The following is a 72,089-nucleotide window of genomic DNA, read 5'->3' as shown; positions in this document are numbered from 1 at the left end:
ACAGCTACGATCACTAATAGAGATTTAGGTATAATTGCCCTTGCGAAGGATAAACTGCATATTGCACTCAAGAAACACTTTGTGTGGCCCTTTAAAGGCACCACCTAACTCTCCACTGACACTACACCAGTTAGACACCTTTTAAATGAAGATGGGGAGCCGTGGAAGAAGTCAGTTACTAAATATTGTAAATATTGAGACTAAATATTATACTAAAAGCTAGCTTAGAAGGTAAGCGTCGGCTGCTAGACTTTTTAAAAATTAAAACTTAATTTCTAAAAAAACTGGGACCCTTAATTATAATTATGGCTTTGACATTCCCTAGTTCTCAAAATTATCTTTCTTTCAACACAAAAATAATGAAAATGCGTCGACTGGTTGATTCAGAATGTAAAAAAACCCCATTTACGTTTTAATAATATATATAATAGTTTGGACAGGTTTCAACCCTTCTGAAAAGGCGTAATACATTTACACAGTTTATGTGTAGACTACATTATAACTCATAAAATATTTCTAAAATTAAATGGATCTCCTTTTACAAACGTATATAATAACCAGAAATTTTCAGATCGTCCTTGCGTGTATTTCATGCCACAAATTTTGACGAAAGGCTTTTTATTACATAAACTATACCTATTTACAGTGTTGACCAAACAAACAGTTGGCAAGAAGCATTAATATATAAGCTATGATAATTTTGATAATAATAAATTTTGATAAATTATGATACCAAGTATGATAATTTTAGCTATATTCTAATTATGACAAAACACGAAGTAACTAAAAGCGAGTTTTGTTTGTGTAATAAGTGTTGCAGGAGGTCTACTTTACACTGAATCGACGTTCACTTTTAATTGCTTTTGATCTTCCGGCACTGTTGACTCAGCGAAACTGAACTTGTATTTTACCGTATTTCGTTATATTAAAACTGCTGTTGCATTAGATCAAATTCCCAATGTGTCAATCGCTTTAACATGGACCACGCTTTTAGCACGGACTGTATTATTTGACTTACTGGGACTTTTGATCTACAGACACTGCAAACATTGTAGTTTTTGGCCTAGCGGCACAGGTATAAATTATTTGACCTTCCGGCACTGTTGACTTCCAGCAACATTCCCTTCTCACGTAGGATTTTGGTATACAAGTTTTTAGTCTTCGAAGAAGATGAACTACTCTTGATAGTCTACTTGTAACATTTTATGTGGGAGCTCTAGTTGAGTTTTGAATCTAAATGTATTGCTAACAGTTTTACATTATCATTCAAATAAGATAAGCTAAGCTTCCTCTTTCTTAAGCTAAATAAAATAGATTGGGTTTTGCTACTATCATTGACTATACAACACTAGTGTTATATAGTCAATGCTAACTATTTAACAACAAACCATTACTTTTAAACCATATAACATTCAGAAATGCAATTTTCTATCTGACCCTTAATAGTTTAATGTTGAAATCATTAAAAAAAAAGTTGAGCCGTCAGCAAAATTATTGACTTATAGGGTGTAGGAACATAGGATGGTAATTATTAATCAAAACCAAGAACAGGAAAGGCCCAAGGACCGACCCCTGGTGTACACCACGTTTCATCACCTCTGCATCAGAGAGACTATTTTTGTAACAGACTCTCTGCGAGTGGTTGGTCAAGTACTGGCGAAAAAGGTTCAGCTCCACACCTCTGATACCATAATATTCCAATTTAGCAAGAAGAATGTCATGTGGAACACAGTCAAATGCCTTTAAAAGACTACACATGGTTGCAAGTGTGTCCGCATGCTTTTCAAAACCTGTTAAAGCAGCAGAGACCAGGCTTCCGACTGCATCCACAGTTGACAAACCACCTCTGAAGCCAAATTGGAATTTAGAAAACAAGTTATTAGATTCAAAAAACAATTCACTTGGTGTCATAGCTTTTTCTAAAATTTTGGAAAAGATTGGTACGACGGAGATCGGTCTATAGCTCTCTGGATTTGACAAATCATCTTTCTTAAAAACTGGAACTACTTTAAAAAATTTGAGAACGCAGGAAAATTTCCAGAAAGTAAACAAAGATTTATACAAGATGTGAGGGGCTGCAAGATTTCGGGAAGCACACTTTTAATTAGATCACAGCTAATTTGATAGACATCACGACACTTGCTACTTTTCATACCATGAACTATTTTCACCACTTCCTCACTTGACATAGGCCTCATCCTAAACAAAGCTGGCTCACAGACTGAAGGTTTCAAGGTGAGCTGGGATGCTACAGCTACCAAAGGTGGAACTCTGTGACGGATGTCATCTATAGAAGCAACGATGAAGTCAGAGAAAATCTGTGGTGTAAGCAAGTCCATCGTTGGTGAGATCACTCTGCTTTTACACTTGTTAATGAGCTCCCAGGCCCTTTTGCATTGATTGGATGCAGAAGCAATCGAATCAGCATTTGATTCTAGTTTAGCATGAGCAAGAGCTTTTTTGTAGCTGGTTTTAGCTTGTTTGTACCTTAGCTTTGTCTCTTCAACCAGCACATTATACCTCTGGGCCCACTGCCAGAAATCATATAACTTTGTTACCTCCTTACGTTTCTCAGATAACTCACGACTGAACCATTTAACTTTGGATTTTTTACTAACATTTGTTGGTGTAATGGTCTTCTCAGGAAAGCAGACATCCATAGCATTCTTGAAGGTGGGAAAAAACTTGTTAAAATCATTAAAATTGCCCTCTAACTTCACATCTTAGTTTATGCTGCTTAAAGTTGATTTGAATAAGCTGGTATTATGTAAACTGAAGCTTCTGATAACCTTGGACTTTTGCTGTTTAGCATAGGCAATATTATTTGGGTTGAAACTATCCAAATTCAAGGTTGTTAATAGGGCATTCTGATCTGACAGTGGGGGTGAGAGGACAGTGCTGGTTATGTCACTCATAGGTATGTCAGTGAAGACATTGTCCACGCAGGATAGTTCCCTGGTCGGCCTCTGATTAAGGAAATGTCAGTTTAAAGATCTAAGTACGTCCAGAAACTGTAGAGGAAGATCAGCCTTCAAGTTCACATCTACATTGAAATCTCCACATACAATAATTATAGGCAGATTAAGGTGAGACAGCTTTATAATGAGCCTGTCGATCGCCTCCAGAAATATACGTTGGTTCCCATTAGGTAATCTGTAAACAGAGGCTATGATTACCTCAAGGGCTATGTTCACAAGAGTTACCCGAATACAAACACATTCAAAGTCATTTTCAATACAGAACTCTTTCACATCAATTTCACGATAGTCTAGGCCAATTTTAGAATAAAAATAGCAACATTTTCTCTATTTTCACGGATCTACACAGGGCCGCTCTAGGAAATTTTCAGAGTTAAGCGATCACCCGAATCAGCGCCACCTAGAATTCCCCCCCCCCTCCAAATTCGCCTTACGCTTTCTATAATAAGAGCCAGACGGTTTCTTTTTTTCTGCCATTGTTTTCTTAGTATCGGCTTGCAAAATGTTTGACTCATTCATTTCCGATTACGAAACGAATTCAATGTCTCAATATTTACACTTAACAACTGTTTATAATACTATAATAATGTCTTCTAATTTACTGCACTAATTATAAATTAAACTTAAAACACTCGTAATCATTCACTTATCAACAATCATCAAAACAATATCAATATGATACGGTATAGGCCTACAACTAAGAGTGCAATACAACATACTGCTCTGCTCTAGGAGGGGATGATCAGGGGAAGAAGTGAGAGGGACGTTTCTTGTTAAGTGGCGCTGCGCGCTTATCTCGAGCATGAGTCATGAAATGAACCCAGATGCTACGCTGTACGCTGCCGAGCGTCAGCTCACTACAAATCGAAAATGCAAATCAATGCCTTGAGTCCTTGAGTTGAAGTGCTGTACAAGTATACAAATTTTTCAAGTGCTGTTGGTACAGACAGAATAAATGCCTTTGGTGTGGTGCTTTGGATACTTGAACTCTGAGCGAAAAAAAACAAAATTAAGTTGTTCACTTGTCAGTAAAGTTGTTTACAATTTTGTCTTCTAAAAAAAAACAATTGTGTCCCGTTGATATGCGACCGCGTAGTACGCGTATGGGTTAAACCGGCCCTGGATCTACGTTATAGCAGCAAAAGTGAACCCATCAACCACAGCTAGGTCCTTATTTTCATCTAAATACCAATGCTCACATACACAGAATACAGAGATATTATTTTGGTTACCTTACTACTTCCTTCGTCGCTTCCTACGTCGTGGACCTGTTTCCCTCCCTTCCCCCAGAATTTTAGTATTGAATGTACATTAATCTAACTACCACAAACTATTCCCACACTCAGAACTTCTCGCATTTACCAAATCCTTCCCCACTTCCTACGACGTGGACCTGATTTCCTCCCTTCCCATAGCCTTTTGGTATTGCAGATGCATTTATCTAACTGCCACCAACGGTTCCCACACTCCGCACTGCTCGCCTTGACTACTTCCTTCACCACTTACTACGCCATGGACCTGTTTCCCACCCTTTCCATAGAATTTAATATTGCAACTGTTTCATTGCAGATACATAAATCTAACTGTCACCAAATGGTTCCCACACTCCTCATTTCTCACCTTGACTACTTCCTTTATCACTTCCTATGTTGTGGAGATGTTTTCCTCCCTTCCCATAGCATTTAAGTATTGCAGGTACATTAATCTAACTGCCACAAAGGGTTCCCACAATCCGGACTGCTAGCCTTGACTACTTCCTTCACCAATACCTACGTCGTGGACCTGATTCCCTCCCTTCCCATAAAATGTTATTATTGCAGATACATTAATCTAACTGCCACAAAGGGTTCCCACGCTCCGGACTCCTCGCCTTGACTACTCCCTTCAACACTTCCTACGTCGTGGACCTGTTTCCCTCCCTTCCCATAGGATTTTTAGAATTGCAGATACTGTGCATTATTCTAATTATCACAAAGTGGTTCTACACTCCGGAATGCTCGCCTCGACTACTTCCTTCACCACTTCCTACGTCGTAGACCTGTTTCCCTCCCTTCCTATAGCATTTTAGAATTTCAAATAGATTAATCTAACTGTCACAAAAAGTTCCCACACTCTGGACTGTTCACCTTGACAACTTCCTTCACCACTTCCTACGTCGTGGACCTGTTTCCCTCTCTTCTCATAGCATTTTAGTATTGCAGGTACATTAATCTAACTGTCACAAAGGGGTTCTATACTCCGGACTGCTCGCCTTGATTACTTCCTTCACCGCTTCCTACGTCGTGGACCTGTTTCCCTCCCTTCCTATAGCATTTTAGTATTGCAGGTACATTAATCTAACTGTCACAAAGGGTTTCTACACTCCAGACGGCTCGCCTTGACTACTTCCTTCACCCCATTCCTACGTGTCGTGAAACCTGTTTCCCTCCCTTCCCATAGCATTTTTAGAATTGCAATCCAGTAGAACCATCAAGGCTAGCCTTCCATTCATACTCTGGAGACATAACCAAGCCAGAGGGAAAGGTATCAGTTTCTGTCTCATACAAGGGTAAACAGTTCAAATGACCTTCACATTGTCCCCTCAGGTCATGACGCACTTCTAGGACGCCAATGGATCCGAGGACTGGGTATGGAGCTGTGTGAAATTGACGCTGATATGAACCGACCAACTACTACCCTTCAATTACAACAAGTAAATTCAGTTGAAGAGCTGTTTGAAAAATTTGCGCCAATTTTCGAGCCAAAAATTGGATGCGTTCCAAACTTTACAGTATCATTACATCTTCGATCAGGAGCAAAGCCTATTTTCAATCGTGAACGGAACGTTCCTCATGCTCTTATATTGATCAGGTCAACAAGGAACTAGATTCACTTGAAAATGAAGGAATCATTTCACCTGTTACGTCAAGTGATTGGGGGTCACCACTAGTCGTGATACCTAAGGCAGATGGAAGTGTTCGTCTCTGTGTCGACTACAAATGTGGAGTGAATGAACGAATAGTCTAGGCAAACCATCCTATTCGAAAAATTGACGATGTACTCGATAGTTTGAGAGGATCTCGTTACTTTTGTAAACTTGACCTGTACAAAGCTTATCTGCACCTCAAGGTCGACGAAGAGTCCAGTATTATCCAGACAAAGTCAACACACCGTGGAACATATCGTGTCAATCGTCTAAGCTTCGGAATAAAGACAGCACCTTCTGAATTCAACCGAATTCTTACACAAATTTTGAAGGGATTGCCTAAAACCGAGGCCTACTTTGATGACATAATTTGCCATGGTTCAACAATGGATGAGTGCAAAAGAAATCTACAGGCCTGTCTTCAACGACTCTCAGATTTTGACTTACACATAAACAAACAGAAGTGTTCATTTTTTCAAGAACAAATAGAATATCTAGGACGAGTGGTGGAGTTAAACAAAATAAAGAAATCTCCTACCAAAGTTCAAGCTATTAAAGAAATGTCACGTCCATCAAAAGTTGAAGAATTACGTCGATTCTTAGGAATGGTTTCTTACTACTCTCGTTTCTTTCCAGATGCTTCAACTGTCACTTCTCCTTTACGACGTTTGTTACGTAAAAATAAGAAATGGGAATGAACACCAGAATGTGAAAAGGCCTTTCAACGAATCAAAACTGAGCTGTGCAGTAACAGGATACTCTTACCTTTCGATCCAAAACTACCGTTAGTTCTCACCACGGACGCTTCACCTACTGGACTAGCTGCAGTCCTTAGCCACTTAATTGATGGAACGGAAAGACCAATTGCTTACGCCTCACGTTCACTCACTGATGCCGAATGTAACTATAGTCAACTAGACCGGGAAGCATTGTCCATAGTTTTTGGTGTCTCCCACTTCTATTATTACTTATTCGGGACTCAATTTCAACTTGTAACAGATTATCAGCCCATATCTAGGATCTTCAGACATGACAAGGCTCTACCACAAATGACTTCAGCTCGTTTACTCAGATATGCATCATATCTGTCAGGTTTCAATTACAAGTTGGTGTTCAAAAAGGGCATGGAAAATAAAAACGTGGATTGTCTTTCAAGAGCTCCTCTTACACAGACTCACTCTACTAAAGACAAGAAAATCGGAAAAGAGGTACACCAAATCTGCAGCCAAGTTATTTTTCAAATTTCAAGCCATGAAATCACAGCTGAAATCATTAAGAACGAGACAGCCAAAGATCCAGTGCTCTCTAAGATTTTGAAAGACCTACTCACCAATTCAACTGATTCTGATTTTACTTGATCGAAAACATTATTTTCCAGGGAGAAAGAGTTTACATTCCATCACTACTTAGGAACAAGATTCTAAATGAACTTCACGAAAGTCATCTTGGAATCACAAAAATGTAACAGCTAGCACGGCGCTATGTTTACTGGCCAAATATTGACAAGGACATTGAGCATCTTGTGAAAGGATGTGAAAATTGTGCACTAACACGGTCAAATCCGCCCAAAGCTCTCAATCACCCGTGTCAAATCCCAAAAGAGAACTGGGAAAGAATACACATTGACTACGCAGGACCGTTTCAAGGCTTCAACTTCCTCATGTGTATTGATGCTAGATCAAAATGGGCGGAGATAAAAGTAATCAAAGATGCACCATCCAGCTCCAATACCATACATCTACTTGAAAAAATTTTTGCTACACACAGCTACCCGAATGTTATGATATCTGACAATGCCTCAATTTTTCAAAGTGATACATTCCAAACTTATTGCAAATTGCATGGCGTTTTCCAGAAATTCATATCTCCAGGACACCCAGCAACAAACGGCTTAGCAGAACGCTCTGTTCAAACATTTAAGAACCGCCAGAAGTCCACAGCTTCGGAAAACATACCAATGGCAATAAAGGTCCAGAAGATCTTAATGCGGTACCGGGCAACTCCTCTAGCATGTGGCAAATCACCCGCTGAACTTTACCTCCGCAGGAAGTTAAGAATACAAATGGATGCTATTTTTCCTAACGTACAAAAACCTTCAACTAGAAATGCTCCTTCTGCACGTTCATTCAATTTGGGGGAGAGAGTTCAGGTTCGTCTCTTCATGAACAACAAGCACGTTTGGGAGTTTGGAGAGGTAAATAAAAAGCTGGGAACTCGACACTATCTAGTTTCCCTTGATATGTCAGGCCGACTTATAAAACGACACATTGATCAATTGCGGTCTACTTTGATACCAAAACCAAAGGTTGTTAGGGCTGGACCAATCCACATATTTGATGTTCCACGGGCTTCTAAATAAATACAGCACCAAAGGAAACACTACGGCTGCTACTCCTTATAATCAATTAGCTAATCCTGAAAGACCATCAACTGCCGTAAGAACATCAAATCCCGGAGGACCGTCAACTCCAAAAGGACGATCAATTCCCGAAAAACCGCCAACTTCCAAAGCAAACAATTCAGAGGTTCCAGAAGTTCAGGAAACAGAAACAAACAATGGCCATATTCCTGAGAATCAAGAGAGATCAAGGCGACAAAGGCAAATGCCGGGCCGATACAAGGACTTTGTGCTTTCATAATAATACACTGAAAGTTCAAAATAGTGGGGGAGACTGTTATGTCTTCTCTAAGACTGTTAATAATTCATTTATACATATTTTACTATCATATGTTTTTCTATTGTTTTTGTTTTGTAAACATTCATGAATTAGATTTTGTGTTGAGTTAATATGCGTGCATTTATTAATTATTTTGTAATTAATAAGAGTCATTTTAGCACTCGAAAAAAAATTAGGGTATAGTTCACTGATAAATTGTAGTTCCATATATCCAATGTACTCGCCATTACGAGAAATTAATGTTTGGTGCTGCTGAAACACTGATCTTGAGTAAGATTCATTATCTAGGTACGATAAAATGTTTGTATTTTTTCCACTCATTAGCAATTTCTGTACAACTTGCAAACGGTTTCCCAATGATTGTTCTGGTGGCCGTAGAGAATAAATTATATTGATCGGAACAAACAGTTCCGTCCCCTACTATGGGTATTATTGCATACTCAAACCGAAACTCAATTAGCACATTCCTTCAAATCTGTTCGCAGGAAAACTAATATTCATTTTGTTTGAGTTAAGCCTCCGAATCACTGATCAATACGTGTACTGGTGAAATTACCTGCTGTCAAGTGATCCTTTTGACCTTGAAAGGCGACCGGTTTCAACCCTCACGGGGTCATCTTCAGGCGGACGTCGTCATCGTCTTTTTGTTCTTGCGAACACGTCGTTTTTTAAAGACGTTTTTTGTCTAGACTCAACTTCCGTGTCGCCCGCCGCTCCACCGATCGGTACCATAATAGTTATTGGCCATTTTTCGTGTTTTGTGTTAAGTGTTTTAAATGTTAAAAACTGTAAACCTCAATGTTTTTTAAAAAACCACGTGTTCGCAAGAACAAAAAGACGATGACGACGTCCGCCTGAAGATGACCCCGTGAGGGTCGAAACCGGTCGCCTTTCAAGGTCAAAAGGATCACTTGACAGCAGGTAATTTCACCAGTACACGAAAACTAATACATTATTCGAAAATACTAAATTTACACCAAAACATAGGCTACAAATCATTAAAAAGTATTATTCACATGGCCAAAATGTAAACAAATCTGTGGAGGGATCTTTAAAGGCTTCTGGGACAGAGCCCTAAGGGAATTTGATTCGTTTTCCTTTTGATAACTCATCTACAGACCAAGACCTTTCTTTGGACACCTCTACCAAGTTTCTACGCCCAGCCGTTCTCTCAAATTTGTGGAGACAAAGTTTCCAACTAAACATTTAGATTCCCCCATGTTAATCTTATAGGAGAAAACTCAACTTTGATGGAAGATCCTGCCCAAACTAATAAAGATTTCAAAAAATGAAAAACACTTTGCAAAACTACAGATCGGCCATTTTTTTTTTTGACACTTTAATAATTAAAATCGGTCAAAAAATGAGGGAGGAGTTCTGTTTACAAAAATCGGCTTAGCGTATTATATATATAGAAGATTGTTTTGTCGATAAAACCAGTTTAATTTTCAATCTCTTTGGGTTTGAACTGTTTTTGTATAAGTGAACAAGATAATTTAAAAACTGTAGTTTTAATTTAACTGAAAAAATTTAAGCTTCACAGACCCTCTTTGAGAGGTTAGAATTCCACAAAATTATTATTAAGTATTTCAAGAGTAAACTGAAAAATCTATTCCCATTTTTGGACGAGGAGGATCTCTTGAGAGTTGGAGGCAGATTGGCAAATGCAAATATACCGTTTGACATGAAACATCAATTGTTATTGCCAGGAAAGCATCATTTTTCAAAACTTCTGATTAGAAATGAACACATCAGACATCTATGGCACTCAATTGGTTCAGAATGTAATACGACAAAAATATTGGATTATTAACATCAAGAATGAAATAAAGTCAGTTATTCGGAGTTGTACAACATGTATCAGGTACAAATCGTCAACAGCTTTTAATATAATGGGTAATTTACCAATCTCCAGAGTCAATGTTGGAAGAGCCTTTAGTAAAACAGGAATAGACTTTGCCGGTCCTATTACTACAAAAAGGATGGGAGGAAGAGTAAAAGTATTTTTAAAGAGTTATGTTGCACTCTTTGTTTGTTTGATTACCAAAGCTGTCCACATTGAATTAGTTTCCGATTTAACTTCAGATGCCTTTTTGAGCGCTTTCAAACAATTTGTTGGTCGAAGAGGATTTCCTAACGACGTATATTCTGACAACGCAACCAATTTTAAAGGTGCCTATAACCAACTACACCGTGAAATTGTGAAGTCCGATTCAATTTCGAGATTTTCTCAAGAACGAAGTATCAACTGGCACTTCATTCCTCCATCATCTCCACACTTTGGTGGATTGTGGGAGTCAGCAATTAAATCTATGAAGATTCACCTAACTCGAGTAATGGGCGATCAAGTGTTAAACTTCGAAGAACTTTCCACTTTACTGGTTGAAATCGAAGCTTGCCTCAATTCAAGACCACTATCCCCTATGTCTAATGACCCAAGAGACTTAAATGTTATTACACCTGGGCATTTTCTTATTTTTGCTCCTTTAACTTCAGTTCCTAACCGAGATTTGACTGGATATAAAATTAATCACGTAAAAAGATGGACACTTGTAACACAAATGAATCAACATTTCTGGAAGAGGTGGTCCCTAGAATATTTAAATAATTTACAACAAAGAAGCAAGTGGATGGAAGTAACAAAGAATTTAAAGGTCGGAGATCTAGTCATCGTCAAGAAAGAAAATATTCCTCCATGTAAGTGGCACACTGCCAGAGTAGAACAAGTACATCCAGGAACTGATGGAATAGTACGTGTGGTCACCTTAAAAACAAGTGGAATAATCAAACGATCCATCTCAAAACTGATTGTGATTCCAACGGACTGATCTTGAGATACAGGGTATCTCAAGGGGCGGAGAATGGTTAGACTTTACCATCAATTCTTTCTTAAATCATATGTTTCTAATTATTAAAATGTTTTTGTTTTTACTTAAAAATGTAAATACAATATGAGTTGAGTGAGTAAATCAATGTGAAAACCAAGTCCACTTTTTCTGAGTTATTATCTATAATTTACTTACGAACTACCTGATTCTCTGCATAACCTCTCTGACACAATTTTATTTGCTTCAATTGGAATTAATTTGGCTAGTTATTATTATAACGTAAATTAATAAATTATATTTACCTGAGAAAATGCAGAATTAAAAGGCCTAATGTGTCATGACCTACCTTCTACCGACACGGTAAGTGTCCGATGTTTATTAAGCATTTTTTCGTTTCGTCTTTTGGCCAATCAGTGTTAATGTTTCGTGTACGTGTGTGTTATTTTTTTGTGAACTTTAAACCTTATGACGTCCATTCTATGGAATAAATCAATGCAACAATTTGACCTGAAGATGTGTTAATATTAACATGAAACAGCTGTAGTCAACCAACTACAAACCGGGATCACTTGACGGATACAGGTAATTTAAACCTTTTATTGTAAAAATCAGTGATCCAGAGGCTATACCATAAAAACTAAGTTAATAGTCTAAGCAAACTAAAAAAACGTACGCAGGGATCGTTAAAAAAATTGCAAGAAAACGTTTTATGGTTTTACTTTGTAGAGTTGGGTTTGCAGAATGACATACTAAAAGTTGCCAAAAATCGGTGCACAAGAAAACCACTAGAATCACAATTTAAAATGGCGGCTTTTCCCAACATTGGACAAATTAAAAAAACATATTTCACATGCATTTGTTTTGCACATTTTACGAGATATTGACTTGGGACCACCGCGTGTATTTATTGGGTGGTTAGTACTTCATTTTGATAGGGAACACGTTTTTGGCCACCATCTTGGATCCGCCATATTGGACATAGATAATTTTTTTCAATGTAATGATAGTGTTGTGACATATCATTGCAAACTACATTTTTACACTGATTTCAATGCCGAAATCCGTTTTTAAATATCTTTTTTCATTTAGAAGATATATTCAAACGAAAACTCTCCCCCATTCATTTCTTATGGACGTTTTGTACTTTGATAATTTTTAAAAATTATTTTTCTTATATCTCCAGTTCTTATTAACACTTGTAGTTCATTCTAGGCTTAAAACATTCAGTGATGTGAGGGCTTTCATTTGAGCTCTTGATCATTAAAATCAGACGAGTTAAAGACCAGCTACGAACCTCGGAACAATATTAAATTTAACTTTTTAGAAATATATTTTTATTAAAAGATTTATAACTCGGGTTGTTAATACATCACCAAGTTCTTTTTGGTCTCAAACTACTCAGTAAATGTTTGGCTTTAATTTTATTAATCATTAAACAAAATCTGACAATTTTAAAATGAGTCATGGACCATAATTTAACATTAAAATGTATTTATTTTGAAATTTCTCTTTAGTTAAAGACGTATATGCCCAATTCTAAATAACTCCCAAATGTCTTTATAGTCTTAAATAATTTGTAATACCACTGACTTTTATTTTAGCTATGGATTACTTATTGGGAGTAATTAGGGTTTGGGATATATGTCCTTAACTAAAGACAGATTTTGAAAAAGAAATAATTTACTGTTAAATGAAGATTCATGACTCATTTTAAATTTGTCAGATTTTATTTAGTGGTTAATAAAATTAAAGAAAAACATGTACAGAGTAAAAAGGACAAATAAAAAACTTTTTGCAACTTTTTTAAGGTCATATCCTATATTTCTTTGACTATAATAGCTTATTCCCTATATGGAAAATTCTGTAACCAGAAAACTTAAGATATTTTTTATGTTGATTGTTTATAATAAGTGTGTGAGATACAATGAGATAATATATGCCTTCTGCCTTCTATCGCCATTAGGCTTTCAGTCCTCCCAAATCAAATGTCACCTTGCTCTTTTCCAGCTGGGAAAATATACTAATTTATGATAGTTGCCAAGGTATAATGAAAAACTTAATTTAAACAGTAAACAATTTATTAAATGAGTGAACAACTTAACAGTCAATAAATATCCTTTGATAACAATAAATCACAATACCTTTTACAATAAATCACAATACCTTTTTTAATGTATCTCGACTGGAGGTGTTGGAAAATACAGAAACGTCTTTACCTTGCCTTGCATCAAAGTTTGAGAATATTTCTCTGTATTTATCATTATTCCTACCAAAGTAATTGTCCGGATCATAAGAGGTATAAGAGTCCTTTAATCTTGTTGGGAATGCAGATGTGTTTCTGTGAAGGTCGATTAGGTTGTCGGGAATGTTTTTGCTGGGACGAAAAAAGTCAGCTGTGACATTTGCACCTTCAACATTATAAAGAGAATTATTAACATATGTAAGATTGTACCGCAACTGTTTAGAATTGCTGTCTTTTTTATTTTCTGTAGTGTTACGCCTCGGTTTCAAAGAAAATAAATTATCCTTGAACTTGGGTTTTTCATTGTTGGAGTTTTGCTTGCTGCCAACACTATTGTTTGGTCTATTGGTTGGTCTGTTGTTAGCTGATGATCCAAAGTTACTGACACGGTAACATTCTTCTAGTAAAGAATTCCCTCCGATAATGAACACTTCTGACTTCGGAGGGTTATAATTCTGGTAAGGGTTGAAAGGGTAGTATCCTCCACCACTATGGATGTGAGGCCAAACCTAAAAAAATATATATATGTCAACTTAACAGCAATACAAAAACTCTGAAACACTTCCTGACTTTACCAAGCTGTTTAAACTACTGAAGAGCCATGCCAATCAATCTACAGCCATTTTAGACTACAGTTAGGCAAAATACTCAAAATTTCAAATTTCAAATTTCCCTTTTGAAAATTTCTCTTCAAACCATTTTAAAGAGCTTAAACAAACAAATAATTTAGTATATAGAATTGTTTTTGTGCAGTTATCGGTTACGTGAAAAAAATTGTAAATTTAAAAATTTCTTTATTTTATACTAAGCTATTAATATTTTACTAAAAACACACTTAATAACCGCCACCCCCCTCCCCTTTAGCAGCAAACCTAGGTAATCGTTAAACCTAATGCTATTTAAATAGCTTTAAGTGAGAGTCACATCGGGCAAATGGAAATTCGCTTAGTCTTTAGCGCGATAACTCGAGCAAAAATTATCAGATTTTAATGGAATTCGGTACAAACGTGTAAACCTAAGTTTATTCAAACGAGATCAGACTATGGGAACGGGGGTTTATGGGGGGATTTATGGGATAAAAATCCTTGGATCCAAAGACGATTTTTTATGTGCGTGTATGTGTGTGTTGTGTGTCTTCAATGTATTACATTTTGACAAGTCCTGGATTAAGAAATTAAGGTGAGTGAAGCCCACAAAATGATCAATACAGTATAATAAACCTCGCCTAAAAACATGTCTTTCAAAAATAAGTTTTTGATAGTACAATCCCGTTCATTCCTAGCTAGATATAGGATAATGAACAATCATGCAATTATTGTAGAATGATGAGTATGTTGTTGTTAAATTGGAGTTCAAGTATTTGGCGGATACTTCTTCTACTTTCCGTGTCCAGAAATCAGACTTCGCTTTTCCAAAAAATTAGCTACCCATATGGCTTTGTCATTCGCATGTAAAAGATCATATCATTTAATGTGCAAGACTGGTCCAGCCGTGGGCAGATCAGCAGATGGCCAGGATCCTGATCAGTACCACACGCGCACAAGATGTTTTCTTCGTCTGGTAAGAGACCCCATTTCTTGCATGTTTGTCTTGCATTTTGGTACCTCGACCCTAATTCGATTTAGGGTCTTCCACACCGTGTAATGAAGGCCTCCACCAGGAGCCAGTTCCTCCCTGGCTGGTATGGGAGGGTTAATCAACGTGGCCTCCCACCTTGTCACCCGATTGCTTGAGAGTGATCCATCCAGGACTCGTGTCCGTGATAAAAAGCTCTTTCTGGACCGAAGCCGTCGCTCTGCAGGTTGGTGGCCGTGTAATGGGTGACGAGGGTCTGTCTCTTGCTTAGTCCTTTCTGCGTCGGAAGCGACATCACGTCGGATTGATGGAGGGGCGATCCCTACGATAGGATAGAGTTTGTGTACTGGGGTTGGTTTCAAACACCCAGTTACGATCCGAGCCATGTCATTTGACTGCAATGTCAACCTTTTTTGCATGTGACGATGCATTCCATACTGGTGCAGCGTACTCCGCAGCCGACACACTGAGCGCTAAAGCTGAGGTTCTGAGGACATTAGGGTTATTAGGGTTAGCACCCCAACATTTGCTGGTGAGTTTCCTGATGATATTATTCCACACTGAGACTTTACCTCTTGTCGCAATACAATGCGCCTTAAATGTCAGTGTGCGGTCCAGTATGACACCAAGATATTTGGGTGTAGGACAATGCTGAAGACGGTCTCCCCGCCACCTCACATTCAACTCACGGCCTGTTTCTCTATTGTTCAGGTGAAAGGCACAAACTTGGGTCTTAGCAGGGTTCGGCTTGAGGTGATTTGCGTCATAGTACTGGGAAAGTTCATTTAGAGTCATAGTCAGCTTCTGTTCCACCTCTTCAAAACTCCTACCTTGTGCCGCCACCGCCGTATCATCTGCATATATATACTGACGTGTAGCGTTTGGCAACGGTTGGTCATTAAAGTAAATGTTATAAATAAAGAGCTGGGGCTAAGACGCTACCCTGAGGCAATCCATTTCTTTGATTCCTCCATCTACTTTTCTTGCCTTAAAGGGACACGAAAAACCGCCTGTTATGAAGAAAAGTGCCTATCATTGAAGTCAGCTGATAGTCTTTGGTGATACTGTACACTTTTCCAAGAGTCTTCGATGGTTTACGGTATCGTAGGCAGCTGTTAAATCTACAAAAGCGACACCCGTGATCTGTTTTCTCTCAAACCCATCCTCAATATGTTGGGTCAGGTTTAAAACTTGGCCACAACAAGACTTGCCTGATCGAAAGCCTGCCTGTTGTGGAATGATCTTTTATTCCAGAAAATCGCCGATTCGATTGAGTATCAGACGTTCTAATATTTTATATATGTGGCATAAGAGGGAAACAGGTCGAAAGTTCTTAGGATCGTTTGGATCTATCCCAGGTTTGAGCAGTGCAGCCACACGAGCTTTCCACCATGCCTTTGGTATATGCATTTGGCTTACGCACATGTTCATGAGGCTCAACAACCATTGTATGGCATTTATACCTAGGTTCTTTAGCTGTTCGACTCTGATCTCGTCAATACCTAGAGCTATATTAGTCTTTAAGCTGGTAATGACTGCAGTTAGCTCCGACATGGTGAATGGTTCTTCCAGGAAGTGATTCTCACTTGCCACATCACGCACAACAGGCTCCCGGTATTTCCTTCCATAGGTTTTGCCATTTAAAAGAAGGTTGGTAGCGACTTGATCGGCAGTAACTGTTGTAAAGTTGTCTTTTGGTTTTGTCGCATCTCCATTTATGTTCTTGAGGAACTTCCAGGCCCGTCTGCTGTTCACCTGCTAAACTCTCCACAAGATCACACCACTTAGTTTTGCGATTTTCGGCAATGACTGACATAAGCTCTTCACCTGCTAGAAGTGTGTCCTCAGCAAAGGGATCATTGTCAAAGAGACCTTGGTATCGTTCTAGCAGTGGCTTTGCCTCTTCAGAGAGTCCTGCGATGTAATGGGTTCGACAGCCTCTAGGTATCATTTTTCTCGAGACCTGCTGGACAAGCTTAATGAAGGAGTCATACATATCAGGTTGTGGAGGGATATTGGCGATTTCTCTGTCAATGATCTCCCTAAAACCCGTCCAGTTGGCCTTTTTGAAATTAAACCTGCGCCTTAGAGGAACAACTTCAGGTTTAACAACAGCACTTACGGTGCATACTATAGGTCTGTGTTGAGTTCGGGGAATCGGATCACCTACAGACTTTTCACACTGGGAGGCAATCCTGCTGCTCACAAAGATGTTGTTAGGGTTATAAACCCTCTTACATCTACCGCTGTTAAAGGAGCAAGGGAGCTTAGGATCGTGTATGAGCTGCAGGTCATTTGTCTCAGCCCAGGTTTCAAGTTTTGTCCCATTTTCACTTGTCTCTTTGTCCCCAAGCAATGCTCTGACCATTAAAATCCCCCAAGACGAAATTAATGTCATCATAGCATAGATTATCGGGCTCTGTAAATACATACTGACATTCGGGAGGCTTATACAAAGAGTTGACACTGTACTGTGGTGTCCTGACCGTTAGTATCTCAGTATTGTTCCTCTCAGTAAGCGAAGCTGAGGTGATGTCAATGTATGGCCTGGCAAAAACAGCACTACCATATTGATCATGAGGTCTCTCTAGAATCAGTCTCATTCCCTCTATGTTGGGTCTAGGTTTTAACATGCCCCGGTGTGTTTCTTGCACAAGGAGGAAGTCGCATTCGTACGTCTTGCTCATATCAGACAGTAATACTTCTTTGTCTCTGGATATTCCCTCGATATTAATCGAGATCGTTACTAATGGCCTTGAAAAAGACCGTTTAGGCATATTCATTTTTCGAAGTCGTCCGGTTGTAGAAGGATTTGCCGCTGACATGTCAGCGTTGCCCGGGGTGCGCCCGATTGTGATGTCGTTCATAGCGTGTAATGTTCACAATCTTCGGGGAGGCTCCTTCTGTGTACCCAAAATTTGGCGGATTAAATAAAGTATTAGTGGTTGAAAAGTAATTTACAAAATAAAATTTAGAAAGTTAAGGTTGTAAATAAGTTTTCCCTCTGTTTTAACTTCGTTAGTCACACATGCTTAAGTTTAAGTTTGATTATATATGAATTGATTTAGCCCTAAAAGCTGTAAAATAGCTCTAATTTTAGTTTCTAATTATTTTGTTCGTCTATAAGATTAAACATTTATCTTTTTAATTTAAATTTTTGTGAGCGAAGTGATGACAGGTTTGCTAGTTCATTATAAAACTAGCTGAGTACCCGTCCTTCGTACGGGGTTGGCATATTTTAAAATGCAATAAAATGCTGCAATAAAATGCTTATTGCAGTTATACTCAAGCTTTGCGTTTGCAATGGGAGAAAATACAGTTTGGTAAAATTTTGTTCTTTAAATTTGCGTAATGCTATAGTATAACACATCTACCATAGCCATAATGTTTTACCACTGCACCTAAACAATAGAAAAAAATCAATTATCAAACATTCTCACAATATCACAAATTATTCATAAAATTAAAAATATAAACATCACTGTAAACAATCCTACTTTGACAGTTCTCACTGCATATCACAGTCTTTTGTCTTTGCTTAGTTCAAATTAGCTGTTGTCATTTAAATGCAAAAAAATTATAGTGCTGCACCCCGTTGATAAACCTTATAACTTTTTAATGCTATTGCATATCATAGAACCAACTTAAATATTTGAAACAGCTGACTAAATTCTTTAATTCCTTTTAAATATGAATACTCATAAGTTTAACATGGGGAACTACAGAGCCACTGGGGCGGAGCCCGAAAGGAATTTAGAGATCAGAATAGGCATCTATATAATTAATACGCTACATGAAACTTTGTCGGTTGAACTTCTCCGCCATTTCTTAACCGATTTTATCCATTGACGTCTCATTGGAAAGATCGTGTCACGTAGATTTGCAAACTGGCCTTACATTTTTGAAAAAATCCCCTGGGCTCTGCCCCAGTGGCTTTGAAAGTTCCCATGTTATCCTTATGAAGAACATAATTGTTTACATTTTGATCAGCTGTATAATTTAATTGCTGTTATTTATTATTCAATTCAATGAAACGCATTGAGTACATTTATTTACTATTTGAGTTTGTGTAAACATAACCTCCAAGACGGATCGTGTTAGTATGGTTGTATCTTAAATTTGTGTATTTAACGTTGTTTTGTGTCGCTATGACGGATCGTGTTAGCATGATGGTAACTTAAATTTGTGCATTTATCGTTGTTTTGTGTAGCAATAATTTGTTTATTTGTTGTTTTTTTCTTTTAAATGCCTCCGACGCGACTACAACGAAACATAGACAGGAGGCGTAATCGTGATAACTACCGCAGCTACAGAACAGGGGCGCGTAATAAACTTAACTCATCACAGTCAGCACCTGACCCTGGACAATCTCAACTATTAGGATACAAATGCGTTCTAACACTATCCCAAAACGACTTTTCGTTGTCAATTGGCCCTCTATCAATGACCTGTGTTGCCTGTACAGCGAGGCATTTTGAGAAGGAGAAAACCGGACGGATTGCTTTAGGTTTATCAATAACTACGATAAACATGGTCTGCGTTATACACCGGTAATCTTTGAGTTGACTCTTTTAAACTCATTGTAAATATGACTGTTATTCGTTTTGAAATAACTTCTGTAATACTTTGCAATTGCTCGAATTCGAGCAACATGTACACTAAGAGAAAGAAAATAAACAAACCACTTCTATGATTTCAATTGAATTGTTTCTAAAAATGGTTAGAGCATTGTAGTTAACACTAATACCGAAACCCCCGGTCTGTGAGACCCCATTTGAAAAATAATGGACCTCGCTTAGAAACACAAACCGAAACCCTCGGCCTGTGAGACCCCGCATTAAAATACTCTAACGCAGGGCTTCTGAGACAACCTGTCAAGGTCACGGCACCCATGCAAAATGAACAAACAATATATCAATAGGTAGGGGAGGAAAAGTGGGGAAGGTATTGGGGGAATGGAATCTCCTAAGTAAACAATGTTGCCAACATGCGTTTTCGAAAATTCCCGTGGGCCTGTCAGACCGGGGTTTCGGTATTAGTGTTAAAAATGTATTTGATAAATACCTCACACTGATAGATTCCATCACTATTGTCTGTTATAGGGTGTTTGATGAGTAGTTCTGAGATGACAGTGCCATCATGTGCTCGGATATGGACATCGTAGAGATCCTCCTGGTGTACAGTAGAACCGTCTGCTATATGAACACCTTCAGCACCAAACAACAGCTGCTGAGGACACTGGTGCTTGGTCCACACTATGTGCTGCACAGTGCAGACATCACACCTTTCACTTACTGTATGTTGTAATTTCAAGAATAATTTTTATCAAGGTCATTCCATACAGCGTGTATAAAATATTTGACAACATGAACTTTTCAATATATATTATTTTCATAAACACTTTTTTATCCCTAAGGTGTGTGTTATAGCACCAGTCATACAAAAATCATTTTTATTTTTATGGGGCCTTGACAAGCTATTTTCAAGAATACACTTCAGTCCAGCTAATCCAAACTAATTGAGACCGAACGCTGTAAGAATCAGCCGATTGTTTCGGATTAGCCTAAATCTAAATAATTTAAATACAGTAGAACTTTGATTATCTAGGGTTATTGGGGGAAGAGATACCACGGTTAATGAATACTACAGTTAACTCAACATACAGTAGAACCCCGGTTAACCGAAATAAAGGGAGGAGAGCCGTTTCCGATAACCCATCAAATGCTAAAAATAGCCAATGTATCACATAAGTGTGTAGGAAAATGAATTTAAGAGAATGTGTATATAATTCAGTGTTTTATTTCAGCTACAAAAATGTTACAATGGGATAGAAAATACTTTAAACCAGACAACTGAAGTTATAAAAGCATTTTACAGCCCTATAATATTTTATAGAACCATTTCGGTTAACCCGAAGGGAAAACAATGTAATACTGTGTGAATACACTTTAGTGTCATCATTCGCATATTTACATAAAAATTAATAGTATTGCATTATCATGTGATATTTCAAGTCATTAAACTCGGTTTAGATATACGAACTGTAACGTTTAAAATGACAGCTTACTCAAACAAAAAACTAGCAATAAATTACGTAAAGAACATAACATCTCTTGTAAGCTTCTGCTAGTGATAGGCTATCGGAGCTTGCTATTTGAGAACAGAGGCATGTGGATAATAATAATCAACTCTAGTTTGATCAAAGAACAAAAGCGGTTGAGGTGAGAACTACCTGCGGCTAATGAACGAATTTTAGCGAGTTTCCCATATAGGGAATAAGCTATTACCGTAGTACTCATGGTAAGACCTGGACCCGGGACCGATTTAATTTTTTGTTTTGAGGTCTCTAGAGGCCAAAAACACTATCCGCTCAAATTCATATATACCGTATATATACAGGGTTAGTAAAAGTCTGGAGACCCCCTGTCAATTTTTTAACGGCCCATACTAGAAAAACTAAACTTGGCACACCTTTATGGCATGTTATGAAGTACTTTTTGGGCATATTGGCATAACCGCCACTTGGTGTACATCCCCAAAATGGGGTATTTTAGAGGAAACTAAAAAATTTCAAATAGTAAGACCCATCGAACGACCCCTCATTTTGAAGATCCTGGTTGTGACGCATAGCGGCACGCTATATTTTTTATAATGTGTGCATTTCGCGAAGCCGGGCTGCATGACCAACTCGTTGCCTGCCGCGACTGCATTGACGCTCTCTCCCCACCTCCCTACACTCTTGTCCTCTTTCTTCGTCAACCGTCATCTGAACAGGAAACAGCAATTGCGACCTTCTCTACCGATGCAATGGATAAGTGATTCTAAATTATATTTAAGTAGGAATTAATTAGTAATTATGGTTGGGTAAGTCAGGTAACAAGCGGGGAGCCCTTCTGGCTCGCCCTACTATTGAAATGAAGGAAATTACAGCTTAGCCGGTTGGCTGCCTTCTAGCCAACCTTCTCAAATCTGAAAAACTCAATCACATGTTCCCAGAATGTAAATTAATAGTTATCAATCAAGTCCATGCATATTTCACATTCAGTATTTAATTTACATATTATCTCATTCAATCATCAATATTAGTAAGTTATTATTCATGTTCAGTTCATACTTGGAAGGATAGGTCTACGGTTAGCAAGGGCGGGTCCAGGGCAAATTTTCGGAGGGGGCCATTCTATTGAGTGTGTGGGGTTTTTCTAATTCTAGGCCAGCTTGGCCACAACTTCCGGGGGGTTTCCATTGTGGAAGGGGGGTCCGGCCCCGGAAATTTTGGAAAAGTTATACTTACAAAGTCGACAAGCACTCTGACGAAGAAAAAGTTTAATCTCTTGTAATCTGAAAGGGAGAGTTTAAATGTAAAACTTCCTTAAACCATTGATAAACCTTTTTCTGTTCTTACTGGCCCTGTAATTTTACCTATCTATTTTTAAATGTTTTGTTTCATAATGTCGACGCGCATTGTATTCCTTTTAACAATGATTGTTTCACAAAATAAAAAAGTTCCTCGCTTACTACATTTTTTATGTTTTTAGTGCTGTTAAAAATCGACCATCAATCTTAATTTGCCTAAATAAACTATAAAAAAATATGTTAAGGTTCAAACTAACTACACAGTAATAAGCACCGTCTAAAAATATAAATTTGAAATCTTTATGTTAAAAAATAAGTGTAGCAAAGGTATGTTTGTGTAAAAGAGAGAGGTCCATACGACCCGCCGGTGGCGCCGGACTCAGTATCCCACCATTTTGAATGGTGGGCACAGCCCGTTTTTCCACCACACAGCGCGCCAGTAACCAGGGGAGTATTAGATTAAGCATACTCCGTATTAAGTTATTATATAGATGATATCTGTACTAGATTTCCCAGCCTGACGGGTGAGGGTACGACACTGCGATGTTGATGATGTATACACTCGAACGCACATGTCTACGTGAAAGAATACTCTGTAGAAACGGCAGTGTGGTAGTCAGGTAGACATCGGCAACGTCGCACTCGTAGTACTGTAATGGCGGTTGCTCAATCATGAGTCTAGACTAACCTAACTTAGAAAACAGCTAAGCAAAGCTTAAGCCTTAAACGCTTCCATTACTTACCATTATAATTTTGTCATGTGCTTGTGCTTAAGTGGAGGGATGCACATAGGTTGAATCTTGTAAAACTGTGTTACTAATTAAAAAAACCGTAACAAAACAAATACCCAACTGACTACTGAGCCGCATTTTTTTTTATAGTGGGTAGTAGGATGTACTGTATGACGCACTGACGTGAGGAAGGCATAGGATGGTGGGAAACGGGGATGTGCGCGGCAATTTTTAAGTCTATTTTTTAAATTATAAAGCTTGAAAAAATAAAAAACTGATTCTCGGGGGGGGGGGGGGGGGGGGGGGGGGCCATGGCCCCTATGGCCCCCTCTCTGGAACCGCCACTGACGGTTAGATAGTTAGTTAAATTAGTGTAAATCAAAGCTGGCTAGGCAAGTGTTCTGATCTGGGTAAAAGGTTTCCGTCCCTCTGGTCCCCAGCAATCTTCCTCATTTTATTGGTAGCAGATTCAGCACGCTAGCACGCTTATAATAAGTTTGGTCCGGACACAGTTATTCCTAACCTATTAGCATTACCCTGTTTATTCCCTCCTGATTCCCCGAATTCCCATCAATATCCCGCGCTCCCACACCATCTTATCCCATAACCTCCATATATTTCCCCCCGGCTACATCATATAGTATATAGTAGTCTTATTTCCTCCCCCCCCCCCCCCCCCCCCCCCGCTACATATTGTAGCAGGCTTAGGCCTAGATCAGAGTACTTAACCTAGTCAATTTCAGTTTCAGTTTTAGGAGATTATTTTTTAAGTGAACATTCTGGGGATATTTTTTCTGCCAAAAAGTAAAAGCATTTTTCCCTGACTTAACCGACGCCGGATAGGTAGGCTAGTAGTTTAATTGTCCTTAGATATGCCAAAAAAATACTTCATAACATGCCATAAAGGTGTGCAGAGTTTGGTTTTTCAAGTGTGAGCCGTTACAAAATTTACAGGGGGTCTCCAGGAAAGCTGTATGTTAAATTTAACTTCTGAGAATTTCAATTGGCTGCCATTTTTTACTGGATTGAGATACAGTGGAACCTTGATAAGAAGACCCTCGATAACAAGATGACCTTGGTAACAAGTGTCATTTTCAAATCCCCTTAAAATTATTTTACCCCTTTTCACATGTTATTACAAACCTCGATAAGAAGTCAACCTTGATAACAAGTCTTATTTTACAATACCCATGAGAGTCTTGTTATCAAGGTTCTACTGTAGATACCTCTGGTTTGCGTTGTTAGTTTTCTTTTTTACCAGGATCTTCAAAATGAGGGATCACTCAATGGGTCTTACTATTTGAAATTTTTGAGTTTCCTCTAAAATACCCATTTTGGGGATGTACACCAAGCATAATCGGACCATGGGACCCGGTTTTATGGGGTAAAAATGGGCTGAAAATGGGGTATTCATGTTTTGGACGAGTTGTAACGAGTTTTTGGGGACATCGGTTTAACCGGAAACACCACTATCCCCGAGGAGTCCGGATAGGAGGGAGTCTACTGTATTCAACAAATTTCCATTGTTACTTATCACCCGATCACAGGCTACTAGGTGTTGTGTTGTCATCAGTTCCGAGCTACTGTTGTAAAACGCACAGCAGACAGATGTGTAAGGAGCAAACAATTGTCAGCGCAAGCGTTGCCGTTAGGCCTACTTACAGCTTCTGATTAATATTTATGTTCTGCTACCATTTTATTTTTCAAAATGAACTGTGATGTCTCAGAAAAAATAGTAGGAGCCTAATACATATCAATGTTGAATACTTGCACTTTTAAACACTAGTATTATGAAATACAACTTTCCATCTAAGAAAGATTGTGTGAAATACATTTTTACATTATTGCCAATTATTTCCAAGAATTTTCTGGAACTTTTAGCGAATTTCCCATATAGGGAATAAGCTATTACCGTAGTACTCATGGTAAGACCTGGACCCGGGACCAATTTACTTTTTCGTTTTGAGGTCCCTAGAGGCCAAAAACACCATCCGTCCGAATTCATATATATATATATATATATTTATATATGTGTCCATTAGCGCGATAACTCGAGCAAAAATCATCCGATTTTTATGAAATTTGGTACAAATGTGTAAACCTACATTTATTCAAACGATTTCGCGAACCAGCATGATCGGACTATGGAAAGAGGGGTTTATGGGGAGTTTTATGGGGTAAAAATTTGTTTTTCCCATTTTTTACCCTAAAAACATAAAATTTAGCAACTTCTTTCCAAACCATTTTGTAGAGCTTAAAAAAACAAATAATTTAGTATATTGAAGCGTTATTATGCGCCTAATGGCTACGGAGAAAATTCAAAAAATTGTAAATTTAAAATTCCCATGTTATTCTTATGGAGAAAATTGTAAACTGTTGTAGTTTGCTTGTTTATGAGCATATTTTGATCAAATTTGGAAAATGCATTCATTTCATACTAAACTATTAACATTGTACAAAAAACACTTTTTTACCACCCTCCCTGTTGCAGCAAACCTAAGTACTCGTTAAACTAATGCTATTTAAATAGGGAATAAATGTAATATTTTTAAGGAGACATTTTAGTGTAAATCCAATCAGGCAAATGGAAATTTGCTTAGTCTGCAGGTTTGCTGCGGCGGGGGTATTTTAGATTAAGAAGAAATTTGGATTACCTGTGTTCCGACTAGCAGGACTCAAGTGTACTTGCACTATTGGCGATCGGTGTTTAACTTCGTCCTGGTTAAGTATGGTGATGGTAAAATATTTACATATTATCTTAGAATGTTAGATGCCAAAATACATTAGTTTAGTGACATCGCACATCACATACATAGTACATAGTATAGTGAAACAGCATATCTCCCAGCAGCCCCTAACCTAACTCATCTGCTCAAACTGTGAAATCAAAACAAAACTTTGAATGGATCAACTAACAAATCTTGTAAAGAAGACAATTCCTTATTTTTTCATAAAAACTTAAACATACACAGAAAGTTATAATAATCGTGTGTATACTTATAAAGTTCCGTAAATTTTTGGGGTAACCCGGGGTACCCAACAAAAATACTGTTGATTTTTTGAAAGAACGGGGGTTTCAAGGCGCTATGGACATCCTGATAAAATGGTTTAGGAAAAGTGGATGATCAAATTAGTGACACTTTAGTACAAGATGTAATTTATTATAATTCATTACCTCAAACGGCTCCTCTGTAATGCATCTAAGAACAATCTCATCAAAGGCAAACTCAATCCGGACCATCCCGTTAGGTATTGGAGGTGTGGGTGGTGGTGGGCCGTATGTTGGTGGTGGAGGGGGGTAAGGACCAGATGGGTATTGTTGCTGATACGTAACAGGAAAGTAACTACCAATATCCTGTTTATCATCTATGGCTAAAGCCCTTGATCTGTAAACAAAACATAGACGTTAAGTCAGAACAATAATTACACATAGTTAAACATAAAACATAAATAAATTTGGGAAGTGAAATATTTTTTTAAATAAAACATTTTATCCAAAATTATTTTTTTAAACAGGCCAACAAATTGGAAAAAAATCCAATTGTTTAAACACTATTTGGTTTATGATAATTTAGGGGTGTGCGATGCATCGAAAATGCATCAAAATTCCGATTTGATTTGGTGGTGATCAAAAAAATATTCGATTCATGAGGGAAACAGTATCCATATACGAAAAACGCCTGCAGAAAGTCTATGCAATACAGGAGCGCGTTGTTGTTGCATTTCCTTTGCGAAGGTGTTCTTATCTTCTATCTATTTAATTAATACGCGAACACGAAGTTTGTCGGTTGAACTCCTCCGCCATTTCTTAAACGATTTTATCCATTGACGTCTCATTGGAAAGAGCGTGTCGTGTAGATTTGCAAACTGGCCTTACATTTTTGAAAAAGTCCCTTGGGTTCTGCCCCAGTGGCTTTTAAAGTTCCCATGTTATCCTTATGAAGAACATAATTGTTTACATTTTGATCAGCTTTATAACTGTACTAGCAGAGTACCCGTCCTTCGTACGGGGTTGGCATATAGAAATAAAATGCTTATTGCAGTTATACTCAAGCTGCGTTTCAATGGGGGAGGACATAGTTTGATAAAATTTGCTTCTTTAAATTTACCGTATACATAGTATTACACATCTATACCATAGCCATTAATGTTCTACCTCTTCACCTAAACCACCTAAACAATAGAGAAAAATTAATTATTAAAAATTCGCAAAATATCACAAATTATTCATTAAATTAAAAACATAAACAACTGTAAACAATCCTACTTTGACAGTTGTCATTGCGTATCACAGCTTTTTGTTGCGGCTTAGTTCAAATTAGCTGTTTTCGTAAATTAAAAAAATAATAGTGCTGCGCCCTGTTGGTAAATTTTATAACTTTTTAATGCTTTTGCATATCATAGAAACAACTTTATAGTTGAAACAGCTGACAAAACTCTTTAATTTCCTTTAAATATGAATACTCATAAGTTTAACATGGGGAACTACAGAGCCACTGGGGCGGAGCGCGAAAGGATTTCATTCTACTTTGACAGTTGTCATTGCGTATCACAGCTTTTTGTTGCGGCTTAGTTAAAATTATTAGCTGTTTTCGTAAATAAAAAAAAAATAATAGTGCTGCGCCCTGTTGGTAAATTTCATAACTTTTTAATGCTTTTGCATATCATAGAAACAACTTTATAGTTGAAACAGCTGACAAAACTCTTTAATTCCCTTTAAATATGAATACTCATAAGGTTAACATGGGGAACTACAGAGCCACTGGGACGGAGCGCGAAAGGATTTTTGAGATAAGAATAAGCCTATATGTTAATTGGGAATGTGAGCTATCATCGTGCCAAATTTCAGCCCAATCCGTCCAGTAGTTAATGTGTGAATGAACTTCAAACAAACAAACACACAAACTTTAAGATTTATAATATTAGTAAGATAATTTAATTGCTGTTATTTATTTTTCAATTCAACAAAACACATTGGGTACATTTACTGATTTTGTTGAAATTAAATATTTACTATTTTAATTTACATTTGTACATATTACAATATAAAAAATCAAGAAAGCCTGGACAATTTTATATATTTGACCAAATAAGAAAAATTTATTGACAGGGTACTGTAATTCTTGAGCTATCATTGAAAGAACCAATTTGTTAACCATGGAAACATAGGAAAGTGATAGAACGCCACCAAGTAGAAGAAATAGAGATTTTAAAAAATACTGTCGTTATCATCCTATATAATGAAGAACACCTACAATATGAAGATTCCCACAAACAATGAACAAGGATGTTAGCCGAAGCGTTACTATTTTGTAGGAAACACGGACTTAACTTTATGATGATTGGCAAAGGAGCAAAGGAAACCCCTCTAAAGGCCGAATTAAACTGGTGCGGTAAGGTTATTAAATATATGTTTTCACTAAAGTCAAGTGATTTTAGCGAATTTCCCATATAAGGAATAAGCTATTACCGTAGTACTCATGGTAAGACCTGGACCCAGGACCGATATAATTTTTCGTTTTGAGGTCCCTAGAGGCCAAAAACACCATCCGTTCAAATTCATATATTTATAAATCAAATTTCATCAAAATCGGATCATTTTTGCTCGAGTTATCTCGCTAACGGACACATATATATATATATATATACACACACATGTATATATATATACATATGAAAACTGTAGTGATTAGGGCTACTATTTTAATATATAATTTATTTTCGTAAAAAAATACAACCGACTTCAAAACGCTCTAAAAAGAATGAAATAATTTTAATAAAGTAAACTTTTGTATTAGTCAAGCTCACATATTTTAAGTCGGCGCGGCTCTATGATGTTTTTTGATACAAAATTGAAAGAGGGTGTCCATATTGCAGGTGACTATCTATAACTAAAGGTGTTAATCTGCATGTCTTTTTCATAGTTATGCGTTGGGTGTTATTTTATTACCGTAATGAAAGATCGGCATTATAGTGGTATTAAACGAGTATCTTTAAAAAGATTATAATGCATTTAAAAGTTTCTAACTTGGAAAAGTAACGTTTTAATACTAAACTAGCTTCTTTTCCCTATCATAATATCAAACTAAATTATTTTACTATTCATATAGAACATTTGTGTGTGTTATTTTCATAGTGCATTTATTCTGAAGTAAACATAAAATACAAGAAAATATTTCCTTAAATATATAAACAAAACAGTTCAGTATGTTTTTTATATATTTATGTTATCCAGCCACAATTTATTGATTTTCAAAAAACAAACACAATATTTTATTTTAATCATATTTGCAGTTTGAGCCACGCCGACTTGAAATATGTGAGCTTGACTAATACAAAAGTTTACTTTATTAAAATTATTTCATTCTATTTAGAGCGTTTTGAAGTCGGTTGTATTTTTTTACAAAAATAAATTATTTCATGATTTTTAGTGACTGTATAATTTTTTATATATTAATTACTTGAGGTTTTTTTATAAGCAAAACTGTTTGAAACAATCAAAAGTTCCACAGAACAATCATTATTTTAAAACTGCTTGAGTCACCTGTTCAGGTTACATAATCAATGGGTATAAAAATAAACAAGTTTAGATATTCCTTAAGAAGCAAAGAGTTGTCCATTACATTAGGCCTAGTGAAAAATTAATTGTCTTTTCTAGGGACATTGAAATGTCAGACATCATCGTTTCCTGCAATCGGTGTACTTCTACATATAAAAAAAATACAGTAACGTCTCAAGCCTTTTGGAACAACATGAAAGTTATTCCTCAGCTACCAGCACTAAAAAATCTCTCAAAAGTAGAAAATTGGTCGTTATCATGTATAGTACATTTGGAAAATATGTATATGAAAGATTGGTTCAGCTAAACGTGGTGTAAGCCATGTAGGTGGTTTTGTTTGCTCAAGATATAGCCTAGTCGAAATTGCAAATCATCTTCCTCTAGGACTTTCCGAAGCAGGCATAATAGTATTGATATGATATAGTAACTGGGTAGATAATATTAATAAACATTCCACATCTGCAAATGCATGTTTAGTAATTAAAATATTTAACACTTTTAAGACAATTGACGATTATGCACTCTCACACTTCTTAGGTCGTGTAAGGAATAATTGCATTTAATTTATATTTAGACCTCTTTTACGAATGCTTTGGTTTTCACAATACACCTTTATTTGTCAATATCATACAGTTATTCACTGAAACATATATGTTTTTGTAAGTCAGAATATTCAATACTAAAAACAGAATTACTGTATACGCAAATCAGGTCAAACGTTAAAATACATTTTTTATAGTAACCAAAACAAAATGCATTTTTCTCAATGTAATTCATTTAGGCTCCATGGCAAGAAATAGTTTATTGATCAATATGAAGCAACTGTTTCATGAAGAATTATTGTCTGTAGCTTCATTTAAATGGTTTCAACTAACAGCTGTAGGGATGTTATTATTATTTATTGCATTCTCTGCAAAAATGTAAACAAAATAAATGTTGAATATTTGTGGTTTTCAGCATTTTTCACCAAAAGAAATATTATACTTAAACATAATATATATATATATATGGTACCAAATAGAAATTCTCCTGGTTATTTTGGTGGTGGAACCACACTGATCGGTAAAAGAATCGCAGAGAAATTGGTGAACATACATAGAAAAAAAAAAACATCGCCACAAACAAATTGAGAACCTCCTCCTTTTGTTGGTAGTGGGGAAGTCGGTTAAAAAATACATTATTTGAAACCAAGTACAGTAGAACTCCGATTATCCGAATCAATAGGGACCAGACCCCATTCGGATAATCAAAAATTTGGATAATCAGAGTTTTACTGGAATTCCGGGAATTTTAAAGAAAAATCCTCATTTTCGGTACTAAGTAAACTTTTAATTAATAATAATTTAAATCAGAACATTTTTACAGTTTACAATGCTCACAGTACAAGTGTTCTATACTTGTTATTAAGTCAATAGTGTTCCATCAAAGTCCAAAATTGGTTAAATGTGTTTAATAACAATTCTTTGATATTTTGCAAAACTTATTACTGTAGCTTTACGTTTTTAAAATTGTTGAAATAAGCGATTCGGATAATTGGAGATTCGGTTAATTGGAGTTCGGATAATTGGAGTTCTACTGTACCCTTTAAAAAAATCATTTTATTGAACAACGACTAGTTTCGACAATTATGTCATAGTCATGTTATTTTTACATCCAACAAATACAATAAACATTTGATCTAAATAAATAAAATCATATGATTTCATAGGTTTTGTGACTTTAGATTTCTTCTGTTTTAAATGGTTTTCATACTATCTTATATATTAAAACGTGACAGGTTTTTTTTATTTCACGATTCTGAATCAACCACTTGACCGACTTTCATGATTTTTGCGTTGAAAGAAAGATTATTTTGAGAACTAGGGAATGTCGAAGCCATAATTTTAGTTTAGGGTTTCAGTTTTTTTAGAAATTAAGTTTACAATTTTAAAAAGTCTAACAGCCGACGCTAACATTCTAGTCTAGCTTTTGGTACGATACAATTTGCTTAACGTAACAGCTGTAAACATTCAGCGTTTTCGACAGAAATTCAGCTTTTGGATGAAAATGAAATGACATACGTAGAATTGACTTATTTATACTATGAGTAATGCTATAATCATTGATACGTTCATTTATTCGGTAAGAGGATGATAGTTTATTTAAATATACATAGTAAAATACTAGATGATCTAATTTATTTTTTGAACGGTCTTTAAAATATTTAGTTTGTTTTAGTGAAATATAGTTTGTTATAACTAACAGCTGGTTGAATACAAAAATATTCGATAGAACTATGAGGTTAGTTTATTAACTCTGTGATTTTGTCATTGATTATAGGAAATAAGTAAGATTCTATAACCACTGATGTAAACATACAAATCGAGGCTCTGACCCCGAGTTTTCAAAGGAAAGCGTATGCAAATTATTTTTATGTTCGACTGTTTGAGGAAAGAATAGGAAAATAACAATGTTTACATGTTTTAATTCATCTTGGTAGCTTTTTGTTTACAGTAAATGTTTAACCGGTTGAACTTTGCTTGGATTAGAAATGGAAATATTGATATAAAACTTCAGTTTTAGTTGACTACTCAATTCCCGTACGTAGGACGGGCCAACAACTCGTATATAATAACTTTCTCTTTTAATTTAACTGCAGGATTTTTTCAAATATTGGATTGGATTTGTTGATGTTCATTTTGTTTAGTAAATTTTCTGGGTGTCATTTATAGTTTTAAGTGAAAATCTTCTTTAACATGTAATTTGGATTTGCCTTGTTCATATTCAAGGATTTTTAAATTTTCTTGTATGCTTTTGTATTCATGGTCTGTTTGTTTAACTAAAACTAAAACTAAACACAATGAACATCAACAAATCCAATCCAATATTTGAAAAAATCCTGCAGTTAAATTAAAAGAGAAAGTTATTATATATAGTATGAAAACCATTTAAAACAGAAGAAATCTAAAGTCATCAAAACCTATGAAATCATATGATTTTATTTATTTAGATCAAATGTTTATTGTATTTGTTAGATGTAAAAACAACATGACTATGACATAATTGTCGAAACTAGTCGTTGTTCAATAAAATGATTTTTTTAAAGGGTACTTAGTTTCAAATAATGTATTTTTATATTAAAATAGCAGCCCTAATCACTACAGTTTTCATATATATATATATATATATATACATATGTGTTATATATGTGTGTCCGTTAGCGAGATAACTCGAGCAAAAATTATCCGATTTTGATGAAATTTAGTACAAACGTGTAAACCTACGTTTATTCGAACAACAATTTCGTTTGCAAACCAGCATAATCGGACTATGGGAACGGGGGTTTATGGGGAGTTTTATGGGGTAAAAATGGGGTTTTCCATTTTTTACCCTAAAAACAAAAAAAATTGCAATTTCTTTCTTAGCCATTTTGCAGAGCTTAACCCTCCGAGTGTCCATAGTTTAGGCCTTAATGTCCACCTATTTTTGGCCCCTTTGCAAGGTTTTATTAAAACGGATCTGAGAAGCTTAAAACAATGTTAATTCTAATGTTCTATATACCATTTTGTTTGGAAAATCATGGGCTTCAATATTATATATAAAACATAAGGAACATTTTTTCAAAAAAAAAATTTTTAGGTAAAAAAAAAATATAATTTCGAAAATTTTCAAAAAAAAAATAAGTTCGCGCTCAATGAAATTGTATAAATTATAGGCCTATAAATATTTGAAAATAGCCACTTTGTTCTAAATTTAATGAGGATTACAAATATATAATTTGTAAAACGGATTTCAGTACATAGCGTTTAGCTAAGAATGCATAGCCTAACCATAGCTAGGAATCTGGCTGATAATTTACATCAATATCACTACCTACTTCTTCAGGATCATCAACCAGCACTTCAAAACCACTTAAATCTTCTTATAATGCACCACGTATATCACTACTTTTGATTTTTAACACTAAAACAATGATAAACGTAATAAAACACATCAGTCATCGGTCCGGGGGAACCTAGCTGTTTACAAATACACGCACGTCAGCTGTCTGCTACAATATTTTCGGAACTAAAATGAATAGCGCTTAGAGACAGACCTCTGGAGAAAGCTTAGAATATTACGGAAAGAACGATACCTAACTCGATCCAGTTCAATCCGATTCAGTCAGTCATAGAGCCTTCGCCGTAAACGATGTTTGTGCGTCTTAAAAGCGACGCGTGACCCTACACAAAGTGTGTTGTGCGTCGTTTTTATGACGCGTGACACTCGGAGGGTTAAAAAAAGAAATAATTTAGTATATTGAAGCGGTGTTGTATGCCTAACGGTCACGTATGCCTAAACCTCAATAACACTTTCATTGAAGGACAAAACAAAAAACTATCAGAACAACATTAGGCCTTTCAATTCTGCATTTTTTCAGGTAAATATAACTTACGTTATAACAGTAACTAGCCAAATGAATGCCAATTGAAGCAAATAAAATTATGACAGAGAGGTTATGCAGAAAATCAGACAGTGCTTAGGTAATGTAAACAAAATTTTATCACTATAAAAAATGACTGAAATTTGTAAACGTACTAGCGACAATGGGGAGTACCATACTGACTACATTATTATTGACGAAGATCGACATGGACAACCTAATGCGGCTATAAGTTTGAAACATTTGTAGAATACACTAAAAACCAGATCAGATTTTGAAAAATGATAAAATATTTACAAGAAGTTATTTGTTTTTAAATAACTACTTTACTTCTTTTTTCAATTTCTCCATTTCGAGCTACATGTACACTAGTAATATATTAATAGACAAGCATGTTTCTTTAAAACCTTTTTCTCAGCTCATGTGTATCGCAGGGGAAATCTATGCATACTGTTAGAAAGATATTTTCCTGTAGATGTGCAGAATCTTTTTCTAAATTAAAATGGGCTCGAAAATAAGCATAAAAATGAATGTAAAATTTTAAATAATTAAAATGGGTAATATTGGGTTGCTATGCTGGTGACGAAATAACAACGAAATATAAACAGAAAATCAATACAAACAGAAGAAATTCAAATCACATGTTTTATTTACAGTGTGGGGTGAAAATAGTCACCCCAAATAGTCATGTTAGGTAGTGGTGTGGGGTCTTTACAATACATATTTTTGGTCGAATTTTTGACCACTGGTCGACTTCTAGTTTAATTAATTCTTTGCATGTAAATATTGCTTTTTTTTTGACATTGCAAATGATGGGAAGTTTTGTTAGGTGTAAACAGTGTGAGACAAGTTTTACTACTGTAAACATAGCCAAAACAAGTCACTCCAAAATCATTCTAAAAATAACACAAGTCATGAAAAATCTTTACTTGATACTAACTGGTAAGACTGATAAATTTGGCATTTTTCTAGGTCTGAAGCTATGTATACCTTGTAGTTTGTAGGTCTGATTCTATCCTCTCATTTTATCAATGTTAACCAATTGAAAGATTCAGTATAAATGTTGGTTGCATTCCAGATGTTAAAGACTTTTGTTTTGTTCTGATTGTTAAGTTTGTTTAAATAAGAATAATAATTCAGTTGTAATTGGAATGGAGAATAAATTGAATACACTAGATTTGATCTTGTTCTTTTAAAATATTACAGGTAACATGCTTAACAATATGATTCTAAAAATAAAAATTATGAAACAGGCAAGTAAAGCAGCTCACTGACATTTCCAGCAGTACAGGTTCTTTTAATATGATTGAAAATAAATTTCACCTAAAATTCATGTCTATTACATGAATATGACCCTAGGGTGGTATTATAGGGTGGTATAGGGTGGCTCATAGGGTGGTATTACCCTATGAATAGGCCTAATACCACATAAAAAATGTGTGTTACACAAATGTGGTAAATTTTAATTACCTATTGTTATTTCACTCCATTTACAAGTATTCATGAATATAAAAATGCCATATTGCGAATCGAGTTGCATCGATTAGAATCAAAAATCTTTTGAATCGAATCATTGCTTTAATCGAAATTTTTTTGCTGCTTCGCACACCCCAAAACATGAATTAACATGTTATGAACAAAAATTTCAAGTACAACAATATTTTGACTGTAACAAATCTTTCATTCAAGTTATTTATTTTCATACACATTTATTTGTCTATAGCCTACTACTACTACACACTACAAAAATCAACATACTTAGGAAAGTGGATTGCCTCTTGTTTTTTAGGCAGAGTATTCATGTCTGTCCTTGATGTCCAGAAGTACATGCTGACTAACCATACAGTCCTCCATAGTAGAGTCATCCCAACCTAGAACATGCAGCTTGGTCAGTAATGCTGATCTTAGTCAGTAACGCTACACAGATCATCTCACACCATTCTACACTCATCCTTCACTCACCCAAATTTTGGGTTTAAGTACGCAACTAGGTGGCGTCCCCATCTCATAATGATAATGATAATAATTATACGAGACTCTCCCGATCGTAACACCCCCCTCCACCGCAACCAAACTTGCGGATATGAAAAAAATTGTTGACAAAAAGTTAGTGCTACCAGCGGGATTTGAACCCGGCACCTTCAGATTATCAGCCCGACACGCTATCCACTACACCACCTAGGCTCATGGCTCTAATCCGTATCGTTGCGGTAATGGTGTTCCCTCAAGAGAAGAGACTAACGTCACACCATCGGTATGGCGCGGTGGTAGGGGTGTTACGATCGGGAAAGTTTAATATAATTATCAACAAGATAGTATAGATTATTTATACATATATTAACACATCATTCATGCAAAATTTGCATCAATTTTCAGTTTCACATGTTTAATAGGTATGTAGACCACACTGATTCACCTGATAAATCAATAAATGGGGGTAAATAAAAATTATTACAAGGTTTGAAAGGATTAATCCGGCAGAGGTCGCACTGAATTTAAAACACAATGAGACGCACACAGTCTTTCCAATCGGGTGAAATAAAAAAGCCATATTGCAGTAAGCATTATATTGTATCAATAAGCATTATATTTAGGGGTCTCAATCCCGGGCCTTCAATCCAATCCCGGGATTTCGGGATTCGTCTCAGCCGATCCCGGGATTATATAATATTATGATTTTTAACTTTTTAGCCATTTTAAATGAGCGAGAAGTCCCCTCGTTGAGTACTTTCACCTTTTAAACTGGCCTTACCAGTGTTACACTGCGCAATGTTTCCGTTTTCTAGGTAAATAAATATTACCATGCGGAACTTTCATCGCCCGTATTTCTTGTTTACAGTGTATAAATGTTGATTTGTCACTCTAGAATATAATAAATACATTTAAAAAATAACGAGCAACCGCACTCGCACGTAGCCTGTAGGTATAAATGGATGGATGGCGCTAATAGATGGATTAAAGATAGCTAAGATAAAAAGATAAAATGGGAAGAATCACGAGTACCAGCGTAAAAATGTTATTTTGACTGACAGCAATAAAACAATATAAGATACTGTAAAACTATAAACCATCTGCTTATGTAGTAGCGTGTGTATGAAAAACGTAATTTAGGATTGTAAGAAATTTAATCACCACACTAATAACCAAATACGAAGATAAAGTTATAGACTCTAAATATAAGCAATCTTAATAATGAGATTATAATGGTGTATTTATAGTTATATTTTATGGCTTCAATGAAAATAAATAAATAATATTTCAATTTCCGATTGCAATGTTATGTTTGCTACACAAATTGCGTGAATGTCAAAAGTAAAACTCAAAATAACTTTTAGGCCTACTGTAATGAAGTTCTAACTAATGTAATAACATTTACAGAAAGTAAATCCAAATCGTCTAAAAACTGAAACATATATTTACATACGTTCACCTATTGAGTTTAATGATAATTAAATTTTCCAATCAAAATAGATCATTACTACCATTTCATTGTGCCATTTCATATATATATTTATCGTCCTAAAAATAACGAGTATATGAGTTTCAAATGTTATTGGACATATTTTTATTTATTTTCAGTAAGTAAAAGTCCTCAAATTCACAAAAAATAAATATAAACATAGGTTTTGCAATCCCGTTATCCCGGGATTAAAAGTCACCAATCCCAGGATTTCTAGGTATAAAAAATTGGCCGGGATCCCGGGATTGAGACCCCTTATTATATTATATTAATTTTCACGTTTTTCAAATTATATTCCTCAAAATCGTAAAAATAGTGTAAAATAATTCACACACACATTCGGTTCGAAGTAAAGGCTAACCTGGAGAGGTGTTCATCCTATAGAGTCCCCAAACAAACCAATTGGAAGGGAATTGGGAAGTGATATAGAGAATCCCTACAAATAGAGCTGGAGGGAGCAATGGTACATACCAGTACAGTAGAAGGCTTAAGAAAGAGTTAGCGAAGTCTGTCAAAACCTAAATACAAAAAGCCTTTGAAGATAACTGCCCCCTCAGATCCAAAAGGATGTCAAGAGACGTACCTTGGTGGAATGAGAAGCTAAGCAAAATGAGATCAAGACCCAGAAAACTCTTCAATGTCACGTGTAGGACAGACAACCATAACGCCTACCCGAGGGCCTTGACGGAGTACAATCTGGAAATCAAAAAGTCCAAAAGAAGGACTTGTAGGCTATTCTGTGAAAGGCTGTCCAGCCTACCAGAAACGGCCAGACTCCAGAAAGCACTATAGAGTGAACAATCCAACCCTTTGGGCGCAGTAATGGCTGAAGAAGGCCATCTCATGACCAACATGGGCGACACCCTAAAGGAGATGCTAAGAGTACACTTCCCGGAGAGCTGTCCCATAGGGGAAGGAGCCAATTGGCCCCGCCCAGGGAGGTCCGCTAGGGAGGTGGCCCTAGCCAGACGGGCGTCGGGAAAGTTATTCAAACCAGATGTTATGAAATGGGCAGTAAACTCATTCTGCCCTTTCAAATCTCCTGGGAGAGATGGCGTATTCCCTGCTCTCTTGCAAGAAGCCATGGAGGTTCTAGTGGATCTCCTTGTTGCATTGTATAGGGACAGTTATGCACTGGAATATATTCCAACTAGATGGAGAAAAGCTATATATAGTGGTGTTCCTACGAAAGAAATGACAAGAACCAACTCAGCCTAAATCCTACATACCAACATGTCTAACCTCATTCATGGTAACGGCTATGGAGAAGGTCATTAACAGGCATGTGAGGGATGAGATTCACAAACTCAAGCCTGAATGTTAACCAACATGCCTTTATGATGGGCAAATCTACTACAACAGCGCTTCATAGCCTGGTAATGAAAATTGAAGACACATTAGATCACAACGAAATCCTGGCAGGAGTCTTCATGGATATCCAAGGAGCCTTTGGTAATGTGTCCTATCAGTCAATAGAGGAAGCACTGATAGAGAAATTCCTCAAGAAGTCGTGTGTTGGATAATGGCTCTGCTGCAAAGCAGAGAAATATCAGCCATGGTCGGAGACTCGTCAGTTACAATGGCCAGAAGAGGGCAGAAGAGGGTGTCCGCAAGGAGGAGTCTTATCTCCCCTACTATGATCACTTGTGGTCGACGGCTTGCTGAGGGAAGCTGAACAAACAGGCATTGACCTACAGGCATTTACAGATGATCTAGTGCTGACTGTGAGAGGGAAACACCTTATCTAAGGTAGATTTCATTGACAATTGGTGCAACACAAAGGGTTTGACAATCAACCCCACAAAAACTGAGATAGTGACCTTCACGAGGAAAAGGAGAACTAAAATCTCCCCACCCCAGATTAGAGTAGTGAGGGTCAAGTCAGTCAAAGAGACTAATTATCTGGGTGTATACTTAGATCAGAAGTTGACTTGGAACAGGCACATAGATCACGTCATTGCCAAAGGAACAGGATCCATGGGCGCCTGCAGAAGAACATTTGGCAAAAAATGGGGACTTTACAACAAGATCATACCCGACAGTGGTGATGGAGTCAATTTTAGGCGCAATCCAACTCGGACTGGATATAAAGGAAAGGGCAGCATTAACAGCCCTGAAGACTCACAGTTAAGGAGAAATACATCCTTCAAGAAGGACGGGTCAAATGTCAATTCTAAGGGAACTCCCAAGTTTAGACATGGAAATGACGGTCTCAGATCTTATGATTAGGAAGTGCTGTTGTAATGTCTAACTTACATATTCATTGCCTGCCTAATTTGTTATAACATATGGTTAATGTTATATTTCTATATTGTTATGAGTTTGTTTATAGTTGACATTCAGTTGTATTCTGATTCTATCTTATTCCCAATTAAATTAGTTTCATGTTAACTAACTGTAAAATCATTTTATACAATCAGGGTAATTAACCGCTGCAGCTCTACTCTGCTATTTCTACAACATCAGGTTATGGGCCTCCTGTTTACTGATTTTTAATTTCTCTGATTATTTTGCCCAAGTTCACCAACTTTGAAAATGTATCAACCTCCTTCAATAGAGCAATTGAAAGGCCGTGAAAACTATGATACATGGAAAGTTGCCATTCAAGCATATTTGGAGGATTGTGAGCTCTGGGACTGTATTTTGGGAACTGAAGAAGATAGAAAGAAAGTGACAAAATGTAAATCCAAAATTATCTTGCTAATTGATTCAGTCAACTATGTCCATGTTCAATCAGCAGAAACAACCAAGGAAGCCTGGGAAAATTTAGAAAAGGCATTTTCTGACAGGGGTTTGACCCGAAGAGTTGGTTTACTGCGATTGTTAACAACTACAAGGCTAGAAAATTGCAAATCCATAGAAGATTATGTAAATCAAATTGTATCAACGGCCCACAAGCTAACCAACATTGGTCTGAAAGTGGATGATGAGTGGGTAGGAACAATTTTACTTGCTGGACTACCGGATCAATTCCAACCGATGATCATTGGTATTGAATGTTCTGGTGTCAAGATAACGGCTGATTCAATAAAAACCAAACTACTTCAAGATGTATCCGTGGAAAATAACTCTTCCAAATGCATTGCGATGTACAGTTATGGTCGAAGAGAAAATTCAAGACCAAGTTTTCAGAACAGCCACAGACACAACACTTCATGTAAAAAGAAACCCACCGAAGAAAAGAAACGGCAAAATAGCAAAGATTACAAGGGTCCTCGATGTTTTCAATTCAATGCAATGGTTATGGCCACATATCAAGGAACTGTGACAAATCCACGAACATCAGCACCAGAAATGAAAGAGACAGTTGTAAGTCTAAACAGGACAATTCACTCTTTGCTGCTTTCTCAATGCTAACAGATGTAAGTAGTGATTGGTATCTAGATTCAGGAGCTAGTGCTCATTTATGTGTTGACAGTGTGATACTTGAAAATAAAAGGAAATCTCCACAATTGAGTATTACCACCGCTAATAGTTCCAATATGGTAACTGACACAATTGGAGATACAAACCTTCCTGTAAGTATTTCAGGTACTTCATCAGATGTTAAAGTTCAAAATGTATATTATGTTCCTCAGTTGAATGTAAATTTACTGTCTGTCAGTCAAATTGTGAGCAAATGGAACACTGTGATTTTTTACAACGAAGGAGCTCAGATTTTCAATAGTGACAATGAAGTAATTGCCACAGCTTCTAAGGTCAACAACTTGTTTAAATTAGATGTTCAACCCTCTTCAGGCACAGCCATGACTGCAAAATGCAATGATCAAATTCTCTGGCATTAACGTATGGCTCACCTGAACTATGATGATCTGACAAAATTGTCGAATGGCTTGGTGCATGGAATCAATCTTTCTGATAAAAAGCCTGATATTCCTTGTGAATCCTGTGTACTTACCGACTACCTTTCCAACCAAGTAGAAGTAAAAGTAGTGAACTGCTAGAATTTGTACACTCTGACTTGGTTGGACCGATGGAAGTAAATTCTCTTGCTGGTTCTAAGTATATTCTTATTTTCCTAGATGATTTTAGCCATAAAACATTTGTTTATTTCTTGAAGACAAAGGATCAAGTTTATGAAACGTTCAAATCTTTTAAACATCTTGTAGAAAATCAAACTGGGAAGAAAATCAAAACTCTGAGAACAGATGTTCTCAGATGTTCAGATGATGGACGTGGTGAGTATTGTAGCAAGAAGTTTTCTGAATTCTATGGGAGAACAGGTATTGTGCATCAGACTAGCTGCAGTTATACGCCACAACAAAATGGTAAAGCTGAGCGATTGAACCGCACACTAATGGATCGTGCCCAATGTTTATTGCTTGACTCCGACCTGCCTAAATGTTTTTGGGCTGAAGCAGTTAACACTGTTACTTACCTGTTAAATCACTCACCGAGTAGGACAATTTCTTCGACTCCTGAAGAATTGTGGTCAGGCCAAAAACCAACCCTCTCTCACGTGAAGACATTTGGTTGCTAAGCTTATGCACATGTTCTGCACCAAATCGTAAGAAACTGGATGCAAGATCGACACCGTGTATTTTAGTAGGATATTGCTCTACAACAAAAGGCTACCGTCTTTATAATCCGAGGACAGAAACAGTACTAATTTCAAGAGACGTGACATTTTCTGAACGTGAAAAAGGTAGTGCTTTGATGAAAAATTACCAAGATCAAGAGGATTATGAGGCGGTTCACGAGTACGGGGTTCCGTGGCCCGCGGTTATCGTTGTTCTCGGCCAATTTTAACCGACGGCCAAAAAATGGGTTCACGACATAGAGCGTTAGCCGAGATCAAGCTTAGCCGAGACCAACGCTGACCGTCGCTCAACAGCAGGGATTTAACGGGGAACTTTCGTTATAAGGTTGGCAACAGCCTCGTGGGCTACCTACCGAGCCGCTGCTCGCGGTCGACGAGTCCCATAACAATAGGATGACGTGATAAATTATTATAATTACAGTATACAGAGGGTTTACTGATATTGCATAAAAAGGTTGTGAACTTGCACTTAAATTTATTTTATAATAAAGTTTTAAGTTACTGGATTAATCATTGAATAATGAAATGAATAATAGGCTACACTTTTACTGGCATGCATCGGGAAAATACAATTATCTTATATATCAAAAAAATTTTGTTTTTCTTTTCCGAGTTCGTTTGGAACTTCTACCCGACCGATTTTCATAATTTAGGTCTTAAATGGAAGGCATGTACCGCAAGCTTTCACATAAAGCATCGGCAAATATTTACATACAGTTTTACTCGATCAAAACACATAATTTGATTTTTCTTCTAATTCTTACTTCAATTTAAGATGTACCTTCACCAGTTATAATTTTGAAAAAAAAATTGGAGGAACAACTGGATATTATAGGAGTCGGGATGCCCTCATATGTAAAAAATAATAATATAAAACGTAAATGTTTTTGTTTGAAAGTGATTGCAATATATGTGGCGTAGATATATTTATTTTATTGAGAAACAAATAAATATTACGGAAAGTAAATATAAGACGTTTCTTTTATTTACTTTCCGTAAATTTAATAACACGTACAATGCTGATCAAGAAGTTATTTAAATAAATATTGAACATTAGTAATAGGATAAGTGATATTAGAATATTTCATTACAGTACAACTGTGAAGAGGAGTGCAATTCCTAAATCAGATGGCACTAGACACCCTAGTTAGTATTTCGCTCTTTTCAATACCTCAGCATGTAGCTACAAATAAATAAAAGGTTAAAATACCTGATTGTTGCCTTGTGGTCCAAATATTGTCCTATACGGATCCAACGATGACGCTCGCGCCGAAGTGTACATGATCCACTAGGACAATACTTTGGACCACAAAGGCGACAATCAGGTATTTTAGCCTTTTATTTATTTGTCAATCAGTTGATCCGGAAACACCACAACAAAATATGAAATGTAGCTACACCTTATTTCACTGGGTTTACTCAGACTTTAAGCATGAGAAATCTTAGGTGTAAGAAAACAGGAAATAGTTATTTGTGCAACTAGTGAGAAAAGTGAGCAATTGACTCACTCGAGAGAAATCCTTACTCACGAGCCGTAGGCGAGTGAGGAATGGTTTCTCGAGTGAGGCAATTGTACTTTGAACTCGAGTTGCACATTATACTTTTCCTACAATTACCATAAAACAAATAAATTTGTGAAGAAACATAACCTATTTTTACACAGAAGTGAACTTTTAATATAACATTTAATGTGAAGTGACAAATACAACAGTACAACAGCTGACCAGCTGATTTACAGCCAGTGCTGCCAACGCATTTCGCACGCATACGACGTTGCCTGCATGTTACGCGCTTACTATTTCGTGCCTTCACGTTGCAAATCTGGAGTGAGACGAAGTAATTAGCTGGTGAGCGAATTGGCCACTTTGCTTTCTCAAATCAGTGAGCGAACATGTACATTGTTAGGTAACTGTAGGAAAAATTTTTTTATTGTTGTAATACAACGTTTTGTATATTTAACTATAGAATTTACCTTTTATCTCGGTAAATTGAAGCAATTTATTGTAAAACCCGATATGGCAAATATCAAGAAATTATCAGATGAAATGTCTTTCAACTGTTAAATCATAAACATAATTATATAAACATATAATTTAAAATATACAAAATGAAATTGGGAAACTTAAATAAATTGACCTATATTAATTATACAATAAAAATTCTTAGACAAACCTAACAATATTTGTCGGAACCATTTTTATTTTTTAATTAGGCCTATTCGGCTGAATTAAAAGTGTTCAAAAGTGATAAAAAAAATAAAACAGTAACGTTATAAAATTCATTTTCAATTTAAATTTATATAAATAGGCCTATGTTAAGCTATTAATTATATTTTTATTTAATAATTAATTAAAATTAAAAACAGCAACTTTTTACAATGTTTCGTATGTTTTCGACAATCAGTAGTAAAAAAAATTGAAAAAAATAAATATCATGTTGAGGGTAATGAAATTGTTCGGAATTTAATGGCGAATCCGAATATAACATTATTTTTGCTAACAAAAAAACAATAAACGAGCAAATGAGATAATCCCGACATGATGTCACCTTAACCCTGCCCCCTAGCAGGGTTAAGTTGAAGTCCAAAACCATTGTTATTTACGCCCGAGATTATCCAGTTTGCGCTAGACCATGACTCGTGAACCCGACATTTGGCCCGGGGTTTTCTCTAATTGAACCCGTGAAGCCGACTTTTTGCGCTCGGGTTTATCCCTGTCATAATTGGGTGAAGTTCATCTGTCTGCGCCCGAGCGCGGGTAACCTCGTACTCGTGAAGCCGATTTCTAAGCCGCGGCGCAAAAAACCGGCTATAACTGGATTTTGCGCTCGAACTAAGGATAACCCGTGACTCGTGAACCGCCTCTATATGTTTTACATTCCTACAGAAGATTTAGATTTTCCTGCAGCAGCACCTGAAGAATCTGAATATGACTCAGCAGATTCTGACTTTCAAGTCAATGAAAGTTCTGAACTTGAAGAATGTAACTTTTTATGCTGAGAATGATGAATCTAGCAACGATCCAATAACCCTGAAGGAAGCGATGGAAAGCTCTGATAGGGAATTGTGGGTACAAGCCATGAATCAGGAACTTTCATCCCAGGTACAAAATAATAGTTGGGAACTTACAGACCTTCCACCAGGAAGGAAGGCTTTAAACTCTAAATGGGTATTTAAAACCAAGAGAGATGCAGATGGAAACGTCATATGCCACAAAGCAAGACTCATTGTAAAAGGATGTGCTCAACGCAAAGGCATAAACTATGATGAAGTTTACTCTCCTGTTGTGCGTTACAGCTCTGTACGCCATTTATTAGCATTAGCTGCCGAAAAGGACATTGAAATAGACCAAATTGATGCTGTCTCTGCATTTCTTCAAGGAGATCTCACCGAAGAAATATATATGAATCAACCTGAAGGATCTCATCAAGAACCAAACAAGGTTTGCCGATTAAGAAAAAGCATATATGGTCAAGGCATATATGGTATATGGTTATTTGTTATCATCAAATCTAGTCTCGTTCTCACATTTCTCTGATTTGATGATAACAAATAACACGCCTTCAAACAATGACTTAAAATGTGCAAAGGGAATAAGAGACTTTAAAAAGGGGGAAAGAGTTCAAGCTTATGATTTCAGAGACAAGAAAAACAAGTGGATGTTTGGAAAAGTAAAGAGCAAGGATGGACAGTTAATTTACGTTCTTGAAATGGATGATGGATCTATATGGAGGCGGCATATCAACCACATGTTACCTTCCAAATTTAAGGGGGAGGATTGATGTGTCCATTCCAAATGTACTGGCTTATACTATAATTGTCAATTTACATATGTTCTGTTCATTTGTTATTGTTTATATTATGATTCAGTTACATAATAGAATTGTGATTAAATAAAGTAAAAATTGAGTTACTACATTTAAATGTTACATTATTAAAATATCTAACAACTAAAACAAGCAAGTCGTGTGTGGAATAAGAAACTTCACTCATGTTTGACAAAAATAGGACTGGCTCAGTCAAACTTTGATTCCTGCGTTTATCACATGGTGAAAAATGGGAGGATGGTAATCGTAACAGTCTGGGTGGACGATTTGCTTATTTTTCACAATGATAAACATCTTAAAGAAATCCTTAAGTCACAACTAATGAAAGAATTTAAAATGAAAGATATGGGGACAGCAAAGTTTATTCTGGGATTTAGAATAACCCGGGATAGGAAAAACAAGATTTTCATCGATCAACGAGCCTACCTTGAAAGTGTATTGAAACGATTCAACATGGATCAATGCAACCCTGTTTCTATTCCAATAAATGTTGGAGAAAGACTTTCCAAAGAGCAATCACCCAAAACTGTAGAAGAAGCGGAAAAAATGAAGAATGTACTCTATCAAGAAGCAGTTGGAAGTTTATTATTTGCTGCTCAAGTTTCACGACCAGATCTTTCATATGCCGTCAGCTGTGTGAGTAGGTTTAACAAGAATCCTGGAGTGCCTCACTGGGAAGCAGTAAAAAGAATTCTTCGATACTTGAAAGGAACATTGGACAAAGGCATAACGTTTGATGGCAATGAACATGAAGATATAATTGGTTATAGTGATTCAGACTGGGCTAGTGACTCTGACGATAGAAGATCAACTACAGGCTATGTTTTTGTTAAATGTAAAGGTGCTATTTCCTGGTGTACAAACAAGCAACCTACAATAGCTTTGTCAACAACTGAGGCTGAGTATATGGCTATGTCAGCAGCCACTCAAGAAGCTCTATGGCCTAAGGGATTGTCTAATGAAATAATCTCATCATCAAGTTCCATCACAATATATGTGGACAATCAAGCAGCAAAGAACCTCGCTATGAACGGTGCTTATCACTCAAGAACAAAACACATTGATGTGCGTCATCATTTTATACGTGAAAAAGTTCAAATGAAGAAAGTTAAGTTTGTTTACACACCCACAACTAGTATGGTGGCTGATTCTCTGACTAAGGCACTCAATAAAGACAAGCTCATGAAATGTATCAAGGAGCAAGGAATATGCAAGTTGGGAGGATGTTGTAATGTCTGACTTACATATTCATTGCCTGCCTAGTTTGTTATAACATATGGTTAATGTTATATTTCTATATTGTTATGAGTTTATTTATAGTTGACCTGTTTACATTCAGTTGTGTTCTGATTCTATCTTATTCCCAATTAAATTAGTTTCATGTTAACTAACTGTCTAAATCATTTTATATAATCAGGGTAATTAACCGCTGCAGCTCAACTCTGCTATTTCTACAACATCAAGTACGACTTTGCTAAACCCCACCAAGAGGCCATAGGTGACAGAAGAGAATGGTAGAAGGTAAGGGATAAAACAGGAAAGTCGGCGATCGTGTTTAACACAGACAGATCGCGGAGGGTAGGTCGGGACTTAAAATGTATGAGATAGGAACCCACCTCTCAATGGCCCTTGACGAAACGCCGACTGTCTTCCAGGCGGAAGTCATGGCGATAAAGCATTTTGTGAGACTGCAGCTGGATAAAGGCCTAAAGAGGAGAGGCGTTCTTATCCTCTCAGACAGAAAAGCTGCTCTCAAAGCAATCGACGCCTGCGTGGTGGAATCTTAAGTTGTGCAGAGCTGCAGGAACTTCCTTAAGGCATTGGGTGAACACAACAGAGTCCCACTTGCATGGATCCCAGGTCACGCTGGGCACGAAGACATCAAAAGGGCTGACGTCCTGGTGGGCGAGGGGGCTAAGACCGTAACTCGTGTGGCCTGATCCATGCTGCGGAGTCCCAGTGAGCAAAGGCCGATCAAAAATTCTAGCCTGCGCAGAGGGACAACATGCAAAGGTTTAGGAAAATACCCCAGGCCTAAGACAATCAAAGATGCTCATCAATCCTCTTAATAAGGAATGGAGAAACATCTTCGACCTCCAAAAAGGATAAATAAGCCTCTTGATAGGTCTACTTACAGGGCATGGCTATGTGAGGAAGTACCTCAGGACAATAGGGCTGAGACAGACAGACCAGTGCAGATTCTGCCTCTCCAAAACAGAATCCGCTGAGCATATATGGCTTGAATGTTCAGCGATAGCCCAGAAGAGGTTGAAATACCTAGGAAAGGCATTCCCGATGCCTACTAAAATACGGGAAATGGGTGTACACCAACTGATTGGCTTCGCAAGAAGACTTCGGTTGGGGGAATAAGTGAAAAGGGTGCTACAAAAGATCTTTCAGGTCGAGGTAGCAAGGGCTTAATGCTACCCCAGCCCCACGAAGGAAAAAAAAGCTTATTTAAGTTTAAGCCCTTCCAAACACGTTAAGAATACCATATCAAGGTTTTTTGTTTTGTTTCTTTTTGTCCTAGGACACTAGGCACGAGCTTGGAAATGTTTTTGACGTTACCTAGGGGGTTGCGGCATTATCACTTAGATAAAATCCATTGTCCATTGGTGATTTGACGGGATTTGAGCCCAGGACCTTAGGTGACACCGAAGTCCCGCGCTCTACCACTAGACTAGCTCACTCCCACCATATTTAAGACAAATTAAGATATTACAAAAGAAAAACAAAAAGAAAATTTTATTATAACTAGAGGTTTGCAATGCCTGAGATTTACAATTAATCCAAACTATTGTGATTTGGAGACATCATCATCGTCTTTTGCGAACACTGCAAATCCTGAATATTGTTCTGGGACAGAAACATCATCTCTGGATTCCCCGGTTGCGGCAAAATCCTTAATATCCATCAGCGATAACGGAAACATCATTATCCTCTGTCATTGCGGCAAAATTTTAAACATTTCCCGTGGTCGCTTGGACATTGTCATTGTTTCCTTTAGTCACGGCAAACTTCTGAATATCCCCTGCGAGAACGATAACATCGTCTTCCATAAACACGGCAAAATTCAGATCATCTCCCACGACCTGTAGCCCGGGGGGGGAAGGAAGGAGGGATACTATTGTTTGCTATTGCGGGTTCGGGGCGATATATGGCGGTTATGGGATATTGGAGGGGAAACGGAGGGAATAACAGGGTAATGCTAATAGGGTTGGAATTGCTATGTCTGGACCAACCTTAACCTTAACTTAAGCGTGCTGAATCTGCTACCAATAAAATTAGGAAGATTGCTGGGTACCAGAGGGACGGAGATCTTTACCCAAATCAGAACCCCTGCCTAGCCAGCTTTGATTTACACTAACTTAACTAAATATTTGACTGTAGACCTATCCTTCCAAACTATGGACTGAACATGGATAATTACTTAGAAATATTGCAAGGTGAATGGAATAAATTGAATACATCCATTGAATACATGGTAAATTGAATACTGAATGTGAAATATGTAAGAATTTGATTGATAACTAATAACCTACATTCTGGGAACATGTGACTGCAATTTGCAGGTTTGATAAGGATGGCTGCTGAAGGCAGCCATCTCAACTAAGAGTTAATTTACCTCATTTCAATAGTCGGGTGAGCCAGAAGGGCTCCCCGCTTGTTTCCTGACCTACCCAGACATTATTCCTAATTGGGTCCTAAATAATTATGGTAAATAACTTATTAGTAACATGAGAGTCCCGGTCGGCGAATTTCAGCTTCCTTTTCATCTGACGGTTGGTAGAGCAAGGACGGGAGGACAAGAGACTAGGGAGGTGGGGATAGCGCGTTAATGCAGTCGCGGCAGGCAACGAGATGGTCATGAAGCCCGGCTTCGCGAAATGCGCACACTATATAACGCTATGCATCACAGACCGTAAAGAAATCATTACCGTCTCCCATGATCCTGTAGATATCATTATTATCTACCGCAATCGCTTTTCACAATCACATTTCATTTGCGCTTATTAAACATTTTCAAAGATCCAATAATAGGAGTAAAGCTTTAATTATAAAGGTGCAAGAATATATTCACACATTTAACCTTATTCCGAAATTGAACATTTCACTCTGGAGAAAAATTTAACAATAGCCTAATTAAGTTAATAGTGGCAGGTAATTGGTACTTATTATTTGTACCACTTGAAATATTATAGCCATTTTTAAGTAGTAAAATAAAAAAAAATAGATAATTAATTAGAACGAAACAGTTAATTTAATTACATTTGTAACACTAATATCTCATAAATACCCCCGCCGCAGCAAACCTGCAGACTAAGCGAATTTCAACTTGTCTGATTACATTTTTACTAAAATATTTCCATAAAAAAGACATACTTATTCCCAACTAGCTGTGTGCCCGTTCTACCTACGGGAATCTTGTAGTAAGTTGAAACCTTCTTATATTCAGAACAGGAGTTGGTTTGCATATTTAGTGTGCATTTTTTTCAGATTTGCTGGCAAAACTATTACATATAAACCTTAGCAAATACAATATCTGACAGGTTCAAGCCAAAACGAATGCTTCGAAATTCAATGTCACCCGATCGTGTTAGTCCATATTTTATATCTAATGATAAAAGGAATTGCTTTATAGATCTATGAGGTATATCCCTGAGGTAGGCCTGTAATTGAAAGTTACTTTTCACACTGGTTAAAGGTAGTTAAAATACTACCTCAACCTCTCACTACTGCACACTTTATTCGGGTTGAAATTTTCATTAACAAAGGTGCTCTTGTCTTTTCCACGAAAGACTGAGGAATAAGGACATTAATGCGTTACCAACAGACATACACACACAAATACAGAATTGAATTAGGGGATTTGCTACGCTTTAACCAAAGCAAATTACAAACAAAATTATTTTATTTGAAAGTTTTGATAGTGTCATCAAATTTTATGATAATCATATTTAGGCCTAATCAAACTGTGAAATTGGTGTATAAACAACAAATATATATATAAATAAATATATATAAATAAGTAAATGAATACACAGTCCACAAAACATTGATACAGTAGTACGTAAACAACATAAAGCTTTAAAAAATCATGATGGTTTGCTAAAAAAATCTTTCACTTGATGTGGTATCAGTACTGAATTTATTAATCTCCCTTGGTTTTGTATTTTTTAAGTTTTCGAAAATCAAAGTTATTTCCTATTAATAGCATTATTTGTAGACAACTTTTAATGTTAATATATTAACGCCAGTTTGAAGAAACCACCTTTATCCAAACAAGGGTTTCTTATTTTAAAGATACGTAATCTCTAAACGATGATCGGCATATCTTGCAAACATTCGGAGGAAATGTGACAAAAACGCACAAATCTGGGGTTTTGGACGTTTTTAATTTTACTTCCTAAGTCGGAAGGCTATGTATTTTAGGGAAAAGTACCGATATCATTGTAGAAATGAGGTTGTGAATAATTCAGCCTACGTAGGGCCTACCCAAAAGATGGGCTTGGGCCAAGATTTGTGGTATGGTCCAGCGATTGCAGCAGAAAGAGGTAAGTATAAACCAAAAGTGACACATTGAAAAAGCGAGTTTAGCTACATCTGGAAGTCAAACCTCTGTTACGATCACAGCGAAATCAGAAAGATCTTCCAAGATCGCAGTAACATCCACGATCACCCACTGCTGTTGTCATTTTTTACTTTGTACTTTACACAAATGTCCTTAAAGCGCCGTCAATGAGTGGAAACCTTTTTTGTAAGCTATTGGTGACGATGATAAAAAAATATAAGTTTCCCAACACTATACAACACTGATTCACGGTCTTTTCCCCAGTTATCAAAACTTGAGAACAATCATTGAACTTGCAATTAATTAAACCGGGCACAACGTTTTTATTCTCACTTGGTTTACATGTGCTTATAAAACTTGATCGGAAATGGTTGCGGTATATTTAAACAGAATTTAATGTAAAAATTTCAGTGACAGCTAGCTAGAAATGAGAACTTATCCAAACAGCTGAACATTATTTCATAAAATGTAATAGTAAACATTGGGAGAAAATTTGACAAAAATCGAACAAAATTGGGTTTTTGATGGTTTGTTATTTTGTCTTCAAAGAAGAGAGGCCATGTTTTTTATAGCCAAAGACACTCTCACCAATCCAGTAAATACAGAAAAATGATTTGAACCTTGATCAGTACTCTAGTTTTTTCGGAGTAGGCCGCGTAAAATGACATTTTGGCATCACAGACAGAATGACAGAAAGACAGACAGACAGAAATTGAGATAAGACTCGTTTCGCAAGATAGCTTTCTTAGGCTATGAAACGTAAAAATAACCAAAAACTGCATAATTCTACGCAATGTACAGACAAAACTGTAATATTATTTATATAGAAGAAGATTTGAATAACATTACATTTAATGAGTGCATAGGTTTGCTGCTACGGGGAAGGTAAAAAGTGTTTTTGACTACATGTCAATAGTATAGGATGAAATAAATAAATTTGCCAAATTTTATCAATATATTATCCATAAACAAGTAAACTAAAACGGTTTTCATTTTCTCCGTGACCGTTAGGCATACAACAGCGCTTCAATACACTAAATTATTTATTTTTTTAAGCTCTACAAAACGGTTTAAAAAGAAATTGCAAAATGTTTTGTTTTTAGGGTAAAAAATGGGAAAACCCTATTTTTACCCCATAAAACCCCCCATAAACCCCCGTTCCCATGGTCCGATTATGCTGGTTAGAGAACTCGTTCGAATAAACGTAGGTTTAGACGTTTGTACCAAATTTCATCAAAATCGGATCATTTTTGCTTGAGGTATCTCGCTAACGAACACACACACACATATATTTATATATATATATACTAGCAGTCATACCCGTGCTTTGCAACGGGAAGAGAACGCCAAAGAAAATAATTATGTTCCTTCGATTTCCTGTATGAAGATAAAGTTTAGTGATCCACTAAAAGTATTAACTGGCTACTTGGTTTCCCAAACATTATTTTTGGGGAAATAAACCATACAAACACAATAGATTTTTGTTAACAAATAGGAAAAAAGAAATTCAACAATTTAATGAACTATGCACTTAAAAAATAAAACGTCTTATTCCCACAATATCTAAAATTATTTATTAAAAAATTAAAAACAAAAAAATGACTCTGAAAATCCTACGTTGACAATTCTCATTTTGTACCACAGCTTTTCGTTGCTGCTTAGTTCAAATTAGCTGTTGTCATCAATCAATTAATAGTGCTGCACCCTGTTGGTAAACATATTAACTTTTTATTGCTATTGAACATCACAGAATCAAATTGTTTAGTTGAACCAGCTGTTAAGATTCTTTAATTCCATTTAAATATAAGTACTCATAAGGTTAACATGGGAAACTCCAGAGCCACTGGGGCAGAGCACTTTTGAGGTATCTGCACCAAACTTCACACAAACCATCCTTGAATAATGCCTGAAAGTTTCATTACAATCTGTCGAGTGGTTTGGAGTCCATAACGTTCAAATATATATATATATATATATATATACAAACTTCCTCTTTTATAATATAGATATATATAAATATAAATATATATATGAATTTGAACGGATGGTGTTTTTGGCCTCTAGGGACCTCAAAACGAAAAATTAAATCGCTCCCGGGTCCAGGTCTTACCATGAGTACTACGATAAAATTCGCTAATATGATGCCAGAAAACTCTTTACATACTTCTAGTGACATAAAAAATTACTAGTTTTATCTCCATTTTGATCTAGAAAACCATCTTTTGAAAACAATTTTGATCTAGTCATATTTTTATTTACCTTTGTTAATTTGTTTCAAAATCTTTTTTTATCATCCTGCTATGTTAGTACTCTTCTATGTACTCGTTATATTTTGAATTGTATTTTGCCCATATTTATTACCTTGTTTTACCACGTACCTGCCATTAGTAGACTTGATTTTAGATTAGAACCAGGCCAGCTATAGTCTTAACTTATTTGTTTAAATTATCCTTGTTACTATTTTATGTGAAACATTTAATTACATTTTAATATTATGTAGCAATTTATTATATAACAAATGAAGAACTCTTATATCACTGTAAAATGTTTAAAGGGTAATAAAGATTCTTATACTTATTCTTATCCAACCAAGATTATTTTACACCAACCAAATTCAAAACTACAATTAATTCAAAGTTCAATTTTTTAGCGAATTTCCCATATAGGAAAAAAATTTAATTAATTCAAAGTTCAACTTTTTAAGCAAATTTCTTATAGGGAATAAGCTATTACCATGGCAAGACCTGGACCCAATACCAATTTACATTTTCGTTTTGATGTCCCAGAGACCAAAAAACGCCATCCGTTTAAATTCATACATAAATACTAGCTGAACCCGGCAGACGTTATCAAGCCTTTGACTATTAAATAATTTTCTCAACATTAAACGATTGATTTCTTTTTTGCTTCAAACCAATAAATGTTTAACCAAATTGTACAAAGTAATAAAACACGTGTTGAACATAGGATACCTACTTTTTTTAATCAGCGCAACACAAGTGGATAAACAACATTTTTCGTCTTCTTGTTTGGTGTGTATATATGCCAGTTCGCTGGCGACCCCACTCTCGAACAACTGACGTAAAGTTGGCCATGAGAAAACCATGGATTTGATCAGTTTAACCCTGCAACACGCACTGTCTGCTGCCCCTTGGGCTTTATTTACAGTCATAGCATAAGCCAAACGCACTGGAAATTGAAGTCTTTTGAAGCTGAACGGCGTTAAATAAAACTCCTTATTCACACACTATCAAAAATTATTTATTAAATTAAATAAATAAACATAACTGTAAACTATCCTACTTTGACAGTTCTAATTTTGTATCACAGCTGCTTGGTTGAAATTAGCAACTGTTGTCATAAATTTAGACAATTAATAGTGCTGCACCCTGTTGGTACATTTTGTAACCTTTTAATGCTATTGATCATCACAGAATCAAATTGTTTAGTTGAAACAGCTGTCAAGATTCTTTAATTCCATTTATAGGAGTAATCATAAGGATAACATGGGAAACTCTAGAGCCATTGGGGCGGAGCCCTTTTAACGGATCTGCACCAAACTTTACACAAACCATCCTTGAATAATATCCTGAAAGTTTCATTACAATCTATCGAGCAGTTTCAGAGTCCATTACGCTCAAATTTAATACAAATTTAATAAAAATACAAACTTCCTCTTTTATAAATACGAGGTGTTAGCCCGTCCTGGAACGTACGGGAATGGAGTAGTCAGTTAAAACTGCGTATAATTGAGAACTGTTATAGTTAACACGTATAAAAAGTCAGATTTTCTTGCAGTTTTAATGTGAAAAATCATCTTGTAAACAAATGTTGCGTGGCCAAATACGTTTTCATCCCATTATATGCCTAAATGATATGCATTTTAGATCTAATAATTTTACCATAAAACAGCAATTGTGTCGATGTGAAAATTGTTGAAGTGAGATTTGCGGCCGATTTGCACACTGATTATAAGTACAGTAGATAGAGTAATAGTCAATAATTGAGAAATGTATAGGCCAAGTCAACGATACTACCTTCAATCGCAAACTATCACCTGCCTCTTCCATAATCATTATCACCACAATAAAAATTACTCATACTATAAACAATTTCCAGTAAGTCTGAATAAAAAATACCTACAATAAAACTAATATTATCCAATAAAATTCACAGTGCACATAATAACTTTGGTATCCTGACATCATTAAACAAATCGTCCACATCCACACCTATCCTTTGTATAAATTATTTTACTGCATTAATTGCTAAATAAATAAGTAAACAAAGAAAAGTAAAAACAATAACATATAGTTTATTTTGAAACAGCTGTTTGGTTAAAATAACATTTATTTAAAAAAAAGAACTGGTCACTTGAAGGAATTTAAAAAGTAAACACGCTACTCTAGTAAAGCTAGTGACGTAAATGTCTGTGTTTATTATCCATACCGTTATCAGTTCTAATATCCCTGATAATTACCCACCCCTATTGAATCTATGTGCATCGTAATTTCTCATATTCATTTATTCAGACTATAAGATATTTAGTTAATTTAAAAGTGATATTTTGCCTACATCAGCACCCCCAAACGTAACCACACATGAACACACGCCAAACAACTTCATTAAAGGATGGTAAGTCTAATTGCAGTATTCTAGGTCAATGATAACGTTGTGTTCAATCTATGTCATCTATCTGTTTATCTCTGGATAAAACCCGTCAGAGGTTGTGGGTGTGGGGGTAATTTAAAATCGTGAGTCCTGATGATTCTTGATCTCCTTTTTTGATGACATCAATATTTCCAAGCCTAATCCAAACAGGGTTAAGCAGTCAAAGATTTATTGTAAACAAAAAGCTACCAAGATATTAAAACACGTAAACATTGTTATTTTCCTACTCTTTCCTTTAAAAAAAGTCGAGTAGCAAAACTATTTGCATATCCTTGTCTCCGTGGACAGAGCCTTGATTTGTATAAGCATTGTATTATTGGTCTTACTTATCTCTGTGGTCTAATTATCTCTACTAATCTTATTTATACCCTAATCAATGTATAATCAATGACAAAATCATAGATCAAATAAAATAACCTCATAGTTCTATCATTTTAATAGTCAAAGGTTCTATCCAATATTTTTTTTGTATTTAACCAGCTGTTAGTTAAAACAAATTATTTTGCACTAAAACCAACAAAAGATTTTAAAGATTGCTTTAAAAAGTAATCTGAACATCTAGTATTTTACTATGTATATTTAATTAATCTGTCATCCTCTTGCCGAAGAATTGAACGTTTCAATGATTATATCATTACACACAGCACATAGTATAAATAAGTCAACCATACGTATGTCTTTACATTTTTATCCAAATGCTAAATTTGTGTCAAAAACGCTGAATGTTTATACAGCTGTTATGTTTAGCAAATTATTTTATACCAAAAGCTAGTTTAGAATGTTAGCGTCGGCTGCTAGACTTTAAAAAAATTAAAACTTTAATTTCCAAAAAACTGGAACCCTAAACTATAATTATGGCTTTGACATTCCCTAGTTCTAAAAATTATCTTTCTTTCAACACAAAATGATGAAAATCCGTCAAGTGGTTGATTCAGAATCATGAAATAAAAAACCCCTGTCACGTTTTAATATATAAGATAGATTTATATATGTGTCCGTTAGCATGATAACTCAAGAAAAATTATCCGATTTTAATAAAATCTATATATCTAATTCCGTAAGCCCAAAATTTTACAATGAAATTGTGAGCGAACGGGAGGCCGTAGAAAGCTGGGAGAGGTCTCATTTTAAAGGTCTGGGCATGAAGTTTTGGGGAAAATTATTCATTTTTTCTTAATTATGCACCAAAAGGTCGTTACGTAATAAAATAATTAACATTTAAATAACATGGGAATCCAGGTCATGTCTGCTTTGGTTACTTAAAAACATGTGGTTTATTTAATTTAAAGCATATGGTAATATGTACTGTAATATGTATACTATTATAAAGCTGAAATATAGACTTTTTCCAGGGTCTGGATTAGTTAATGGAATAAGATTAGTTGTGTTAGGTATGTCTGAAAAAAGTGTAAAGTTAGAAGTAATTACTGGAGTAGGCAAAGGGAACATATTTTTCATGCCAAAAATAAAACTAACATCTAAAGATCCTAATATGCCGTTTAAGTTTAGGAATTCAATTCCTATTGCGATTAGCTTTCGATATTACTATAAATAAAGCGCAAGGCCAAACCTTCAAAAAGTTGGCATTTATTTGAAAAAACCCCGTGATTACCCATGGTCAACTTTATGTAGCTTTTAGCCGGTTAAAGTTGCCAGATGATGTTAAAATAGTACTAGAACAAAATAAAGACCAAGGATTCGATTAAAATGGATACTATACTCTGTTGTTTTCAGAGATTTTGTTATAATTAGCATTATACAATTTGGAGGATGACATTATCTCTATGTGTTTTATTTAAGTGAATTTGTCTATATTCAAAGGAATTGATAAATATTTAATTAATAGTCATGTAGATTATTATTTAAAATCTTCCTTAGATGTATATCATGATTAGAAAGTTTGTATTATAAACACACTACATGATCAGTCCTTTGGAATCTATATTTTAAACAGAACAGACATCAAAAAATTGCATTATGCAGGTATGTAATAACTTTTATACATATTATAATATACAATAATGTTAAACGATAATTCAAGGTAGGGTAACCCATGAGACTAATAATTTGTACAAAATATTTACTAGAATATATATATAGGGGCTATTGCCCCTACAAGCCACTAGTTTAGTGTAAATGTGTTAACTTATTTTAACGAGTTCGCAAACCATCATGATCAAATTATGGGAACAAGGGCTTATGGGGGTTTTATGGGGTAGAAATGGATTTTCCCCATTTTTTACCCTAAAAACAAAGGATTTTGCAATTTTTCCCAAACTATTTTGTAGAGATTAAAAACACAAATAATTTAATATATTGAAGCGTTCTCATGCGTCTGATCGTTAAGGAGGAAAAAAACTGTAAATTAAAAAATTAATGAGCATAAGGTAAAAAAAAGTCACAAAAAACATTAAATTAAAAAATTAATGAGCATTAGGTAAAAAAAAGTCACCAAAAAACATTAAATTAATTTAAGGTAAGTACTAGGGGACCAAGCATTGCTCGAGGTGTTTTATTTGTTCAAGAGGATAAAAATTAACCTATTAGTCTTCAAATATTTTCAGTTTTGCTACGATTAATAAGGTTTATTTGTAAAGTCAATTCGTTTTTGGTAGACGTTCACTCATTCTTAATTTACCTAACAAACTTTCTCATGTGGACGAGCAATCTATATTGAAAATTCCTACTGATTTATTATTTTTGAAAATTTATATTGATAAAATTCAATATGAAAACTGATGATACATAACATCTGTTGACCATAATTGCGTTAGTCACTAAGATAATGGAACGTCAACGTAACAACTAATTACGGGCTCGGGGAACAACGCATCAATTCCGGTGGTCCATTGTCGAAAAACTACAAAACGTCCTTGGCCTTTCCTCTAGAGACTTTTAGTTCAATATTAGTGTATAATGTTTTGCAGTAAAAGATTTACGTTTTTGAACAGTCGTAATTATCCCTTAGGGTTAGTAATACCATTGACTATATTATATAGTCAATGGTATTACTAACCCTAAGGGATAATTACGACTGTTCAAAAACGTAAATCTTTTACTGCAAAACATTATACACTAATATTGAACTAAAAGTCTCTAGAGGAAAGGCCAAGGACGTTTTGTAGTTTTTCGACAATGGACCACCGGAATTGATGCGTTGTTCCCCGAGCCCGTAATTAGTTGTTACGTTGACGTTCCATTATCTTAGTGACTAACGCAATTATGGTCAACAGATGTTATGTATCATCAGTTAACACTACTGTAGTGTAGTCAATGGTAATACATCATACACCCTAAATGTATTATATGATCAATGCTTAATAGCATTCATAGGAATGTTCTTTTTCCATTGTACTGTATTTAGTAATTTTAATTTGCTAATGCACTGTAGATGATTTGTTACAAGCATTTTATGTTAAAATTAATTTGTTTACATATTCATTGGAGTTCATTGGATGCCCTGTTGATTTCACTTACCCAAACGTTGAAAGTATACAAAATGGTCAAATGAAAGACTGCTATTTTAGCTCCAAAAAACAGTGACTGTGATTTGACCAACAACAAAGTCTTGGATAAATTGCCAGGTGAGCCCAAGGTGTCCGAAAGTATTGATAGTTTGCTTGCAGATAATTTAAACGCCCATCTAGACCAACAGAGTTTTTTTTTTTTTACAATATAGAGGTCAATGGATTGCCAAGACACTGATTGATTTAAAAAAAGGGGCAGTGGTTTTATTGATGAGGAATATCAATACATAAAAGGGCCTCATTAATCGGACAAGGCTTCAAGTGACCAAAATGGTTAACAATTTAATAGAATGTAAAGTGCTAACTGGAACAAGTGAGGGGAGTCATATTTTGATTCCGAGGATAAACATTTTTCAGTCATGGACTTTAACCCATTTGCATCGGATGACGTACCAGTACGTCAAGTCAGCAATGCCTAGTATCACGGCTGACGTACTGGTACGTCAGAGGCTCGAGAACGCCTGCAACCGCCAGCCGTCTTCCCGCGCGTCAACCACCTGTTTACTAATATTTTCCTTCTAATTTTGTGTTGTTTTTGTTCCCGCCACAATGTTCCTGCAAAAAGTTCCCGCCATAATGTTCCCGCCATAATATTCCCGCTATAATGTTCCCGCTATAATGTTCCCGCCTTATTGATCGATCTTTGCGGACATAGTGTCAGTTTCGCTTTAGTAGTTATGTGACTAGTAATGTTGTGATCGGCAGTTTTCCATTTTACAAACAATGGCAAGTTATCGTGAGTGTGTACGTGATAGTGAAATAGATCAACTGTTACTGTCAAGTTATGAAGATTTGAGTCAAGATGTTGAAGAGACTGGCGAGGACAATTGGGATGAAATAATGAATATTGGTAATGAAGACGTAAGTGACAGCCAAGACGATGTAAGTGATTCTGATTTTGACATAACCCTAAATGAAAGCCAAGCTAACATGACAGTTGTAAATGACAATATTTTGAGCCATCCTGTAAATAATGTAGGCCTAAATGAAGTGTGAAACCAAATTATTGACAATGCTGATCTTGACATGTTGGATATTGAACAAAACGATGCGCTTACTGATGACTATTCTAGACTATATCACAAAAAATCTACATGGATTTGGGACGAACCTCCAAGTAACGAAGATTTTACACCAATCATTCATGATTTTACTGGACGTCCTGGCCTAAACCAAAATTTAGGCATAAGAGCTGGAGACAGCAGGTACAAGGTTTTCACGTCTTTTTTTGACGAAGAAGTAGTTTCACTTATAACGAATGAGACTAACGCCTACGCAATCGAAAAAGGTGCTATAGGTTTCCTCCCTGTTACACCAAATGAAGTCCGAGTGTACATAGCACTATGTATTCTTATGGGACTTGTCGACAAGCCGACCATTCAAAGTTACTGGAGTCGATCACCAGTGATCCATACACCTATTTTCGGAAATGTAATGCCCCGTGATCGGTTCTTAGCCATAAGTAAATACTTGCATTTTTGTAACAACAATAATATCGACCGGACTGATCGTCTTCACAAAATAAGGCCCCTGTTTGATCTAGTGGAAAGTAAATTCCGCCGTAATTACATTCCTAACCAAGAAATTTCTATTGACGAGTCTCTTGTGAAGTGTCGCGGTAGACTTTTGTATATACAGTACAACCCAAAAAAACGAGCCCGGTTTGGGATCAAGTTCTATAAACTATGCGACTCAACAAATGCATATATTTGCAGTTTTGATATTTATGTTGGTAAGGACAAAATTGGAGACCTCCCGGTCAGCCAGAAAGTCGTACTACAAATGTGTGAACAATGTGACGTCCTACATAAAGGATACAACCTTTATATCGACAATTGGTATACATCACCGATACTAATCCACAAGCTCTTCAATCTTGGTACAAACACGTGTGGCACAAATCAATGTGACCGTGTGAAAATGCCTAAAGACTTGAGAAAATGTAAATTGGAAGTCGGCGAATCAAGTGCCAGATCATTCCAAAATATTTTGGTTACAAGGTGGCTTGGCAGGAAGGACGTGTACATGATTACTACTATGCACAAATTGGACTACTGCGAAACTAATAAAAGGTGCTGGAAAACCGGAAATAGCAAAATAAAACCTCAAGCTATTCAGGCTTATAACAACAGTATGGGTGGGGTTGACCGCGGGGATCAAATATTGAGCCAAAATAACATATTGAGGAGGTATGCAAAATCATACAAGAAGATTGCTTTTTACATAATTGATATGTGTGTGCTGAATTCATTCATAGTGCACGAACTCCTCAACGGTAACAAGGCAAATCGATCATTTGCCACTTTCCGGCAAGCATTAGTCGAAGAAATTATAAATGAGTGTGCAGTTGCGTTACCTGAAAGACATACGCCTCCAAACCCACCCCCTCAGCGCCTACAAGGAAGACACTTTCCTCAAAAGCTCCAACCATCTGAGAAAAAAGGTTCAAAGACTGCCAAACGATGCAAAGTTCATTCATGGTAACATACGTGAAACCACTTATGAATGTGACACTTGTCACGTACCTTTGTGTATTGATCACTTCAAAGCTTATCACACCCTTCGAAACTACTAGTTTGAACAATGTTTCTTCGTGTTTTACCCTGAGATGTGGACATTTATAATTTCAAAGCATTCCACACATTTTGAAAATGATAGTTTGAACAGTTTGTATTCATTGTTTCATAATAATTGACCTACCCTAAAATGTAAAAATAAAACACATGATTTTAGTTTACTCTTTTATTTTCCTGAAATAATTGGAACTGAACTAAAATTTATTGGTATTTACAACAAAATTTCAATCAAACCATGCAATAAGTGTTATTTAGTAAGTGAGAGCTATAGTATGGTAACGTGAGGCATGGGTGACGCGACGCTGCAACCACGACAGCGCCGTGCCGTGCCGCACTCTGTGCCATACTGACGCCATCTCGCTTACAGCTTTAGTCTCTATGTACTTCCAATTACCATTTATACTGTGTGTATATTTTTTAACAATTCTGTGGGTATTTTTTATTGAAAATTATGCAATGATTTATGTATCTAAACTTTGACATCTTTGATCTTTTTTGAGTTGATCTTTACAAAAATTGTGTGTGTGAGTATATATATATGTAAATATTTAAATTTGTTCAGCAAAATATTACATTCCTTGAATGATTTGATAATTATGAAATACAGGCAGGTATGCACTTATTTTTTTGAGAAGTATAAAAAATAGTATAATATTATCCTAAATATATATAAATATACATATAAAATACAAAAATATGTACAAATATACATTTTATTATTATTTTCAGCTATAACATACTATAAAACATCATAAAAAAATAGTTTAATATTTTTTATTTTTTTTTACTGTTTCAGTGATACTGGTATTTTTGGTAAATAAATAAGCCGATGCAAATGGGTTAAGTATATGTTGCTTTAATTAGGGCTACATATTTTGATGGTGTACGAATATTCATCACGAATATTCATATCATTGGGACCGATATACTTTTCCATTTTGATGTCCCTAGAGGCCAAAAACACTATTTGTTAAAATGTTTACATAGATTTATATTTTTGGTGGGAAAATTGTGACAAGGGTAATCTTCCTGGAGGTGATTTAACGGCTTTAATTGTAGTATTCAAGGAAGTATTTTTGTGAATAAAATTAATTTTTTAGTGTTTATTTTGAAAAGGGGTTTCTTCAAGAAGCATTTTTATGTTCTTCAAATATGCTACATATTGGTTTTATTATAATGTTTTATTAAATGTATCTTTAAAAAAATAACTATAAATTACTTGACAACTTAATTATTATCTAAATAAAAGACATATACAGCTAGAAAACGGATGGACTGCTTTCCTTCTAAGGCTTCGTTACTGTACTTTATTTTCGACTTAGAGTCAATATATAACACAATGAATTTGTTTTCTAAATTCATATGTTATTTTGCGGCACATTGAGCCGCACGGGTTCACTATTAATACAGTAGAACCTTGATAACAAGACTCTCATGGGGATCGTAAAATAAGACTTGTTATCAAGGTTGACTTCTTATCGAGGCTTGTTATATTGTTGTGACATGTGATTAGGGGTAAAATAATTTTAAGGGGATTTGAAAATCACACTTACTTGTTATCAAGGGCGACTTGTTATCGAGGGTCTTCTTATCAAGGTTCCACTGTAATATTAAAATTAGATTTTAAGTTTTTAACAAAAAACAAATTTTCCCAGAACAGAGCCTAGCATGGATATTGTTTTTAGCCTAAAACTAAGATATTTCTAACAATTTGGAGGAAATCACAGAAGCCGTTTTTAAAATCATTGTGCACAAACGTTACTCATATTAGAGTAACCTATAGATTTAATTTAAGAAAATTACTATCATTAAAAAGGTATTTAGTTCCCTCATAATAAATTATGCTATCTGCCGTAGCCTGCTTTTCTAATACAAGTGAACCTTAAAAAAATTTGACACATTTTTACAAGAATATATACCATAAGTGTATCAAAATTATAACTTGAACATAAACTTACCTGCTTACAAGGAATGACCAAACACGACTGGCAATTTGATGCACTTTCATTGCTTTATAATAATAAGTTGCATGGAAATAAAAACAATACCCACATAACTGACATCACCTAACAGGGCAGTGGGTAGTAATCTGGTGCTAATGTTAATCATCACTTTCTCTAAAGAGTCCAGGACTGTAAAGAGAAAACAAGTATTGTGATGGCCTTTCTAATTACACGGTTTTTATTTCATTTGAGCCTGCATTAGTTAATAATGTTCAGTTATAAATCTCATCTATTTTACGGTAACATAAAAAATAAATGTTACACAGATGTTAATAAAAACCCACGTCCTTATGAAATACTTGAATAATAAATTGTATTCAATTTTTTAAGACAAAAACATTTTTTATTGCTTGTTATATTTTATCTAGACTTTTTGAATATTGTTCCTGAAGCAAGTATACAAAATAAAAATCTAAAACAGCCTTATTTTTAAAACAGTGTAAATATTTTATGAAATGATAATTTATTTAATTCAAAAATTATTTCTTTATTAGCCAATTTCCCTATAGGGAAGTAACTATTACCGTAGGTGGCACGGTAAGGTATAGGCACTGGACCGATATACTTTTCCATTTTGATGTCCCTAGAGGCCAAAAACACTATTTGTTAAAATGTTTACATAGATTTATATATATATATATATACAGGGTGTTTCACGGGAACCCTGACAAACTTCAGGAAATGATTTCTGGGGTCAAAACTGGTAAAAAAAGTCCTATAAGCATATGTCCTAAACTCACTCGTTTTCTAGTTATACGTAGAAATGTGTTTTTTTAGGTTTTCAGTGTATCTGTTGAACATTTTAACCTCTAGATTGAAAAATCTACAAGATATTTTAATTAAACTTGCATAGCTAGATAGAATATTAAATTACAAAGATATTTCATAAATATTATGTGCACACATGTTGGGTATCACTGAGAAAAATGAGTTAAAAAATCAAATTTTCCCGAAAAAATAAGGATCCAAAAATTTTTTTTATTTTTGACAGCTCTTCATATTTAAACCATTTAGTCGTTTGGCTTGCAACTTTACCAAAAGTTGTAGAATTTAATGGAGAACAATAAAATATCAACTTGTGTATACCTTTTATGGGGATTATCTTTATCAAAATCAAAAATATTGTAAGGTAACACATATTAATTTAATTTGAAGGAATAAACAAAAATGTATATTTAGCTTATTTATAAACATACCTCACTAAAAATTCGTATATTGGTTTTCCTAGTTGAGAAGGTTCGTATAAAGGCCTAAAATCCTCCATCCTTTTCATTTTTTATGGTGTAAAAAAAGCATACTCACTCACTTTTCTATGTTAACATTATGAGGAAAAATAAAAAAAAATAGCTCTCATATTTCTAAGTACATATTTAATTAAAACTTTTTATTTGACATAGTTTAATTGGAACTAAATAATTATAACCTAGTATACCCAAGTTTTACATGTTGTGGTATGTTTTTAATTAATATTAATATAATAATGTATCATAATAATTTTAATAAGCTTTAAATTACTGCAAATTAAAGAAGAAAAACAGTAACTAGGGAAACATCATTCTTTTTTTGCCAATATAAACTATGAAGGCTTGAAGTAAAGTTTTTTTAACTGATGAGGTTTTCAAAATGGCCTCCATTTTTAGACAGACACAGTCTAGCACGTTTAACCAGAGATGATGTAGCTGCTCTTATCATGATAGGATTACTTTTTATTGTTTCTGCTACGGTGTGAATCTTCTCTACCAGCTCTTCTCTTGTTTGAGGCTTGCTTCTGTAAACTTCTGTTTTCATGTATCCCCATAGGAAGTAATCCATCGGAGTCAGGTCGGGCGACCTAGGGGGCCAATTCACTGGTCCTTGATGAGCAATAAGTTTTTCCTCGAAACGGTTTCTCAGCGTTTCAACTACAGCTCGACTCCTGTGTGGGGGAGCACCGTCATGTTGATAAAACATCCTTGCCATTGACTGGATGGGAACATCTTCGAGCAGTTCCGGCAAAGTGTTGTTTAGGAAATGTAGATAACTTACACCGTTTTGAGCACCATCTAAGATGTGAGGTCCTACAAGTTTGTCATTTAAAAGACCGCACCAAACATTCACCGAAAACCTCTGTTGAAAGTTTGTCTCCACTGTGGCATGTGGATTGTCTTCGGCCCATATGTGGACATTTTTTGAGTTGTTTATTCCATTCCGAGTAAATTGAGCTTCATCAGTAAAGAGTATGAACTTAATTTGGTGACGATTTCCTGCTACCCAGCGACAAAACTGAGACCTTCTTAGGGTATCACCAGCGTGAAGCGCCTGAACCTTTCTTAAGTGATAAGGATATAATCCTTCATTATGTAAAATTCTCCAGGTTTTAGAAATAGACACCAGGTGCTGTCGTGAAAGCTTTCTTACGCTTGTTCCTGGGCTTTGCTGAACAGAGTGTAAGATGTCATTTTCAACCTCTACAGGAGTTTGAACTACACCGTCAGGGACAACTTTTCTAACACATCCTGTCTCCCTTAGTCGATTAAATAGATCTGTAAATACTTGCCTATTAGGCGTACGCCTATTGGGAAATCTTCTAGCGTATTCTTGAACGGATGATCTTGAATTTCCATCACAAAATCCATAAATAAATACCATATCTGCATATTCACTGTTAGTGTACATGATATTCACTGCCAATAACAATGGACTGGAAATTCAATGTAAACAAAGTATGCAACAATAAAAATTGCATCAGCTGACCGAGCAAAACAGATGATTTATTAACTGCATTTACAGGTTTACCAATATTCTATTTAATTCAAAGCTATTTTTAGTTGCACACTAAAAAATGTAATCAATTACGAAATAATAACAACAAATATCGATTTTTCAAATACCTGAACCCTTATAATCCGATCCCTCCTGAAACCCAATGAGCTTCAGTTGGTAAATGTTAGGATTTTAAATGTTTATAATAATGCGTCCAAGTTAGTGCACTTCCTAGATTTGTTGAAATTGATTGAGTTGTAAAATATTTTACTTTCTTCCATAAAATGTTTTCACGTCAACCTATACTAACTATGAAGAACTTATTTTTAAAATAGCATTTACATTTTTAAATTTAAAAGGTCAAAACGTCCATTAGGACTAATAGTTGAAAAGACTAATTATTTCCCGTAAAGGATAGGATTGTGCTAGTTTTGTGCAAAATGAATATAAAACTGGAATTTTTGGCATTAATCCTAAAGTCCTCAATCAAAATAAGTCATAAGCCAAGTTTTAATAAGATATGTTCAGAAATTTGCAAGTTGTCATATTTTATTTTTCCCTATAAGGTTAACATAGAAAAGTGAGTGAGTATGCTTGTTTTACACCATAAAAAATGAAAAGGATGGAGGATTTTAGGCCTTTATACGAACCTTCTCAACTAGGAAAACCAATATACGAATTTTTAGTGAGGTATGTTTATAACTAAGCTAAATATACATTTTTGTTTATTCCTTCAAATTAAATTAATATGTGTTACCTTACAATATTTTTGATTTTGATAAAGATAATCCCCATAAAAGGTATACACAAGTTGATATTTTATTGTTCTCCATTAAATTCTACAACTTTTGGTAAAGTTGCAAGCCAAACGACTAAATGGTTTAAGTATGAAGAGCTGTCAAAAATAAAAAATATTTTTGGATTATCATTTTTTCGGGAAAATTTGATTTTTTAACTCATTTTTCTCAGTCATACCCAACATGTGTGCACATAATATTAATGAAATCTCTTTGTAATTTAATATTCTATCTAGCTATGCAAGTTTAATTAAAATATCTTGAAGATTTTTTAATCTAGAGGTTAAAATGTTCAACAGATACACTGAAAACCTAAAAAAACACATTTTTACGTATAAATAGCAAACGATTGAGTTTAGGACATATGCTTACAGGACATTTTTTTCTAGTTTTGACCCCAGGAACCATTTCCCGAAGTTTGTCAGGGTTCCCGTGAAACACCCTGTATATAGTTTTTAATCATGTGTGTATATATATATAATCATGTTATCTTGAAGAAAATCTACAAGTCGTAATTTTGGCCTTAACAGGAAGTGGTTGGTACCATTGGAGAGAACTTGAGTTGTTCTTTATTTTTGTATAGAGAACTTTGTCATACGACTAGGAAGTCTGAAACAGTTATTTGATTTGTGTAACTTAACTAGTGAGCAAAGTGGCACTTTGCTGCACACGAGAGAAAACGGAATGTATCTCGAGTGCAGCAAAGGACATTTGCGCTTGTGTTACACATTATATTTTTCCTACAGTCACTATAAAGCATATAAATAATTAGTCTTTCAAACACTATACAACATGTTTTTAGGTTAGGTTAAACCCAAGCGTTGAATGGAATGGGAAATAATGAACCAGCTGATTGTAGTCGTAGTATCTTTAAGTGTTACTTATTTACAAGAGTACAAGTATAAACAGTAATAATCAGTATAAATCGAATAAACAAGTTGATTGTTCTGCAAATTATGCCAATAAAACATTTTCTGACAATTTTGTAACTTTCTTACTTACGCACCAAGAGGAAAACAGTTTGTATGGTAGTTCATACTGTACTTCTTTATTGAATTTTCAGTTAACAGGTTTAATGAAACATGTTTTGCAGTTTCTGCTATTTCTTCTGGTCTACACATATATTCTCCATCCATCACTTTCACTGATTTCATTCAGGGGTGCCCAGAGGGGCGCGTATGCGCCACAGGAATTTTTTTTTTTTTGGGGGGGGGGCTTTTGGGGGGTACACTTTTTTGCTAGCTGTCATAATGAATGTATAATTTTGTATAAGCAGCCCGAAAAAGTTGTTTTAAGTACGTTCACTATCAACACCAACAACATTTTGCCATTCGTCGAAGAATGGTCAAAACGCACCTTGTTAGACAATCCTTAACATGTATGGTAGGGTCAAATTTTACTTGCTACATATGTTTTGGTGGTTCTTTAACTCCACGATCGTCAGGCTTACAAAAATATCCACTTCTGGAGGTGTCGTCAGAGTATGTTACAAACATTTAACGCAAAACGATTACAGATAGGCCTATCAATCAATTCACGCTTGTACATTGCCGTCGGCAAGACTGGAAGTAAACTGAATCAGGTTAAGGTTACGATGGACCGACGTTGTCTCTGGATTGTCGTCTGCGTTTTCAACAGCTGATATTGGACTATTGTAGTGACTGAGAAGAGTGTTGAAAATATAATTGGATTCATAATTAATCGAGTGTTTTCATTCAAATTTTGTGTGATGACCCTAGTATTAGCGAATTTCCCTATAGGGAAGTAGCTATTACCGTAGGTCTCATGGTAAGACCTAAGCCCGGGACCGATTTACTTTTTCATTTTGATGTTCCCAGAGGCCAAAAACACCATTCGTTCAAATTTTTATATATCTATATATAGATATATATATATGTGTCCATCCGCACGATAACTTGAGTAATTTTTTTCCGATTTTGATCAAATTTGGTTTGAAGGTGTAAGGCGGGATAAACTTGAATGAGTTCGCGAACCAGCATTATCGGACTATGGGAACGGGGGTTAATGGGGGGTTTTATGGGGTAAAAATAGGTTTTTCCCATTTTTGACCCTAAAAACACAAAATTTCACAATTTCTTTTTAAACCATTTTGTAGAGCTTAAAAAAACAAATAATTTAGTATATTGAAGCGTTATTATGCGCCTAATTGTTATAGAGAAAATTCAAAAAAATTGTAATTTTAAAATTCCCATGTTATTCTTATGGAGAATAAGTCAACTGCTGTAGTTTGCTTGTTTATGAACATATTTTGATCGATTTTGGAAAATACTTTTATTTCTTACTAAACTATTATCATTTTATAAAAAAAATCTTTTTTACCCTCCCTGTTGCAGCAAACCTAAGTACTCGTAAAAGTAATTCTATTTAAATAGGAAATAAATGTGCTATTTTTATGGAGGCATTTTAGTGTTTAAATCCAATCAGGTTAATGGAAATTCGCTTAGTCTGCAGGTTTGCTGCGGCGGGGGTATATTATGTATTTAAATATTTCAAACCTAAATAATAAGTAATTACTTTATTTATTTATTTTAAACAAATTGAACACACATTTTTACAGATCATTATACACTATGCTGCAAAAGCCTGACATGGCTTGTCTGCAGCTTATTAAACTAAAGGGAAATCAAGTCCAAACTCTTATCACTTCCATCAGTCAGTGTGTGTGTCCTCCTTATCTGTCCAGTCGTTATCACAATCATCATGGAAGTCCCAACAAATCTGCAGCCAAACTACTATGCTACTTTTAAATCTCTTTACAATAAAACAAAACCCCAATTTGATTACAAAAATTAAATTCTTTAGTTGTTCATTGTATTAACAAAAGTCATCTCCTCTATTTATTAACAATTTTCTTCTATTTTTAACTTTTTTTAATTAAAAAGGATTAGCACTGATATGACAACCATAATAATTTAAAAAGCTGAATAACATTTTTTTGTGCATTTATACAGTATAAATAAACTCTATTTAGTATTTAGTTGAAGACAAAATAACTATTGACAATTTACAAACTAGATAACATTTTATTTTATTTTATTAATAATTAATGAATTTCCTTTCCTGCAGTAATGTAGAATTTCGATACCCTCGATCATTTATATCCAGCATATAAATTGGTTATTATTTTGTCAGTAATTTTGAATGGAAAACTCAATTATGAATTCCTTTAAATTTTCAACACTCTCCTCCGTCACTACAATTAGTCCAATATAAGCTGTAGATAACACAGACGACAATCCAGAGACCACGTCGGTCCGCCATAACCTGATTCAGTTAACTTCCAGTTCTGTCTGCGGCAATGTACACGGGTAAGTTGATAGGCCTATCGTTTCGTGTTTTTTGTTTAAGGTTTGTAACATATTCTGACATGACGACACATCCAAAAGTGGATCCTTTTATAAGCCTGACGATGGTGGAGTTAAAGAACCGCCAAAACACTACAATTATTAGTCATAAATGCAAACCTGGGGCTATCAAAATGAATTATAAGATTACCGTACTTCGCCACAAAACCTTGTGTGGTGCTGGTGGCAATTAAGGTATTGTGGGTATTTTACCCGGGGATTTTTGTAGAAGGCAGCCAGGGAGTGTCGAGCAACCCCTCATAGACTGAACTATTTCGTGACCTAATTTTTAAACAAGCTACTTTTTGCCAAAGTATTATTCGTGCACTTAAAGTTATTTGAATTCTTAAGCCCTATAAAAATGTACACCACCTAAATATATTGTACAGTTACAGTACTGTGTTGGAGAAGAGTAATTCACCGAGTATATTGTTGAACGTTTTGAAGACGTTGCCTATTTTAATTCTGACCACGTGTTGGCTGACAATACAGATTCTAATTGTAAATTGAAAAACTTATAATTGGTCCGTTAATTAGATATAACTTTAATGACGTTTCCTATTAAACATTTAATTTTGATTATCAGCAAGTTTGTTTTTCTTTACCTAAAAGTTTACTAAATACTTGAAATGCTCGTTTTATGTGGTAAAGGGGAAATTGCCAGGTAAATTGGAGGGGGGAGGTTAGGTTGAAATAGAGGGCAGTATAAATTGGGGGGGATTGCGCCACCGGGTTTGGGGGGGATGGGCACCTCTGACTT

General features: G+C 35.6%; 1 protein-coding gene across 1 annotated transcript; it reads right to left on the bottom strand.

Annotated features, from left to right (window-relative positions):
• Window positions 1–13,481: 13,481 nt before the first annotated feature.
• On the bottom strand, window positions 13,482–64,416 carry LOC128985568 (uncharacterized). Its single transcript, XM_054405177.1, has 5 exons — window positions 64,381–64,416; window positions 36,010–36,122; window positions 26,466–26,676; window positions 20,271–20,468; window positions 13,482–14,140 (listed from the first exon to the last, which is right to left on the bottom strand). Exons 2-5 carry the CDS (start codon window positions 36,114–36,116, stop codon window positions 13,544–13,546), a joined length of 1,113 nt encoding a protein of 370 aa, XP_054261152.1. The 5' UTR covers window positions 36,117–36,122; window positions 64,381–64,416; the 3' UTR covers window positions 13,482–13,543.
• Between the last annotated feature and the right edge of the window lie 7,673 nt (window positions 64,417–72,089).

Source organism: Macrosteles quadrilineatus, unplaced genomic scaffold (assembly GCF_028750875.1).
Source record: "Macrosteles quadrilineatus isolate MER2022 unplaced genomic scaffold, UCM_ALF_1.0 Scaffold_2__2_contigs__length_208266976, whole genome shotgun sequence".
Lineage (NCBI taxonomy): Eukaryota > Metazoa > Arthropoda > Insecta > Hemiptera > Cicadellidae > Macrosteles > Macrosteles quadrilineatus.
Note: the sequence above shows the minus strand (reverse complement) of the source record. Positions and strands in the feature narration are given on the sequence as shown.

Excerpts from the sequence above, each read along its gene's own strand:
- LOC128985568 (XM_054405177.1), bottom strand. The coding sequence starts at position 36,116 with ATGACTCTACTATGGAGGACTGTATGGTTAGTCAGCATGTACTTCTGG. Across the intron at positions 26,677-36,009 it reads GAGGCAATCCACTTTCCTAA|ATCAAGGGCTTTAGCCATAG; the intron begins GTATGTTGATTT and ends TTTTGTTTACAG. Across the intron at positions 20,469-26,465 it reads TTACAGAGGAGCCGTTTGAG|CACATAGTGTGGACCAAGCA; the intron begins GTAATGAATTAT and ends TGCACTGTGCAG.